The 72,089-nt window shown below is 43.7% G+C and overlaps 1 long non-coding RNA gene across 1 annotated transcript; it reads left to right on the top strand.

Annotated features, from left to right (window-relative positions):
* The first annotated feature begins 26,603 nt into the window (after positions 1-26,603).
* LOC123355701 lies at positions 26,604-55,766 on the top strand. Its single transcript, XR_006575177.1, has 3 exons — positions 26,604-26,712; positions 32,016-32,122; positions 54,445-55,766. It is a non-coding gene; the product is annotated as an uncharacterized LOC123355701 (long non-coding RNA).
* The last annotated feature ends 16,323 nt before the right edge of the window (positions 55,767-72,089 follow it).

Here is a 72,089-nt window from a genome sequence, read left to right on the forward strand (position 1 = left end):
GAAGATTGAGTCAAGCAGGGGATATACCCAAAAGATTGTTTTAAAACAAAACAGTGAAAACTGTTTTTGTTGTACTTCGCTAAATCAGACAGGTGAAACTCTTTTTGGAAGTGTGCCAAACGTGCTTCTTTCTCAGCCTGAAGCATTATACAGTAGTTGCTGTTAATAAACAGATGTTTACTGCACTGGAAAATGTACCATTGCTGTGAGTGGTAGTGTTCCCTATATCTCATTAAGAAAAACTGACTACAGCATTTGTAGTCTAATTACCTTGGGTGGTAAATGTCCAGCTTTAAATGGTGTCCAGTCTACTTTGAGAGGTGGTGTGATCTAATACAGGGGTCGGCAACCTTTCAGAAGTGGTGTGCCAAGTCTTCATTTATTCACTCTAATTTAAGGTTTCGTGTGCCAGTAATACATTTTAATGTTTTTTAGACGGTCTCTTTCTATAAGTCTATAATATATAACTAAATTATTGTTGTATGTAAAGTAAATAAGGTTTTTAAAATGCTTAAGAAGCTGCATTTAAAATTAAATTAAAATGCAGAGCTCCCCGGATCGGTGGCCAGGACCCAGGCAGTGTGAGTACCATTGAAAATCAGCTCGCGTGCCGCCTTCGGCACACATGCCATAGGTTGCCTACCCTGATCTAATAGATAAGGCGCTGTCCTGCAAGTTAGGAGACCTGGGGTCTGACTTTACCACTAACCCATTGGGCAAGTCACTTTGCCTGTTTCCCCTCCCATCTGTGGCCTATTCATCTACTGAGTTAGCAAGCTCTTTGGGGAAGTCGCTTATGTGTCTGTACAGTTCGTAGCACAAGTTGGCTCCAATCTCAGCTGGGACTCTAGACACAACAATAATAAAATTCTGCACTCATTCTGAAAAAAATAATTTGTGAGAGCAAGTTGTGTTTTTTAGCTTCAGTTTAAAAGAAAAATATCCCCTTTCTCCCTCCCACCCAAAATCAAATAAGTTTAATGGGAATAAAATAATTGAACTTCTGGAAAATGCATGTTTGTCTGTTCTATAACTAAACATGGGAGTATATTAGAGTAACAATGCTGCACCAGTTTTCAAAGACTATCTTAGATATTGATAATAGCTAGCCCTTACAGCACTAGTGGGGGCCAAATTATTTAGCCTGCTTTCGCAGTGCCAGGGAATGGAAATGAGAGAGATCTTCCCAGCCTGGAATCCTGCAGTGTAGGGGAATTCTCTGTGGGCATAAAGATGTCAAAGCCAGCTGCTATGACACTTTTCCTGCAGTTCCCAGCACAGGGCCTCTTTTAGTATCAGAGCCCATTGTGCTCCAGTATGCCCCAGTTGATAGGTGACTCTTTGATGCCATTATCAGATTGGGGAAAGGCTGGAGCCACTTGAGAATAAGGGAAACTTACTCGGCACCATGGTGGGAACCCCACTCAGACTCTGCTGCATCTAGTGGAGATAAGATATAACAAAAAGTCTGGGTCTTTTATCTTTGAGGGCTTTACAAACATTAACTAAAGAAGCATCACAGCTGTGGGGTATGTAACTATTCCTTTCAGATAAGAACATAAGAACAGCCATATACTGAGTCAGACCAGTGCTCCATCTAGCCCGGTATCCTTCTTTCTGACAGTGCCCAGTGCAAGATGCTTCAGAGGGAATGCATGAAACAGGGAAATTGTTGAGTGATCTATCCCCCGTCATCCAGTCTCAGCTTCTGGTAGTCAGCAGTTTAGAGATGTCCAGAGCATGGGGTTGTGTCCCAGGTCCATCAGTGGCTATTAGCTAAGATGGTCAATCTTCCATGATCCCCAATGGACCCATCATCCTTATTTGAACGCAGTTATACTTTTGGCCTTCACAACATTCCTGGCAATGAGTTCTGCAGGTTGACTGTGCATTGTGTGAAGAATTACTTCCTTATGTTTGTTTTAAACCTGCTGCCTCTTAATTTCACTGGGTGAGCTCTGGTTCACGTGTTATGAGGAGAAAATAACACTTTCCTATTAACTTTTTCCACACCATTCATGATTTTATAGACCTCTAGCCTATCCCCCTTAGGCATTTCATTTCAAAGCTACCAGTCGCAGCCTCTTTAATCTCTCCTCATATGAAAGCTCCATACCCCTACTCATTTTTGTTGCCTTTCTATGTACTTTTTTCCAATTCTAATATATATTTTTGAGATGGGGGTCATAAGAATTACATTCAGTATTCAAGGAATGGGAGTACAATGAATTTCTATAGTGGCATGATATTTTCTATCTTATCTATCCCTTTCCTTTTGGTTCCTAAAATTGTTAGCTTTTTTTGACTACTGCTGCACACTGAGCCCATATTTCAAAGAAATATCCATGATGATTCAAAGCTCTTTCTTGAGTGGTATCAACTAATTTACACCCCACCACTTTGTATTTATAGTTGGGATTATGTTATCTCATAATCATTACTGTGCATTTATCAACATTGAATTTCATGTGCCATTTTGTTACCCTGTCCTCCAATTTTGTGAAATCTCTTTGTAACTCTACACAATCAGTTTCACAGTCAGCTTTGGACTTAACTATATTGAGTAATTTTGTATCCTCTGCAAACTTTGCCACCTCACTGTTTGTTCCCTTGTCCAGATCACTTATGAATATGCTGAACAGATCCCTGGGGGACCCCGCTATTTACCTTTCTCCATTGTGAAAACTGACCATTTATTCCTATCCTTTGTTTCCTATCTTTTTAACCAGTTATTGATCCATAGGAGCACCTTCTCTCTCATGCCAGGACTGCTCACTTTGCTTAAGAGCCTTTGGTTTGGGACCTTGTCAAAGGCTTTCTGAAAGTCCAAGTTCACAGAATCAACTGAATCACCCTTGTCTACACACTTGTTGACATTATCAAATAATTCAAATTGATTGGTGAGTCGTGATTTCTCTTTACAAAAGCTGTGTTGACTCTTCCCCAACGTATAGCGTTCACCTATGTGTCTGATAATTCTGTTCTTTACTATAGTTTCAACCAATTTGCCCCCTTCTGAAGTTAGGCCTACCAGCCTACAATTGCCAGGATCACCTATGAAGCCTTTATAAAAAATCAGTATTACACTAGCTATCTTCCAGATATCCATATATCTTCATTATTTATCTACTTCAAATTTTAACAAACAACTATATTAAAAATTCCATCCTCCTAAACCTATTGTCCCTTAAATGAATCGAATCTCTAGACTCATCTAAGAGATACTGGAAAAAATTGTTGGAATTTTTAATGAATAAATGGCATGTGTATTTGTTAAAATGTGGCTAAATAAAAATAAATGTGATGACAATGTAGATCTAAATTTATATAAAACAGTGCTTCATCAAATTGGGCTATTAATGTGTGTTAGTTTTCTATAATACAAACATTTGGTATAAATTTTGAAACCAGACTTTATTTAACTGAAAGCTGATGCAACATTTTTTTTTTTTGGGTGCCAAAATGAGCTATTTACAAGAACACAAAATATGTTTTCCCTGACTTCGATGATTCCAATGCATTTTTACAGTTAAGTTTCTCATTCCTAAGAGATTAATATTCTTTCCATTCATGCACTTAACTTCCACTTAATAGAGCTATCTATGGGTCTGTTCTATTCCCAACATGAATGTTATCCAGTCTGGATGTCCTACATGATAGTTGAGAAATTTATGTGCAGGGTATAAATGGCTCAAGGTATTGACAGTAGCTTATGGAGCCTTTTACTTTGCCAGTTTGCATCCAGTTTTCACACGGGTATTATGATGAATAGCACTTTGCAATTCTTGACCATCATAAGCATTTGTAAAGTTTATCTTCTGTTCAGTGGCCTTCATGAAATGAGCCGTGTCACGGTCCTATTTATACAGTGACAATGGATCGTGATGCCACAATAATTAGTACTCCCCATGTTAGCCACGTTACCACATAGACAAAGAACTGTAGGTATAGCCACTGAACTACCCTACCTTCTCTAATGGTGGTCCTCTAGCTCACTATTGAGGCATATTAATGGAACAATATTGAGAAGCTTTCCCTGCCCGTGCACACACTATGACTGTTCTGTGGACAACATCAGCCTCATATTTTACTGAGCATTAAATTGGTTAGAAAAACATATGCTATGGAATTCTGGCCTCACTGAAGTCAATGGGAGATTTGCCATTTCTTTCAGCAGATCCAGGTTTTCACTCACAGTTGTTCCCCCAGTTAAAGTGTGAACTCTGCAGAAAGGATTAAGTTGTATCTTTAATATATTTTGTTTTGTCCACTCCTCATCTCTACCAGTTCGTTCATAGTTCATTGGTTTTGTTATATTAAACACAAACAGTAATAAGAAAACCTTTCAAAAGACAGTGGTGTAAATAGTGAGGACAACCACATAATGGAATAAATCAGTGGTGGTGGAAACAACATACTATATGGGAAAAGTCATTTCAAGTATCTTGAAAATGATCAGAAAAATTTCTCCTCCTTTTTATGATATTTATAGACTGGACTATGTCTCTGACTTATTGCACATAGTATGATTTCTTTGTTACATTTTCATTTCATCTGAAACCTATTGTCCATAAGGGAACATACTGCAAGTGGAACATGACTTTGTACTTGATCCTTTTACTACAGTGGATTAACAGGTTTGGTGCATTTCTAATATCCTCCCTGGGAAATGAGCCCAGGTCACAAATCTGTTTTTACAAATGAACTTTTGAATGGACTGGACAAGAATGAGTATGAAATTTAAAATGGCAGTTAAAATGATTTAGGCTAGGACAGTCCATTTAATTTAAAACCTGCAGTGTCCCTATCAAATTCATACCAGTATTTACTTTCCATTTGCTGATAGTTTGAGAAAGATGGGGTTTTAAATGTGGTTTGGGGGAGAGTGATTAATCTAAAAATGATTTGGAAATAAATGTGAGTGTGTTGGTCTTACTGAGTTCTCATTTGTTCATTCTGACTGTTCAGTTAAGCCACTGAGTTTTGGGATAGGAAAAACAAAATGGAAGAGGAGCACACAGCTGCAGTAAACTTTTTTCCTCTGGCCACCGTAAATCAAGTATTGAGATGGGGTATATACATAGCTCCAAATCTTGTAATGTTATCAACTTTGTTATTATTTATTTGAATTTTGGCAGTACCTAGTGTGACAGGTTGGATCATAGAAAACCCCTTAGGAACTGCCAACTGATGTGCTGAGACTACCTCTGAGCCTGTTTTCCCTGGCAGCTTGGGACTTCAGTGCCCAGCCTGATTCGAGCCAGACACGCTAGCCTGCTACAAACACAGACCCAGGTCTGAACTACGTCCCTCAAAAGCTGCAGGCTTAACTGAAAACCGCTTAAGAAATGCTCCTGTCTCCAGCACTCAGATGCCCAGCTCCCAATGGGGTCCAAACCCCAAATAAATCCATTTTACCCTGTATAAAGCTTATACAGGGTAAACTCCTAATTTTTTTTGCCCTCTATAACACTAATAGAGAGAGATGCACAGCTGTTTGTGCCCCCCCCCAGGTATTAATACACACTCTGGGTTAATTAATAAGTAAAAAGTGATTTTTATTAAATACAAAAAGTAGGATTTAAGTGGTTCCAAGTAATAGACAGAACCAAGTGATTTACCAAGGAACTCTTCCGAGGCCTGGTGCCACTCTACAGAGGGACAGAGCCATGGTAAGGGTAGGGCCATTGAGGCCCCATATGGGTTGTGTCTAGTACACAAGATTGCCTTAATTTGGCTTCAGGATAGCTGCAATGGGATCATATTGGGAGTGGGAGTAATTTACTTCCCCTTATTTCTCTGAATTGCTGCATCAGGACTAGTCAATATCTAATCCTCAATGGTTACCCAGTGTGTGGAACCCAGGAGTTCTGACTGCTTTAATCACTATCTGCTCTAAATGGAGTTAACATGCTTGGTTTAAATCAACAAAAGCAAGAGAAATACACTGCTCTACGCCACTTTGTTCTGAACTAACCATGTTATGTTCAAGTATTGCAGGACTTGCGAAAATGTGTTTGGTAGAGGGAGGTGGTGGAAAGAGAGGAAAGGATAAAGGTATTGTGAGAGTTTCAATATTGGAACACAATGGAGAGAATTAGAAATAGAGTTGCAGCCTTAACTCTGCTGGTTTAAGTCAAACCCATAGGGATATTATTTTCAGCACTGTGGATTAGAACTGCAGCCCGGTTTGCAATCTGTCACTACTACAGCAATGAAAATCTGTCCCTTAATGCTATTTTACTAGTGTCGGTTTTTGTGTTTAATTATATTATGCAGTAGTTTGTTGCAGCGTCTGCATAATTCCTTTAGAGGTGCACTTGAAACGCTTATGAATTTTTATAAACACAAGCTGTGGATTACTTTTAGTCTCTCACTACCTGGTTTCTTCTCTGTAAGCTATTCTGCTGTGATATCATTACATTTTTCTTTTTCTCTCCATGCAAAGCGTGGCCATTTTGTCTAATACACAATATTAAGACTGAGAACCCCAAATCTCTGAATATTACATTCATGACTTCTATGTAAACACTCAAAGGGCCTGTTCCCATTGATGTCAATTGCAAAAATCCCATTGACCTCAATGGGTCCAAGAGTTGGCCCTAATTGTTGGATGGATCATTATCATTGTCATAAAGTTACTGATATGTGGAGCTAGATGAATACTGCATTTTCCATGGATATATTCAAACTTTGATGTGAGTTTGCTTTGATTCTATTTGCTTCACTCCTTTTGTATTCTGTGAATGAATGTTCCAGTGAATTGCAGGGATATACAGCAAGCCAGTAAATTTTAAGAGCTTACTGCTGCATATTCATAATGGTGAATATTTCCACCAGAAACCCGATTCTAAGTTACACTCATTCAGTCACATGTAACTCCTGTGTCTAGTAAAAACAGCATGAATTTCTAATACCGAATACTCACAATGAACTTGTTAGTCAGCTACAGATGACAAGTTACTCGGTGAATAATTTTGAATAAGAAATGTAACTGAGAAAAGAACTATCAGTTCAGATGAGCACAAACCAATGAAGAGGTGAAATTCATCTAAAAATTATTGGTCCTGAATTATTCACCCACCAGCTCTGCAGTTATGGAGCCTTTAATCAGTTCTTCAATGCTCTTTCTCTGAGTGGGAAGAAATGAATATGATCACTGCAGTTCTGTTTCGCTGTTGTAACCTATTTTTCCTCTCTGTTTGTTTGCTTGGAAAATGAAAGGAGAGAAATAGAAGAATGTAAGACTCCTTTTTTTCTTTCTTTCTTTCTTTGAAATGGTTTTGGAGGCAGCACTGAGAGTTGAAACACTCTGTTCAGAATGAGATATGTGCTAATCCAGAACCAAAAGGCAGATTGACTCATGTACCCCAGATGCTTTATTTCCTTATGCTTGTATGCAGTGGTGTTGTTGCTGTGTTGGTCCCAGGATATTAGAGAGATGAGGTGGGTGAGTTAATATCTTATTAGACTAACTTCTGTTGGTGAGAGAGACGAGCTTTCAAGCTACATAGAACTCTTCTTCAGCTCTGGCAAAGGTACTCCAAGCATGATGGCTAAATAAAAGGTGGAACAGATTGTTTAGCGTAGGCAGTTAGCATCACCTTCCCATAAACACACTAGGGAAATGCAGCCTAGATGGAGCTACTATAAGGTAGGTGCAAAAGTGGTTGGAAAACTATTCCCAGAGAGTAGTTATCAGTGGTTCACAGTCATGCTGGAAGGGAATAACAAGTGGGGTCCCACAGGGATCAGTTCTGGGTCCAGTTCTGTTCAATTTCTTCATCAATGATTTAGTTAATGGCATAGACAGTACACTTTTATAAAGTTTGTGGATGATACCAAGCTGGGAGGGGTTGCAAGTGCCTTGTAGGATATGATTAAAATTCAAAATGATCTGGACAAACTGGAGAAATGGTCTGAAGTGTATAGGATGAAATTCAATAAGGACAAATGCAAAGTACTCCACTTAGGAAGAACAATCAGTTGCATACATACAAAATGGGAAATGACTGCCTAGGAAGGAGTACTGTGGAAAGAGGTTTGGGGGTCATAGTGGACGACCCAGGCTTTGGGCATGGGGCTCTCTGCTGAGAGCCTGAGCGGCTGCCCGGCTCCTGGTGGAGAGCGGGGAGCCACAAGAACCCAGAGAGGGAGGCAGCTGGGCTTGTGGTGGGGAGCTGTGTGGAACTGAGCCTGGGCTCTCAGCCCCCAACACTGCCCCTCTTATCAGTGGAAGCACTCTTGGGCCTGGTCTACACTAGGACTTTAATTCGAATTTAGCAGCGTTAATTCGAACTAACCGCTCAACCGTCAACACCAGGAAGCCATTTAATTCGAACTAGAGGGCTCTTTAGTTCGAATTTGGTACTCCACCCTGACAGGTGGAGTAACGCTAAATTCGACATGGCTAGCTCGAATTAGGCTAGGTGTGGATGCAAATTGAACTTAGTAGCTCTGGGAGCTATCCCACAGTGCACCACTCTGTTGACGCTCTGGACAGCAGTCGGAGCTTGGATTCTCTGACCAGCCACACAGGAAATGACCCGGGAAAATTTGAATTCATTTTCCTGTCTGGGCACTTTGAATCTGACGTCCTGGCTGGACATCGGGGCGAGCTCCGCAGCACCTGCAACGATGCAGAGCTCTCCAGCAGAGGAGTCCGGCCAATCCAAGAATAGAAAGAGGTCCCCAGCATGGACAGACCGGGAAGTCCTGGATCTGATCGCTGTGTGGGGCGAGGAGTCTGTGCTGTCGGAGCTGCGCTCCAGCAAGCGGAATGCAAAGACCTTCGAGAAGGTCTCCAAAGCAATGATAGAGAAAGGATACAGCCGGGATGCAATGCAGTGCCGCGTGAAAATCAAGGACCTGAGACAAGGCTACCAAAAAGTCAGAGCGGCAAACGGACGCTCCGGAGCCCTGCCGCAGACATGCCGCTTCTACGAGGCACTGCATGCCATTCTAGGTGGGTCTGCCACCACTGCCCCACCAGTGACCGTGGACTCAGTGGATGGCATAGTGAACCTGGACAGTTCCTCCTCGATGTTCGCCGATGTGGAAGATGAGGAACGGTCTGTGGAGGACGGCGCAGGCGACAGCGAACACAATACCGCTTTCCCTGACAGCCAGGATCTCTTCATCACCTTCACAGAGATCCCCTACCAACCCTCCCTGGCCGTTAACCCGGACTCTGAATCAGGGGAAGGATCAGGCGGTAAGTGCTATAAACATGTAAACATTTATTTTTTATAAAACAGGTATAAAAAAATAGAAATACTGTATATAAAATTTTCAATGAAAAACTATATGAAAAGTAGGTCCACACATATAGGGATTGAACAATAATCCTCCAGGGACAATTCAAGAAAGTTCTCATTTAGGTCCTCGAAAAGCCTCCGCAGGAGGTTCCTGGGGAGAGGTGCCTTGTTGGGTGCTCCATGGAAGCACACTCTTCCGCGCCAGGACATCCTAATGTAGATGGGAATCATCGCCTCCACAAGCATGGCCGCATATGGTCCTGGTCTCTGCAGGGCTTCCCTTAGCATCCGCTCTTTGTGACTCCGAGGGACCTGCATCAGGGTGATCTCGTTCATGAAATGCTGCATCTAATTAGGGCAATTAGTGTATTGTTACTGTTGCGAATGGTTCACTTTTACTTTGCATAACAATGACCCTCGCTTAACAGCCACGTGTTGTAGGCCACATAGGAAAAGCATACATTGATCTTTCCCGTGCACTGGCGGGAGTGGCTGGAAAAGGGTCAGAGTATATGATTTCCAGATTGCCTTTAGCAGGAGGGCACAGCTATCCATTAACTGATAAGCAGAATGTACTGTAAGGCTTACCAGGACTGTCTGCTAGACGGATTCAGCTGTCTCTCCCCACTTGTCCGCTCTCCTGTGCAATGCCGCAGCCAATGAGAGCGTATTCCGAAATCTCGAACTTGTCCTGAGATCTCGTGAGACTTGTTGCCCTGTATGGTCTTGTTCAGAGAAACTGACTAGACTGTGTTCACTGTTCGCAAACATGTATCTGTTCAAGGAAATCAGTTACTTTTCCCATCACACAGCTTCGGCTCTTTCCCGGACTGCCCCGGCATCCCCCTCGCAGAGGCTGGCGCAGATTAGGCGGCGAAAGAAAAAGACTAGGGACGAGATGTTCGCGGAACTGATGGCTTGCTCCAGAGCCAAGGCGGCAGAGCAGAGACAGTGGAGGGAGACCCTCTCTCAACAGCATCGCACACACATCGAACGGGAGGACAGGTGGTGGCAGGAAGACCAGCAGGCGACTCAAACGCTGCTTGGGCTAATGAGGGAGCAAACGGACACGCTCCGGCGCCTTGTTGATGTTATGCAGGACTGCAGGCAGGAGGACAGAGCCCCCCTGCAGTGTATCTGCAACCGCCCTCCCCTGCCAAGAAGTCCTGCCCCCCCCTCACCCAAAAGTACAAGACGGCGGGGTGGTAGGGGCCGTGAGAACTGTCACCGCACCACTGCATAGCGCTAATGTACCACACACCTCTCACGCTATAAATTTGTAGAAGTGCTTCCCTTACAGGCTCATCCAGTCCCAAATCCAAGTTTCATCCCCCCAGTGTGTATTAGATTATTAAAAGCTGTTTGCTGTTATTCACTGTTTCGGTCACGTCTTTCGTGTCAGAGGATTTTTTTGTGTATGGGGGGGGAGGGGATTTATAATTGCACGGTATAGCCTACATTACCAGGGTACAGACTTGGGGCCATGATCAACTGCAGGGCACACACACACTGCAGTCAGTAGGCACCAGGGTCACTCTGTGTGGTGTATGCTGCCCCAGGTCATTCTGTGATATGTATGCTTGTCCAGGGTCCTAGCGCCTGCCACCCCCTTAATGTTAAGGCACGCTGCCCTTACCATGCACTTCCACCGTAGCAACGAGCCTCTCCGCTGCCCTGAGCCCCAACAAGAGCCCTCATCCACGGACAGATACTCACCCTTCCCCCACACCCCTCACCCCTTCCTACGCCCAAACCCGCAGCCCACTGCCATCATCCAAACCCCTATCCAAAGAAGGCACCACTCGTCCCTTCCTGCAAACCCACCCCTTCCTGCAATCCCTCCCCTTCATGCACAACCACTTGCAACCGTCCCCCACCCCAGAGACCTATGTAGGAGCAGGAGGATGTCATTCCTCTATGGAACAAGCGGTCTGTACATCAGTGCACACCGTGCCCAGCACAGTATGCGTCCATGTTTCAACACCTGAACAGAAATGCAAAGTAAAACAAAGATTTATTAATAATGAGTGTTACAATTAATTTGCTTTAAAACGTGCTTTGGAAGTGGGGGAAACTTGGAGAACGGGGTATGTAACAGCAGATCGAAATCGACACATACAGACACAGGCCCAGGGTCAGTTTCTCTTGAAAGCAAGTGGAGAGTCATAGGTTACCCTGCTCTCCGAGGAAACTTGCTTAGGGATATCCGCTGGGATATTCTCTCGGCACGGGTGTCTGGCTGAGCGTAAACTGCAGCCAGGCGATTTGCCTCAACCTCCCATCCAGACAAAAAGGTCTCGCCCTTGCTCTCACAGAGATTGTGTAGCACACAGCAAGCAGCAATAACTACGGGGATATTCTTTTCACTGATGTCCGAGCGAGTCAGTAAGCTCCGCCATCTCCCCTTGAGACGTCCGAAAGCACACTCCACCACCATTCTGCACTTGCTCAGCCGGTAGTTGAAGAGTTCCTTCTCTCTGTCCAAGGCGCCTGTATAGGGCTTCATGAGCCAGGGCATTAGCGGGTAGGCTGGGTCCCCGAGGATCACTGTAGGCATCTGCACATCCCCAACCGTTATTTTGTGGTCCGGGAAGAAAGTACCTGCCTGGAGGCGTTTAAACAGACCAGAGTTCCTGAACACACGCGCGTCATGAACCTTGCCCGCCCACCCAACGAAGATGTTGGTAAAACGTCCCCTATGGTCTACCAGTGCAGCACAGTGCACCGCTTCCAAAGTCGACGCCAGCCCCGTTACTGTGGACTCAGAAATTCGAATTAGTGTATTTACTGTGGATACACAAATTCGACTTCATAAGGTCGAATCCACAAATTCGACTTAAGTAGATTCGAAATAGTCTTGTAGTGTAGACAAGGCCTTGGTGAGGATACGCACCACCAACAGAAGGCGGTCTATGTGGACATGATTATTGCTGTGGCTTTAAGTCAACCTAATGCAGGTCAACTTAAGTTTGTAGTGTAGACATTCCATTGGCGAGCACTGATAAGCTCAGGATAAACTGGGCTTCATTGTTACACTGTCTTTTACATCATTTTAACTACACTGACTTCCCTGGATGTATTCCTAATGAACAATGAGATCAGAAAGAAGCCCTAACTGTTTATGGTTTTTTCCTGAATTGAACTGGGACACTGGCCATTTTGAAGTTTCCTCATAAGTGATAAAAGGTCTGACTTTGCCATGCTCATTCATGTTGAGTAGCTCGCTATTCCACAGGAAGGAATCACTCATGGAGTAAAGTACTACTCCACGTAAGTTAAGGTGGCACAATTTTAGCCCTGAATTTTCAAATTTTATTTAGAATTTTTTATAATCCCTGCTTGGGAGTTAATATAATCATTTTACCCATGGGAAATCTCAAGCAGAGATAAAGTAAGGGATTTGCACACAGTGCCACAGCAGAAGATTGGTAGAGTCTAGGACAAAATCTAAGAGTCCTGACTCTGGTAGCTTGCTCTGATCACTTGACACACTGCTTCATGGGAAACATTTGCATTTCTTGTGGTGGTGTGTATTATATATTTGTGCTATCACAGAAACTCCCTTAAATATCCATTAAAAAGAAAAGTCAGTGAAATATTATGCTGAAGTTTGTAATGGTATTTGATTTGGCTCTTGGAAAAAATGTTCCTTTAAAGGGCTAATAAATAAATAAATAAAATTTACATCGCTTCGATATATTATTTAAAGGTAACCCAGTGTCAGTGCACAGGCAGCTGTATGCAACAAAGTAATATTTACTTATCTCTGCTTTGCATTGAAAGTGATTTTTTCATGTTTTTTTTCAGGAACCTACATTTTTGTGTATCTTGTAGAAACCAACAACTGAAGATTTTTAAATAGAGAGTCATTTATGTCATCTATATCTTAAGGAGCAGATCCTTTTTTAGTGTCATCCCTTTTTTTAATATTCTCTTTTCTTTTGATGTTAACCTTAGCTTGTAGATTTAAAGATATTTCAGGAATTGCCAGGGATTCTGAATCATCGTTTTATTGAGCCTGACATAATTTGAGTAGAACACACAAGCCCTGATATTTTCAGTGTTCTCTGGAATCCATAAATCATTAAGACAAAAAAAAATATGCAAGGAAAAGCCAACCAGTCAAGCTCACAAAGGTAAGCAAATTCATAAAAAATCACAACCAAAATGAAGCATTTTTGTTTTCCTTATGGATGATTGAAGGCCTGATCTTATGATCCTTATTCAATCCTATTGACTTCAGTATGTGCTTTGCCTGAGTAGAGACTCTAAAAAGAACCATTAAAGGGTGCAGTTTGAATTCAGTTCCAGAAATGATTAAAGATTTGGGGGCTCAAAAGAGATTTTATTTTTACTGAATCAACTCACCCATCTCTGACAACACTAATGCTCTAGGTATTAAAAGAGGTAATAAATTTAAGCACCTGAAAAAAATACCATTAATAGTTCAAGCAGTTGTTGCTAAAGTGAATGAAGGAAATAAAGCACTTTGCCTAGCAGAATGCACAGTTTCTGAATTGCAGCAGGTCAAATGAACACCACAGCTCTTGCTGTGTCTCTTTTGACTCTGTACATACTGGTACATGGCATCTCTGAAGGTCTGAAAGAACTCAGGCCTTTCATAGATGGGTCTAGTTGTAAAATCCAGGAATGGGGAGCACACATTATTGTGAAAAACAGAAAATTTAGAGGGGGTCAGCAAAAACAGAGATGTTGTAATGTAACTAAATGCCTCCTATCAGTCCTGCACTGGCAGAGAGCTAGAGTAAACGACCTATTAGATCTTTCACATCTCAAATGTCCCTGATTCTAAAACAAGGTGAATTTGCTGGAACAAAATAGCTACTGCTACTGGCTGCTGCTGAGTTTGTGACAAGAGCAGATGCTCCATTGCTTTCAAGACGTTTCCCACGGTTACTTTCCTCCCTCCCTGCCCATTTAAAACATTTTTATTTTAAGGAAGGTGCAAAACACAGTCAGAAAGAAGAATACTTTGGGAACCAACTTGTAGTCCTACCTCAGGCCTAGTTCCTCTTATATCAGCGGGAGTCTTGTATGAATAAGGATGTCAAGATTTGTCACATTAATATCTCTCAGGCTTAATAAAACTTCATCACTCGCTGCAAGACTTTTCTAGGTATTGTCACTAGCCCATAGATATTGCTGAGTAAAGATAGCCCAATAAATTATTCAGTGAACTTTTTCTGTTTAGGTAAACTTCCCCCATGTTGCAGAGAGCAGGAGCAGGGCCCTTTGCATCACTGAAAGCTCCCCTGCACCAATTAAGACGCTCAAAGGGGTGTGTGTAGGAGGACCACAGATGGACCAGGCACACAGTGCTCCTGCGCACCCACTCATACCACAGAAAATGTTCTTGGACCAGCCCTTCATATGCTGCTGGAGAAGCCACAAGGGACGTGGGCTAGAGGAAGGCCCAAGAAATGCATGTATTCTTGGAAAGAGTGACCCAAAAATCCTTTGCCAGTGGCACAGAGGAATTATGGCTACTGTTCCAACCCATAGGCTTTAATAACAGCTGATAAGGGAGATGGGGACACTGTGCAGAAGTCCTGCTTGCTGGCCCTGGGCCAAAGGTATGGATTTCACCTCCCTAGCATCTCCCCATACCACCAGCATTAAGTCTGAACAGTGGGGCGCTCTATAGCTGGGGTGGATTCACCATCTGCAAATTGTTGGGAGCAGCCTGCTTTTCACTGTGATGTGTAGCTACACCGAGCCTATATGCTGCCACCAGTGGCATGCAATGCAGACGTAGCCAGAGTGTACTGGGAGTAGACTTTGCCTTGTTTACTGAGTGAAGTGAACCCTTTGTGATCCAAATTTGATCAAAACTATGAGAGTAATTCAGCTCTCCAGTTCAATTGTTGCCTTTCATAGATAATAAAGAAGTGATGCTATTATTCACCTGGCAGCAGCCACAATAATACACCTGAAAACAATCTGAACAGATGTGCCCTAAGAGCCCCCTTGACTTTTTTTATCAGGAGTTGTCTCATGTCTGTGAGGCAGATCAAATGACTTGCAAGATGCATTAATTTTATGATAAACCCACTGATTGTCATTACCAAACTTGTACAGTGTGTTTGAAATCCATAATTAAGTCTGTAATATTCATTAACTATTAATGTGTTTTTCCTCCTGATAGCACAAATATGAAATCAAGTTATAAGTGTTATCTTGGTAGTGATCTTTAAGTGATCATTGTAAGGACAACCAAGTATGCGAGAGGTCTACTTCTTACTTAAGGTGCGTGCTTAAAAACATAATTGTGCTACTGTGTGCTAATACAAGATTACCTTTACATAACAGATTATTTAAAACGTGGAAGGTATTTTCCTACTCTGTCTGTATTTGTGTCCAGGGTTGTTTCATTTTATTTTCTCCATAGACATTTCTTTCTACATTTGCTACATTTAAAGTGTGGTTTGTCTTTGTATTGTGAAGGTGTGTGTTTATTTCTTAATGATTCCAGCTCAGTATTCAAGTAAAATGATGTTGGTGTTTTTTTAGTGGCCACCAATGCAAACTCTACCTAGGATCTGAAAGTCAAGCTAAATTCTTTCTGGACTATCATAATCACCACTAACAAAAATTTGGTATGTCAGATTCTGCCCAGATTTCCACACCTGTACAATCCTATTGTCTTCAAATTTAATGTGATGAAAGCTACAGAAATAAAAGTAGATTTTTGGTCCTCTAATTGGACCTTAGTTAACAATTCTGCTGATGATATGCAAGCTATAATAGAATCCACCTCCTCCTCCCAGAACTGTCAAGGCTTTCTGACAAGTTTAAAAAAATGTATTTTTTCACTTAGTAGGGAAATATGATTCTAAAGACAATGAATATACTGTCCCCTCTGAGTAAGAGTGTATTTACAATGTAACTTTTCAGAGTAAAACCACATTTTATGCCTGGGCAAAATAAAGGTCGTTAAGACTTGGTTGCTGTTAAGAGCTATTTCTGGTTATGAAAATACTGGCAAGGACCACAGCCTATCGCTGAATGGAAATTCAAAATTGGGTGTCCCACATCCCAGGAAAGTGCCGTACCAGTGGGCTAAACATTATACAGAGGGAGGGACCCCCCTCTCCTTTTCTGAAGCTGGGCTGAAATGGACTCTTCTAGCTTGCTGAGGAGTTCCAAATATTTTCCCCTGACCTTTTGGTTTGTTGGCTGTACTGAAAAAATCAATTATTTGCCAAGCTGTGATTGTGAAGATAAATGTATTAAAGATTGTGAGGTGCTCAGATATTACAATAACCAGATCCATATAAGTACCTGAGATAGACGGATCTTGTCACAATGAGTCCCACTCATGTGTGCTAGTTGTATGGAAAAAGTATTTCTTTATATCTGACTTTTTTTCACTATTGAATTTAATCAAATGTCCCCTTGTTATATAAGAATAGGCCCTATCTGCCTTCTCTTTAGCTTTCTTTATTTTGTATACTTGTATTAAAACCCCTATTATTCATCTCCTCCTGGAGGTAAGCAGTGTTTTAAAAAAATAATGATAATAATCCTTGTTCACATTTCCTCTCCAAAGATTTTAAGAATGGAGGGGATGATCTATCCCATTGATATTAAATGTATAGACTCCATACTGTGTGTTTAGTGCATTATGAAATGCACACTGTAATAATACTTATCAGATGTTTTTGTACAGATTCTAAACATTAATATAGATACACAACATGAAGACTTCTGCTAGACCTTAGCTGAAGCTGCTAGGTTGTCGTGATACAAAAGCATTTGAAATGTAGGATGTACTTTATAACAGGCTTCAATTATTATTATTACCTGCTGTTCTAAGGCTGTCAGACAATAACATTCAGCAGAGCCTGATCCTTTTTTTTTTTTTTTTTTTTTTTTTTTTTTGGTCTATGCTCTCATCCTCCTATACACTTTTGTTAGTGTTGTAGAAGAGGTTGTGAAGTGCAATAAAACTCTTTTGAACACACTGGCTCCCAGGGGGCATTTCCTTTCAAATGTATAGTTGTATGGCTGGTCCTTAAAAGAAACTATCTTGTATGATTTGTCTGACTATTGGTTTTGAGTCTAATTCAGTGACAAAATTGCAAGAGACAATAGCACAGCAAGCACATTCTGTAACCCTTAGTATGGAAGATTGAATAATGAGCCTAAAATTGTCCAAATGATAATTCTGAATGTCGTTTGTAAGTAAAATAACATCTGATTAATAGCAGCAAAAAGTAAAAAATACTGGCAATGGGCAATAAAATGCCAACTGCCTGCTTTCATCAGTGAGCACGCTGGAGGTGTAGCCTATTTCTGCAGGACTGGACTCTTTAAAAGTTACCTTTCACAGAAACTAAAGCCATATGAAAATTGCTGTGATGACAGCCCTGATGGGTAAAATCCTTTTTTCTGCCACTGAGTAAATGCAGTGTAGAAAGGAGCAATGCTTGCTTCCCTATACCATTTAAATGAAATGCTTCAACCTTGGCCTTGAGGGACCCTCTTTGGGTTTAAAAGAGTTCATTGTCCAGGTCTGTTCCATTTTTTGGAGTCCATTAAGACTGCCCACAGGAGAGCTAGTTGCCATCTCAATGGACTTGAGGCAACTGAACAAATGTGAGCTGGTTACTACTCTTGCTCACTGACCTAGGAGGAGATTTTCAAAAGTGCCTCAGTGACTTAAGGGAGAAATTGTCAAAGGCACAAAGGGCAGTTAGGAGCCCAACTCCCAACCTGACCCATAATGTGGAAGAAGACAGCAGGTGGGAGATTGTTTTCAGATGAGGCTGGGTTGGAGTCAGGGTATCATCAGGATAAATTTAATACTGAATGTCAATGGGAATTAGGCTCCCAAATCATTCAGACGCTTTTGAAAAATGTTACCCTGGGACTGGAATAACACCAGTAACATAAATGTGCAAGAATCTATATCACCTTATCAACGCAATCCACTCTTGCTTTACCTAATGGCGCAAGAGCTTTCAGAATTTGGGTAAAGGGTTTATTTTTGTTTCATTTAATAGAAATATGTTGAAGAAAATGCCAATGTTTAGTTTTTGTCCCTGCCATGTTAAGTTGGGCTTCAAAGAAACTTCCTTGCTGAAACTGTAATTTGTTGGGGTTTTTTAAGCTGCACGTGGCTGGCAGTGACGCTGTTATTGTGGGCACCCCTGTGTGATCAATTTGGCTCACAGCTGCAGTTAGTGTCAATAGTAATTATAAGGGCTAATGGGATTAGTTTCACTGGTGATGTGGCAAGCTTCGATTGTTGAGGCCCTGTAAACCTATGGGATACTACAGTATGGGTGCCAATTGGGATCACAGTAGGTAAAGGAGCAAATCTGAGGGAAGTTAAAATAAAGGAAGAGTGTAATCATTTGGTAAAATCTTCTTAGTCAACAGCCATTTACTATGCTTCATATATCCATCATAAGACTAAAAGGAGCCACAAAGATAAGATTCCTTTTCCCTCTTCCCCTGCCCCATCTCAGTCCTGTGAAGGAAATCTGATTTGTATCAACTGAAATACTCACCAACAGTGCCATCTGGGTGAAACCAAAACTCACAGACGAGAGTTAACTGCTTTCTATTGTGCTATTGGTGTTTTTCTCCTTGATTCAGGTAGGCAATTACAGTGTTGATAGTAAAGGCACACTCTCCTCTGCCCACTAATCCTGAATGTGTTCCCTGTTTAAATTTCTTGCTTTGAAGAAAATGGTGGTGGTGGTGGGTGACATGTCTGTTTCCCTCTCACTTTCTTGGACTGGTGAGAAAAGTGAGATGAATTCAAGTCAAAGCTGAGAACTCTTGTCAACTTTAATTTGCCATCTGAGAATGACATGATTTACATAGAATAAATGAGTGAAGTAGTTGGGGCGGGAGGTGGGGAAGGAGATGACAATTTAAATGAATTTATTCATACATTGTAAAGCATACTAAATTAAAAAGACAATGTGTTCGTTTGACTGTTATAGCAGGAGTGAAATGTATAAAGAACAGGAAAAAAAGTTTTAAATGTGTGGGGTTTCACACACCCATAATGTATCTAACTTAGAAATGCAGCCTATCATAAAAGAGTCTTGTTTGTATCACAAAAAATGAGCACAGAGCACTTGGTACAACATACTAGAAACCATATTGTGTATATATTGTACATGGCTTGTTGTTTCTGTCTTGGAAACCTTCTCTCTCACATCCACCTTCTGTCTTTTGTCTCCTTTCGGATTCTCTGTTTTCGGCAAGCTCTCTACTGTGTCAGTTACTTGGCTCTCTTCATTACCATTTCCAGGCCTTCTGTCAATCCCTTCATCTCTGCTGCAAGTATCTGTTCCTCTCAAGATGTTTAAATTAATCTGTAACTCAAAGGATAAAAGAAACGGATAAAAATGTTCTGAAATCACTGCTGAAGGCAAGAGAGGACGCCCTCCCCGCATGATAACAGGGCTCCAGAGGGACAGAGAATGTACTTAGCCTGCGCTATATATGCGATAGAAACAGCATGTGAATAACTTATTTCACAGTGCTCTTCTGTGGGAAGCTACTGGTACTAAGAAGTACTTGATTTGTCTAATTTTCATGTTTAATGTTAATGACTCTCTAATCTACAGACCCAATCCTCCATCCATTGAGTATGAGTGACTCCTATCAAAACCAATGAGAAGAATGTGGGGGGTGAGAGCCCCTTCAAATTGGGGGGTGAAGGAGGAATGAGGGGAGCTACTGAGATTTGGCAGGGAGCTGGCTCCAAACAGGGAAGGCGGATTCTGGGGTTCCTACCTGCTCCCCAACCCAATACTGGGCCCCCATGTGGCCACTCCAGGCCTCTGGGTCCCATTCTCACCTGTACCACTCTGGTTCTGCTGTCCCTGGAAGGATGACAAATTTATGCACAGAATCTGGATCAAAGTGACACAAGGCTAAAAATCCAGTGTTAATGTTGGGCATGCACAAAAGAGTCATATGATCTTACATTAATAACTGAAATTTTCACAATGGTTGAACTTCTTGGACAACCCGCTGCTGTATTCCCAATAGGGCTACCACTGCCCAGGTTTTCCAAGGATTGTCCTGTTTTTGAGGTAGCTGTCCTGGGAAATCTGTAAGGGTGCTCAGTACACACTACTAGCTGTCCACTTGTATGCAGGGGCGGCTCCAGGCCCCAGCTCGCCAAGTGCATGCTTGGGGCGGCAAGCCATGGGGGGCACTCTGCCGGCGCCGCGAGGGCGGCAGGCAGGCTGCCCTCGGTGGCTTGTCTGTGAAGGGTCCGCTGGTCCCACGCCTTCGGCAGACCTCCCGCAGGCGTGCCTGCGGACGGTGCCTGTGGGAGGTCCGCCAAAGCCACAGGACCAGCGGACCCTCCGCAGGTGCCGGCAGAGCGCCCCCCGCGGCTTGCCGCCCCGTGCTTGGGCAGCAAAATTCCTAGAACCTCTCCTGCTTGTATGGGATCATGATCATCCCAGATGCCCTGGTTTTATGTATCTCACAAGTGGCAATTCTGTTGTTGAGTGTTGTAGCTTGGGTAGATATTTTAGTTTAAGCCCTATTTTGCACAGACCCAGAGTCTTTCTCTGCACTGCAGTATACACATGTGCTATAAGCTTATGCTTTAGAGAGGTCTAAAACATTCATTGCCTAAATATAAAATGATTCAAAGTAATAGGAATATGTAGTTACTGAAAATTAAATTGCAGTTTGCTGCTGTTCTCTGTGTGATGACAGGCCTTGAACACTAGGTACTATAAAAGGAGCAGAAAAGCTTAAACCATGTGGCTTGCCGTTGTGAGGTTATTGAATCATGTTTTTTAGCCATGGCGAATTGTGTTTTTGAGACATTTTAGTTTGAGCCCTGTTTCACAGAGACTCCTGAGTGTCTCACTCCTCTGCAGTACCAGTGTTTGTAGTATCTGCAGTAATAAAGAATCCTGTGCCTTCAAAGAACTGAATCTGTGTTTGAAGTGTGTCACACTAACACATCCCACTGTGTCTAGGAATTGCAGCTAATTTTGAGCTCAGTTGGGCTGCCACAAAACAGAGCATTATCCTTTTCAAATGGGGGGGGGCAAATTCTTCACTCCCTTACACGGGTGCAGATGCATTGTTGTCAAGGGCTGTAAGTTGCAAGCTAAACAAGTGGGGATGTAGGGCTCCAGCAAGTGCTGCAACTCCAGGGTGAACCATGTCTCTCTTTGGTGGAAATGGAGGAATCAGCTCTCCGCTAGATGCCCTCTTTATCCAGCAGCAGTACTCATGCTGATTTCTCCTTTTGGAGGTTGTGGAGTGGTAAATCATCAGACTGGCCCCAGTCATGGAGAAGCACAATGTCCAAGGTTTCATGTTAGTAGAGTGCCTACCAGAGGGAGAATTCATTTATCTTTATGTCTTAGCTCCCATTTTTGGGAGCTAAGCCACTTTCCCAGGAGAGGGGATGCTTTTAAGTCCATTTAGGTTATAATTCCAGCTTTCCATAAAACAGCCTTCTGTTTAATGTAGAGAATCAGACAATGAAACTGATTAGAAACAGGGTGAGATGAACCTTGAAAACAGTCAGAATGGGATGAAATATAAGGAAAAGTTACCTTCCTCCTGCACTGTGCTGCTGGGAAAGGAATCCTTTTATTATTTTCTCTGTTTGTACTGTACTAATGCCCAAAGGCCCTGTCAGTAGTGGGCCCCATTCTTCTAAGAATGGTACAAACATACAGGAAGAAATGGTCCCACCCCTGAAGCACTTACAGTCAATTCTGACCTTTGAATGGTCAGCCAGGGACAAACTGGGCTCAGAATCTGTTTCCAGATAGGTTATATTCCCTGGCAGAACCGTAGGCTTCTGTCCTGCAATCACTTATGTACATGCTTAACTTTAAGAAAGTGGTAAGTCCTGTTAAAGCCAGTAATTGAGACTACTTGTGTGCTTAAAGTTAAGCACATATTTAAATTCATCCCTATTCAAGAAAGCCCTTAAGTATGTCTGTACAATGTACTTATGGGTTTTCCTGAACAGGGATAGAGTGGAGCACATTCTTAAATGCTTTCATGAATTAGGGCCCTTGTCTGTGCATGTTAGAATATGTATGTTCAGTAAAGTGAATAAAAGATACCAGGTTTAATTTAAGAAGGTCATGCAGAGTTCCATAAACAAACTACCTATATCGTGGAAAAGAAATGTTTTATTCATCATTTAAGTAACCAAAGGTAAGGAAAACTGTCTACTTAAAAGTAAAAATTTTAACTTGGTAGTGTCCTTTTACAATTTTCTTTGGATGTTTAGAAGGAAGTAAATGTAATTCTTGGGCCTGTCAGGTTGGTAGTGTCTCTTTAACATTGTTTTGACATATGCCCCATCTTGCAAAGACTTCGTTGATTAACATATGCTTAACTTTGTCCTTGATGGGACTACTCACTGTGTAAAGATAAGCACAGTCATAAACAGGATGGATTGCTTTAAAATCAAATCAGTTTGAATCATGGATTTTAATCATTTATATCAGCAAGCAGAAAATAATTTATACAATTGATTTAGATCTCGTTTTGCATTTGTACTTTTTAGTTTTCTAAAGAAAAGTTAATTGGTTGATATAAGCATTGAAACATGTTGATTTGCAAACAAATAGAGCTTTTATACACTTTGGAACTTCTTTTTGCTAACCTGAAGGATACCCTATAGTTATACACATTTCATTGTTAAGTTATATAAGTCTTTAAACATTTTATTTAGATTCCTATTTTTATTAGGTTAGAAAACGTTCTTTACTAGATTCTTCTTTTTTTACTCAGGATTTCTGTCCCACTGGATAGAGATTGGAATTCAATTAAAAATGTAAAAAAACCCAACATTTTAAAATAGTTTTTATTAGTTAAGTAAAACTACCTGAAATGTACTGGATATATTATTTTTTAAAAGTTTTTGATAAACTTATTTATTAAACAGAGGGAATATAATTTGTAGCTAGGGAATTGATGGATTGAAAATCTGGCCCATGGTGACCAGAAACAAAGGTATTGAAATCAGTAGGCATTAAAACCAATGGGAGTTAGGTGCCTGCCTGGGTTAGGTGCTTTTGAAAATCCCACTAGGCATCTATGGTTTAGGTGCCTAAATACGTTTGATATTCTCGCCCTATGTCCTTCAGGTTTTAGAATTAGTAGATCTCATCTTCTCTCACCTTGCTTTTATTCATAGGTTGGAAGAAAAAAAAGTAGGAAAGTTTGTTTTCCCACTTCCAGTTGCTTTCTCAAGTTTGAATGAACTAGCACAAATGAAGAAAATATCCTCTCTGTACCTGCTAGGTACATGGAAAGTAATTAAGGGCAAAAGTTTTTCTGCACAAAAGAAACTGAAAGTACATGTATCTGGGAAAAACAGAAATACCTGCATTTACTCCATTGTAAATACAGAGTACTGAAAAGAATATAGATACTTTGCAGTACATGAGACCATAATATGTTTATAAAGCCTGAGTTGGCCTCTAAAGTTAGATGTTTTCTCTGATTTTGTAAAGAACTGAAAAGGCAGCACACTTAGCTCATTGAAAATTGAGGTGTACTCATTTATGCAGCATGTTTTTTTATTTATTAAAATTATTTTAATTAGAGCTGTCAAGCAATTAAATAATTGTGATTAATCGCGCTGTTAAACCACAATAGAATACTATTGGATGTTTACTACATTTTCAAATATATTTCAATTACAACACAGAATACAAAGTGTACAGTGCTCACTTTATATTTTTTATTACAAATATTTGCACTGTAAAAAAAACAATTGTATTTTTCAGTTCCTCATACAAGTACTGTAGTGCAATCTCTTTATCATGAAAGTTGAATTTACAAATGTAGAATTATGTACAAAAAGACTGTTTTATTTTTGAATGCAATGTAAAATTTTATAGTCCTACTTCTTGGTCAGCCAATCACTCAGACAAACAAGGTTTTTACAGTTTGCAGGAGATAATACTGCACACTTCTTGCGCTAAAGAGTCATATATTCCTTTATGTTCAACCACCATTCCAGAGGACATGCTTCCATGCTGCTGATGGGTTCTGCTTGATAACGATCCAAAGCAGTGTGGACTGATGCATGTTTATTTTCATCATCTGAGTCAGATGCCACCAGCAGAAGGTTCATTTTCTTTTTTGGTGGTTTGGATTTTGTAGTTTCTGCATCAGAGTGTTGCTCTTTTAAGACTTCTAAAAGCATGCTCCACACCTTGTCCCTCTCAGATTCTGAACAGCACTTCAGATTCTTAAACCTTGGGTCTAGTGCTGTAGCTATTTTTAGAAATCTCACATCAGTACCTTCTTTGTGTTTTTGTCAAATCTAATGTGAAAGTGTTCTTAAAATGAACATGTGCTGGGTCATCATCCGAGACTGCTATAACATGAAATATATGCAGAATGTGGGTAAAACAGAGCAGGAGACATACAATTCTCCCCATAAGGAGTACTGTCACAAATTTAATTGACGCATTATTTTTTTTAATGAGCATCTTCAGCATGGAAGCACGTCCTTTGGAATGGTGGCCGAAGCATGCAAGGGGCATACAAATGTTTAGCATATCTGCCATGTAAATACCTTGCAACGCCAGCTACAAAAGTGCCATGTGAATGCCTGTTCTCACTTTCAGGTGACATTGTAAATTTGTAATTTGTTTGTCCTAGTGATTGGCAGAATAAGAAGTAGGACTGAGTGGACTTGTAGGCTCTCAAGTTTTACATTGTTTTATTTTTTAATGCAGTTTTTTTTTGTACATAATTCTACATTTGTAAGTTCAACTTTCATGATCAAGAGATTGCACTACAGTAATTGTATTAGGTGAATTGAAAAAATACTGATTATTTTGTTTATCATTTTTACAGTGCATATATTTGTAATAAAAATAATATAAAGTGAGCACTGTGCACTTTGTATTCTGTGTTGTAATTGAAATCAATATTGAAAATGTAGAAAAACATCCAAAAATACTGAATAAATTATAATTGGTATTCTATTGTTATAAGTCCGATTAATCGCAGTTAATTTTTTTAATCATGATTAATTTTTTGAGTTGCGTTTAGCTGCAATTATTTGACAGCCCTGATTTTAATCAATTATTGTAAATTTTAGGTCTTATAAGATGTCATAATTTCTAATTTAATTTTAAACAGTTTTTTTAAATATGTATTTTAAATAAAAATCTGATTTTATATTTTAAAAACATATTTTTATACATACTGGGCATAGTTTTTGTGAGATCAGGACCCAATGGTGTTTTACATATGGTTTTCCTTTGTTTTCATGTTATGAAAACCTGCCACATCTCATTCTTTTCTTTAAAAGTGTCGTGTTATGGGGAAAAACATCCACCCCAAATTTATAAACCTTCATAATTTCTTCATGCTATTACTTGACCAACTCAGTCAAAAACAAATACTTTCATTTGCAAAATACCCCTTTTTGTTTAAAATACTTTTTTGACCCATGATCACCAAAAGGAGCAAGATGGAATTTCTAAATGAATACATTAAAAAATTCCATTAAAGCAGTCAGTGAAACAGTTCTAGGAATGTGAAGGGTTTAGCAAGCAGCACAATCCAGATAGGATTTACAGTTGTTAAGCAAAATAAGCACTCACCTTTCCTGTCAACAGACTTGTGTTGCTGACATTTGGTAGGGTCATTTTGTCATCCCTCTTGCTGGGTTTGAAATGCTACAATACATGTTTTCTGAAAGTATACAAACATCACTAAAAAAAGTTTACACTAAATAAATGATTAGAAAAGTAAAAATAGCACACATTTTAACTGGCAGGTTTATTTGGGGTATTTATAGTAGATACATATCCAATTATTCTGTAGTTTACAGTATTTTAAAAACAAATTTTAAGAAAACACTCTTAGAAAAACAAAGTAAAAAAAAAGCCATTTTACTGGGCCAGATGATCGTTACAAGGCTGTTTTAGAGTTTGCTCTGAACCAGGAATATTTACTCTAGTAAATGTAAATATCTTGTAGGCAAAAACATTCTGTAGTAAACTACAATTTACCATTTCATTCTTATATTTACAAGTCATTGGCAGGGATTTGCTTGCTTTGGTTTCCCTCTAGAAACTGAAATATGTGTAAGCAACCTATTGTGTCTAAGCACCTACTGTATAATGCATTTGGTTTAAGCTTGGTTATATAATACTGGAGCTACAGTGGCAGGCAGAGTAGTTTTATTATCATTCTAATACTCAAGTGAATTATGGTGATACACATTTTATCATCAGGTGCTGACATTAAACTTTGTTCACAAATACACTATCTACAGTATATCTGCTCTCTAATCCCAAATCCAAATGATAAAAAAAAATGATTTTGTCTTTATTAATAAGGAATGAGAACCATGAATGAGAAACTGAAAAGACTAGAATGTGTAATTGCACATTTTTGATAGCGCTTCCCACCTTCTGTCCATTCAGAGTCCAGAATAAAGGTGGGCGAAATTTTTTGGCTGTAACTTTTTTGATGAAAAATGCAGATCTGATGTTACGGAAACACTGCGAATTCATGTTGATTTTGCTGAATTGTTTCAAAAACAAAATTTAAAAAAGTTTTGTTTTGATATTTTAGAAATAAACCTAGTAGTAGGCTGAGGATAGTCCAACCTGTGTGATGGGTTATATGGTGGGCCCTGTAAATCCCTGGACTCACTTCAGTGCCTGGTATGTGAGGATTTGGGAGACAGGGCAGATAGGGCCACTCCCCAGTGTTCAGTTAATGAAGTTGCAGCCTGTCTTTAAATCCATCCATGTTTGTCCTCATTCAGCTGTGTCTCTTGATCAGTGCTGATAGAAATAGAATAATCAGCATCATGTTACCAGTAAAAATACATTTCTGTATAAATTAATCTTTTTTTTTATTATTGGGTTGTCATCAGTGTGCACTGTGCTGTACAAGACACAGAGGAAGATTATGGTTCCTGCTACAAAGAACATAACATTTAGGGGCCCAATTCTATAGCTCTTCCTTGGACAAACTGTTGAACTGTGGAAGTGGAAACTTAAATTAGACAGACAATGCAGTTTAGGCACTCATCTATTGAGGTTCTTATCTTACATCCATCACTGTAGTCTGGGAGCACCTCTCAAAGTAGAACTAATGCAAAGCAAGGCCCCGGCCATGTACTAGATTTCTCTCTCTTCTCTTGGAGGTTGCCAGACATTTTTAATTTAGTAGATGTGTGTTCTTCCCTTCCCCTCACCGCACTTTTCTATCTTCCATTCTTGTTGCTGTTATGGGGAAGCTAGGCTGAAGGAATGCCTTGCATGTTATTCTAAGGGCCATGGGGATGATATCTTGTCTTGAAGGCAGAGATCCATAAGATCAGGCCAGTTGTCAAGCAAGCCATCTCTCCCGCTCTCTCAGCTTTGACTTTCAAGGATGACAATCTCACCATTCCTGTCAAATGTCACTTTTGAGGGAAGCCCTGGTCCCTTAGTGAAAGATGTTCTTTTCAGTGACTTGGTTCAGTGCCATGAGAGGCCTTAAAGTTAAGTCCCATGCTCTTGAAATGTAACATTTTTATGAAATGTATCCGTATTTCTGAAAAGCTGAGCTCTGGGATTGTGAGCTCTTGGCAGCTGATTTGGGATCAATGTGGTTAGGTCATTCATTATTAGATAGTAGGAGTCAGGATCTGTCTGGTGGTTGCAGAGTACATGGTGGTTTACCCTCTTCAAAGGAGGCATTAACCCTTTGGATAACCTGGTGATGATCAGAAATCCCAAAGTAGTGCGAAGATTAAAATTTTGTATATAAAATGCACTTTCTTTGAATTAATGTTGAAAAGGCTTTTTTCCTCTTGTTTTGTGAGAGTGTTATACTTGACATTTGTTCACTTTTCTGGTAAAATGTTACTTTAAAGGGAATTCTTTGGTCAGCTGGGTGAGCTTTTCTAAATGACTTCTTTATACAATCTTCTGATGCATAGTTGCTGGTACTAGGGGTCCTGCCGCACCTCCTGGCTTGAAGTGGTTTCCATTACATACAGAGTTTGCAGCACCCCCACTATAAAAATTGTTCCAGTCCTCCTGTTCTGATGTGAAACTTATTATTACTGTCTGATCAAATCCCTCTTAGTACAAAATAATTGCAATCACTCATGCAGACCAATACTCCACCTTCCAGAGTTACGACTAATAGCATAGATATTGACTGTGGCTGAATTGATTCTTAATTATACTGTACTGTAGCTGCTTTTAACCAATGATGCTGGCGCAATGCTAGTACCATAATGCACTAAGGATTCAAAAAATAACAGCTATAACAAAGAAAACACCCTCAACAGAATGTATTTAACAAGTGAAATACAAGGCACTTAGATTCAGTTAAATCTTTTCTGAAATATATTCCCTCCAACGTTAATGTATGTGTGTTTTGGCTTATTACTCCCTATAGCGTATATACCTCTTATGAATTATACGTGAAGGTTTCTTGTATGTGAGATCTTGAATTCAGGCACAAAAGGAATATTTCTATTTAAAATAGAAAAAGAAAAAAAATCCAGCAGCTAGTATTTCTATTCTAAAATTATGAGAGTTTGATTGTTACATTTTTAAACATTTCTTTCTTGAAGAACAAGTCTTGTTTGTTTAATTTCAAAACCAAAAAATCATGCAACAATATATGTTCTAAAGATTTTTCTTTGCTTATGCATAAATATTTAAGGTAATTGCATATCAAGCACAATGCTGGTCTTTGTTCTAGTTTGACTCAAGCTTTTTTAGTAAATGTGAACTTTTATTCTATTATTCTTACAGAAGCTCTGCCAGCAGACCTTTCATCATAGGCTTTCTGAGAATTACATTACAGAGATTTTTGGAATGACTTAATCAAAATGAATATTCATTTATTCCAGGCATAATATATTTTTAAGTGAAGCTATAATAGTCAGTGTCACACTTGCTTTATAGTAAAAGATTTCCATTCTTTCTTTACCCACCACAGAACCCTGCTCGTTAGATATGAGCCAGTCAAAATATCTGTGCTGCTACCACCACTATCTTCTCTTTCCCCTGATTTTTTGCATTCAAACCTTTAAACATAGTATGCTTTTAAACAGTGGAAAACTTCCAAATCTAAAAGTACATATAAATTTCCAGTTAGGTATTCAAAAATATAATTTAAAAATAAAAGCTCGAGTGTATTGTGGAACTGATCTTCACACACATGTTGGAAATAAAGTAGAGAGGTGTTCCATAATTCTCCTCTTCTAGATATTGACTGGAATAGTATTTTTCACTTCCCTACACTTCTGAATTCTTTGTCTTTCTTCAAAGCTGCATGGAGGATTAACTTCAGGATGAATTACGTAGTCATAGGCAACCTAGCACTTCATGTGTCTAAACAGAGCAAACTCGCAGCAGATTCTTTACTTCTTTTAACAATTTCTTTAGCGGACGAGTGGATTATGGAAGATATACACTCTTTAGGTTTGTCTAGACTACACATAAAGGTTAGGATTAGGTCATTATAAGTCTCAGGGTTTTTCCTAGTGTGGATACCACTTAACACCTTTTATCTCAGGTTAGCTGGTCAAGGTCAACCGTAAACACAAGGGAAAAGATTGTGTTCAGGCCTGGGTTAGCTAACGTATACTAGCTAACCCCAACTGAACCTCAGCTTTTCTTCCTAATCTTGACATACTCCTTTATGTATTTAATTTATATAACCATTTTCCTAGATTGACAACAAACATCCGCACTGTGCTATTGATTTTTAAAAGCCATTTAAAGATTTTTAGCAGTGTTAAGTATTGTTTGTTCAGAGCCTGATCCAAAGTCAATAGAAATCAATGGGAGTCTTTCCGTCAACATAGGATTAGTACTTTGTGCTGTTTGTCTGGGTAATACTCCTGTGGCATATTAAGTCATAGCAGCAACAGCCTGCCCTTGCTCAGTCCAGGTTGATATGGAACCTACAGAGCTGGGATATGGGGTACTGGGTACAATCATCATTCTATAGGAAGAAAAAAAAAGTGACAAAAAGCCCTTATACAGCTGTGTTGTCATTCCAGGATTTTAATCAAAGCCCAAGTCATATGGAACCTTGAAGTTTAGAATGAACTAAAATAGTAAACTGGACTATACAGTCCAAACCAATCCAAAAAATCAAAAACCAACAATGTAATGCTAGCCCTTCAATATTTAAAATACATACCTGGTTGCTTCTCTTGTGTAATCTAATTTCTACCTGGAATATGTAATTAGAGAATTTTTCATATATTTTCAGTTGTACTGATACAGAAGAGACAGAGTAACTAAGAGAGGGGAAGGGAGTCAGGATTTCTGGGTTCTGTATTTGGCTTTGCCACTGAATAATAATACTTAGCCCAGATATCACTTTGTATTTTCAAAAAACTTAAATAAAATAAGGCTCTGTAGAGATTTTCTGTGTCATTTTGGCCAAATCACTTCAATGCTCTGTGTAAGTTTCCCACCTATAAAATAGCACACGGTGTTGCTTTTGTGTGGCTTACATAGTGTCTGCAATGTGCTTCAAGCTTCTCGAATGAAAACTGATTCATAAGTGCAAAACCTTATTAGAGTTATAGTTATATTACGGCTTCCATATGAGGAGAGATTAAAAAGATTAGGGCTGTTCATTTTAGCAAAGAGACAGTGGGGGGATAGGATGAAGGTCTATAAAACCATGAATGGTGTAGAAAAGTGAGTAGAGAATGTTATTTACACTTTCCCAGCAGTTACCCACTGAAATTAATAAGCAGTAATAACAGTGCACAATTAACCTGTGGAACTCACTGCCATGGGCCAACAGTATAACTGGGTTTAAAAAAGAATTAGATAAGTTCATAGAGGATAGGTCCATCAGTAGCTATTAGCTAAGATGGTCAGGGATGCAACCCCATGCTCGGAGCAGCCCTAAAACTCTAACTGCTGGAAGCTGGGAGGAGAAAACATTGGATGGATCTCTCCAAATGTGTCTGTTCTGTACACTCCTCCTGAAGCTCTTGTACTGGCCACTGTTGGAGACAGGATACTGGGCTAGACGGACCATTGTTCTGATCCAGCATGGCATTTCTTGTGCCATTTTTGTGGGTCATTGGGCCCACAGAAAAGAGAGTGCCAAGTCCTAACAGAAACACCTTGTGTTCTGTCAGAGTTGCTGTAGGGTGAATTATTAACTTTACTCATCCACAACAGTAGAATCTGAATAGCAAGTGACATTTCAAGGGTGCCTACTATTATCAATTCAACTGCACAGTGATTGATGCAGCTGGTGGTACTCATTTAATTGCCGAACACGGCAGGCTTAAGTTTGCAGTATTGATCCAGTTTTGGTCAAGGCAGAAGACAGAGGTGGGGGATGTTAGTCCTAAAGTTATTGCTCATTCAAATGTGATGTGTGAAGTGAAAAAATATCTGTTAGCTCTAGTATTACGTACAGTGTTTTTGCAGAATAGTCCAAATAAAGAAGGTAAGGGGCATTTCAGTAAATATACATTTATAATTAGAGCAGAGGTTTTGTTTGTTACTGAAACAAATTCCAAGATAAAAAAAAATCTGATATCTTCCATAAAAAGTCAGTCTTTGTTACCTCATCTGTGGTGGGGAAGTAGGTAGGCTATGCATCCCGACTCGAAGAGCACAGTTAAAAGAAAAATTGCCTGCCTTTTGCAACTAGAGCTCTGAGTTTCCAACCAGCAGGTGCAGTATAGAATGAAGACTTCAAGCAGTTGGTTAGAATTCATAAACTTTTTGTTCTCTTTTTTGGCAGGCCCACAAAGATCAACAATTTCTGTCTGCCACCTGATATGACACCCCTTCTGATGCTTTGCTGCCATGTCCATCTCACTGCTGAACAGCACTGGAGACTAAAGACAGGTCAGTCCTTTCCTCTACCAAATATTGTTTCACTTTTTTTTTCTGTTCCTTGGGTCATGGCCGCATTTGCATGACCGCTCTGGAGACTTGATTGGAACGTTCACATCAGTTTGGGCCTGACTCTCGGTTCTGTGCCCGTGCAATGCACAGAGGCAGTTGTGAATGGACAAAAGCAAGAGAGCAAGGTGGAGAATCAGGTCCAGTTTCACTAGGTGGTGCTGCAGAGCAGATTTGTGTTGGGTTAGTGCAAACCATAACTCTTAGTTATGGTTCAAGGTGGTAGTTATATTTGATTTTGCTGTTTTAGGTGACTATTAACCTAAAATGGTTTGGATATTAGGCCTCTCTTGTTGGCTACATACCTGTTGGTATAAGTACTTTTTGGTGTGATTTGAGGATGGATGAAACAAGGCAGAAAATAGGAAAGAAGACTTGGAAGAGTCAGCAGCCACTTAAAATCAACTTCTGAGGATCTCTTCATTTGGTCACAGAAAGAAGATAGCACTTAGGGCTGAGATGAGTTACAGGTTTTAGGAACTAAAACGTTCTAGACAGACAGGGTCTCACTCCCCAGAGCCTTGCACCTTGTGCCATCATTTACAACTGTTAAAGATGAACGGGAAGAGCTACCAAATCAAAGTGGCAGCGTTTCACATCATTCTTGCAGAGGTGTAAATTATGACACCATGTACAATGCAGTGAAGAACAATTTGTCCAGACTGTAAATGGAACTGAGTAAACTCTTAAACTAGGAAACAGAACAATGTGTGTAATGTGCTGGCCTAATTTGGCTCCAGCAATGTGGCCTGGTGGATGAAGCACTGGATTGGGACTCAGGATACCTGGGTTCTATTGCTGGCCCTGTTAGGTAACCTTGGGCAAGTAATTTCTTCTCTGGGGCCTCAGTTTCCCCCTCTGTAAAATGGGGATAATGATACTAACCTCGGCTGTAAAGTACTTTGAGATGTACTGATGAAAAGTGTTTTATAAAAGCTAGCTAATGTTATTGTTGGTAGTAATAGTAATAACCAGATGATTTTGATATTCCCAGAAAATCTGGTACATTCTAAATTGAAATACCTTGGTCTGGAATGCTGTAGCTTTAATTCTTTTTCTTTTCAACTCTTTGCCAATTATGATTATTTAAAGTTCAGCGTTCCTTGTGAACATCTGGTTTTTATTAACAAAAGGTCATGTATGTTCTACGAGAAAATTCTAAACCAGCCTTACAATGTTATCAAAATATATTTCCTCGGGTGCAAAATCTGCTTTCTGGTCATGATGATGGAAAAAACTCAACACCACAATGTCAAACAAACAAAATTACTACCGTGGGAATAGTAGTATGAAGAATTTTGCAGGAGAAATACATTGCAAATTGGTAGCAATGGGTTGCATTTGCTAAATGACTATATAGAATAAGATTATGAAAAACACCCAGTATAGGCCAGCTTCACTCATGCTACTGTTCAGTGGTGGGTGTGAAGACTCCAGCAACATGCATGCAGGGATGTTACAGTAAGCAGGAATTTATAATTGTGGTAGGGAAGGGTTTCAGCTTCACAGAGCTGAAAGAAAGGCAAAATAAATGGCTGATGTTTATCCTGTTTATTTAGGACACTTACTTGGTATTTTTTAATTAATAAAAAATATTTGTAGACCATCTTCCAACTGTGATACATTCCAAGTCATAGTTTTAATAATGACCATTTAAAGCCATGTATTATAAACATTGGGGATGGGTAACAGGCAGGTATTCTATTAAATAGCTATAAATTGCCTTGAATTGAAAGCCTTTTTTTTTTCTTGAATTAAGAGAGAATCCACCAGCACTAGCTAGTCCCTTAGCATTTCATGCCATAGCTATGTTTGTTTTGTTGCCAAGGTAACTATGCCATATCATGTCAACTCTGCATCCTTCTATTGCATTATTGCAGCTGCAACAACTAAGAAGTGCAGCTAGTAAATTAAGGTTGTCAATCATATGAGCAAAAAGGGTATTTAAGAGGTTTCATGTCCATTTCCAATACCCCAGGGGATTAAGTCACAAGAAAAATTCCAAGCTCTAAGTGATGTTTTTTCTACTTGGTCCTCATTACTTGTATTCATACAGGAAGTTCTGAAGCTTTATAGGAAATATTTTGTGGCCAAAAGGAATTAAAAACTTTTCAGAATTTTCTCCAGCTATTCATAGATTCCAAGTAGGGTGACCAGACAGTAATTGTGAAAAATCGGGATAGGGGTGGGGGGTAATAGGAGCCTATATAAGAAAAAAAACCCAAAATCAGGACTGTACCTATCATATCAGGACACCTAGTCACCCTAGACTAGAAGGAACCATTATAATAATCTATTCTGACCTCCTGTATAACACAGGCCTGGTCTACATTACGAGTTTGTCGAATTTAGCAGTGTTAAATCGAATTAACCCTGCACTCGTCCACACAATGAAGCCATTTTTGTCGACATAAAGGACTCTTAATACCGGTATCTGTACTCCTCCCCGACGAGGGGAGTAGCACTGAAATCGACATTGCCATTTCGAATTAGGGTTAGTGTGGCCGCAATTCGACGGTATTGGCCTCCAGGAGCTATCCCACAGTGTACCATTTTGACCGCTCTGGACAGCAATCTGAACTCAGATGCACTGGCCAGGTAGACAGGAAAAGCCCCGCGAACTTCTGAATTTTATTTCCTGTTTGCCCAGCATGGAGTGCCGATCAGCACAGGTGACCATGCAGTCCCAGAATCAAAAAAGAGCTCCAGCATGGACCGTACGGGAGATACTTAATCTGATCTCTATATGGGGAGATTAATCTGTTCTATCAGAACTCCGTTCCAAAAGACAAAATGCCAAAACATTTGAAAAAATCTCCAAGGCCATGATGGACAAGGGCCACAACAGGGACTCAACACAGTGCTGAGTGAAACTTAAGGAGCTGAGACAAGCATACCAGAAAGCCAAAGAATCAAATGGACGCTCACGGAGGGAGGGGCGACTGACATATGTAGCTATCCCACAGTTCCCGCACTCTCCGAAAACCATTTGAATTCAGGACTGAGCTCCCAATGCCTGAATGGTCAAGAACATTATCGCGGGTGGTTCAGGGTATATGTCATCAGCCCCCCTCCGTGAAAGCAAAGGGAAAAAAATAATTTATCGCCTTTTTTCAATGTCTACTGGATGCTGCTGGCAGACGCGATGCTGCAGTGCTACACAGCAGAATCCCCTTGCCTTGCCTTGCGGACGGCAGATGGTGCAGTACGGCTGGTGTCCGTCATCATCGTCCTGTGGGTACTCCTGGCTGACCTCGGTGAGGTCAGTCAGGGGCGCCTGGGCAAAAATAGGAATGACTCCAGGTCATTCTCTTCTTTAAGTTTTGTGTAATAGAAATTCAGTCCTGCCTGGAATATCAAGCCAGCTGGAGGCTTCTGCCTCAGACTACTCTCCCAGTCAGCAGCACCGTGCAGTCGCGCCTACCCCAGCCTACCCTTTGCTACCAGGGCTCACAATCCAATACTTAGACCTCTACATTTTGCTATAAATAAAAAAATTAAGCTGCCATTTAGAACTGCCCCCCAACATACATATCCTGGGACATTTTGTATTTTACCAGTGTTAACCAAAGGCTCACGCACAAATGGAGATTCAGTCCTGCCTGTGCTTCTATCCTAGTGCTTATCACAGATTCCCATTTTCAGCTATAGGCTGAGCAAGTGCAGAATGGTGGTTCATTCTACTTCGCTGTAAGCCAGCCACCCTCCCCTCTCCACTTTGATCTCTGCTTGCAGAGGTAATAAAGTCAGTGTTGTTTCTTATTCATGCATTCTTTATTACTTCATCACACAAATGAGGGGATAACTGCCACGGTAGCCCAGGATGGGTGGAGGAGGAGGGAAGCTATGGGTGGGGTTGTTGCAGGAGCACCCCCTAGAATGGCATACAGCTCATCATTTCTGTGGGATGTCTGGGGCTCTGACCCGGAGTGGCTGTTTGCCTCTCTGGTTCTTTAGTAGGCTTGCCTGATATTCTAGGCAGGACTGACTCTCCATTAGACAAAACTTAAAGAAGAGAATGACCTGGGGAGTCATTCCCATTTTTGTCCAGGCGCCCCTGACCGACCTCACTGAGGCCAGCCAGGAGCGCCCATGACAGCAGCAGACGGTACAGTATGGTATCTGTCTTTGCTAACTTGCAAAGGCAAGGGGATGCTGCTGTGTAGCACTGCAGTACCGCGTCTGTCAGCAGCATCCAGTATACACACGGTGACAGTGGAAAAAAGGCTGAACGGGTTCCAGGGTTGCCGTGCTATGGCGTCTGCCCGGGTAATCCAGGGAAAAGGGTGCGAAATGATTGTCTGCCATTGCTTTCATGGAGGGAGGATTGACTGACGACATTTACTCATAACTACCCGCGACAAATTTTTTGCCCCATCAGGCATTGGGATCTCAACCCAGAATTCCAATGGGCGGGGGAGACTGCGGGAACTATGGGGTAGCTATGGGATAGCTACCCACAGTGCAATGCTCCGGAAGTCGACAATAGCCTCGGTACATGGATGCACACCGCCAAATTAATGTGCTTAGTTTGGCTGCGTGCACTCGACTTTATACAATCTGTTTCCAAAAATTGATTTCTGTAAAATCGGAATAATACCATAGTGTAGACCAGAGGTGGGCAAACTATGGCCCGTGGGCCACATCTGGCCCGTGGGTCCATCCTGCTTGGCCCCTGAGCTCCTGGCCTGGGAGGCTAGCCCCCAGCCCCTCCCCTGCTGTGTCCTCTCCCCACCCCCGCAGCCTCAGCTAGCTTGCTTGCTCTGCCGCCAGCGCAATGCTCTGGGTGGTGGGGCTGTGAGCTCCTGGGGAAGCGCAGCTGCAGAGCCCAGCCTGACCCAGTGCTCTGTGCTGTGTGGTGGTAGCGGCGCTGGCAGCTTTGCCCAGCTCCAGCCGGTCGGCACGGCTGTAGCACTGCCAGCCACCAGTGCTTCAGGCAGTGCGGTAAGGGGGCAGGGAGCTGGGGGGGTGGATAGAGGGCAGGGGAGTTTGGGGGGTGGTCAGAGGCAGGGGGGTGGATAGGGGTTGGGGTGGTTGGGGGGGAACAAGGGGTTGAATGGGGGCAGGGGTCCCGGAGGTGGGGAGTCAGGAAGGAGGGGGTTGGATGGGATGGCGGGGGGCAGGAGTTCCTGGGGCAGTCAGAGGACAGGGAGAAGGAGTGGTTGGATGGGGAATGAGTCCCGGGGGAGCCATCAGGAGTGAGAGGAGAGGTTGGATGGGGCGGCGGGAGTCCAGGGGCAGTCAGGGGACAGGGGTTCCTGGGGCAGTCAGAGGCTAGGGAGAAGGAGTGTGTGGATGGGGCAAGGGTCCTCGGGGGGCTGACAGGGAATGGGGGGGTTGGATGGGGCAGGAGTCCCGGGGGAGGGCAGATAGGAGGTGGGGGCTGGGCCACAACCCCCTCCCCTAACCGGCCCTCCATACAATTTACAAAACCCAATGCGGCCCTCAGGCCAAAAAAAGTTTGCCCACCCCTGGTGTAGACATACCGACAGGCTATAGATCTTCCCCAAAATAGTTCTTAGGGCATATCTTTTAGAAAAACATCCAATTTTGACGTAAATATTGCTCGTGATAGATAATCCACCACGACTCCTGGTAAATTGTTCCAATGGTTAATTAACCTCTCTGTTAAAAATGTATGCCTTATTTCTAGTTTGAATTTGTCTAGCTTCAACTTCGAGCCATTGGGTCATGTTTTTACCTTTCTCTGCTAGACTGAAGAGACCGTTATCAAATATTTGCATTCCAATTAGGTACTTGAACACTGTAATCAAGTCACCCCTTAACCTTTTCTTTGTTAAGCTAAATATCTCAACTCCTTGAGTCTATTGCTATAAGGCAGAGGTTCTCAAACTTGGTTCACGGCTTGTTCAGGGTAAGCCCCTGGCAGGCCACAAGACGCTTTGTTTACCTGAGTGTCCGCAGGTACAGCCGCTCGCAGCTCCCAGTGGCTGTGGTTCACCGTTCCTGGCCAATGGGAGCTACGGGAAACTCTCTACTTCTACTTGAGATTCCTTTGTTCATACATCCAAGGATCACGTTTTAGCCCTTTTAGCCACAGCATTGCACTGGGAGCTTATGTTCAGCTGTTTATCCATCATGGCTCCCAAATCTTTTTCAGTAACTGCTTCCCAAATAGGCCTCTATCCTGTAAGTATGGCCCATATTCTTCGTTCCTAGATGTGTGCACTTATATTTAGCCATATTTAAACACACATTGTTTGCTTATGTCCAATTTACAAAATAATCTGAAATGGTTGATATCCGTGACCTGTCCTGGTCATTATTTACCACTCCCCAACTTTTGTGTCACCTGCAAACTTTACCTGTGTGACTTATGTTTTCTTCCAGGTCATTGAGAAAAATGTTAAATAGATTAGAATCAAGAACCGAACTTTGTGGAACCACTCTGAAACCCTCATTATGTTAATTCTCCATGCATTAGTTAGCCAGCTTTTAATCCATTTCATGTGTGCCACGTAAATTTTATATCATTCTAGTTTTTAATCAGTGTTGTATAGTAAGTCAACTGCCTTACAGAAGTCTTTATTAATCAAGTGCCGTATCAGCTGCTCAATTATCTTGCCTTGGATAGATGGCAGACTGACCTGATTATAATTACCTTGATCATCCCGTTTACCCTTTTTAAATATTGGCACACCACTAGTTTTCTTCCAGTCTCCTAGAACTTCCCTGGTGTTCCAAGGCTGATTGAAAATCAGCATTAATAGTGTCCATACTAGTAGTGTTTCCGCCTCCACTAGCCAAACATTTTGCATGTTCTTTGGCCTGTAACTTTTATATTTCTGTAGAGTTTTCAAATAGAATAAATATAGAAAAATAAATACAGCAATTCAAAATGTCTGAATACTAAGCAAATGTCCACAGAAAGCATTTTATGCTGGGATAAATCGGGGAAAGGGTGGAGAGCCATTTTCAATCTTGGGTGCCCAAACTGTAGCATAAGTATCCAAATACCCTTTTTAGGCAACTAAGCCCCAATTTCTAGACCAGATATAGGACAGAGTGTCTTAACTTGGTTGTGCTCCTTCAAAAGCTGGGCTTTTAATCTTTTGTGTATAAATTTACTATATTTGGTGAGATTTCTATCTCAAAAGCCACAAACGTTAATTCAATTTGTCAGCCAATGTACAAGGAAAAAGAGCACATTACCCTTTCCGGGAGCTATTTAACAGGTAACTGGTTGATAAATGTTATCTGACGTACAGTGGTTAAATATATAGTTATTTTGCATATACTAATAAATGTCAAGAATAGCAAATGCATTATTTCTGAAAAATGCAGCTGTAAATCAATCATTTGGCAGCATTTTATCTGTACTTAATTTGCGCAAAGACATATTTATTTGATTTTTGCTATACTTTATCTTTTTATTAAGTGAAGAATTTGAAATGAGCAATGACTTTACTGAGTTTTTTTGAGTGTCTGAAAACTAATTTGAGTGATTGGAAAACATCTACTGTGCTGAAAACCAGATTTAAAAAAAATCTGGAAATAGGAAACGTTTGGCTCTCTTTATTCCTGTTCCTAATGTTATGCTGCACAAGACAAAATAACTAACAATGATTACAAATCGTAGGGGATGACCTAGGAATGCAAGCTACCCATCAAAGAACCCACAGCTGTTGTGCTCCCAAACCAGTTTGAATCAGTTATTTTGTTTCCATTTTCTTCAGAGGAAACGTACAACCTTTTAACAGCCTTTCTCCTTATGTTAACAAAGCCTACTGGCTCCCAAAGTTAGATGAATAGGTTTCTGGTGGGAGTTCAGTATTCTCCCAACGAATAAAACAGACTTCAAAATTTAATGGAGACCTCAGCCTTTCACTTCAAAACATTCTTGTTTCCGCTTGCTTACTTCCTACCCTTGGTTATGATGCATTAAGCCCCAAATGATGAAGCAAGGGGGTTCTGATTTGTTAACTCTAACTAAAAAACCCAAACACATAATATTAGAAAAACTGTCAGTAAATTGTGTGAGTTGGAAGACTGCAAGTGGTCCTGGCTAGTTCTAGTCATTGTTGGCAATTTACCTCCCTAAGGAAAAGAATTAGCTGTTAGTTTCAGACTGTGAAACTAATGGAGTTTTAATAAAAGTGGCTTAGCAGGGATGCATGCACCAAAAATAATTCTGAATTCTGTTTGCTTACTTTACTTAGAAAGCAAGCAGAACATATTTTTGGTCATTAACTTTTAAAACATTTTATCATGCCAACCTCCTGTGCATATGTGTCACCTCCATTTTATGCAAGCAATGTGTGCACCATAAAATACAGAGGACAGTCAGCAAGTTCATTAAGCTGAATATGCACATTCATTTAGGCCTGGTCTACACTAGGACTTTAATTCGAATTTAGCAGCGTTAATTCGAACTAACCGCTCAACCGTCCACACCAGGAAGCCATTTAATTCGAACTAGAGGGCTCTTTAGTTCGAATTTGGTACTCCACCCCGACAGGTGGAGTAACGCTAAATTCGACATGGCTAGCTCGAATTAGGCTAGGTGTGGATGCAAATCGAACTTAGTAGCTCCGGGAGCTATCCCACAGTGCACCACTCTGTTGACGCTCTGGACAGCAGTCGGAGCTTGGATTCTCTGACCAGCCACACAGGAAATGACCCGGGAAAATTTGAATTCATTTTCCTGTCTGGGCACTTTGAATCTGACGTCCTGGCTGGACATCGGGGCGAGCTCCGCAGCACCTGCAACGATGCAGAGCTCTCCAGCAGAGGAGTTCATGTTATCTGTGAATAGAAAGAGGGACCCAGCATAGACTGACTGGGAACTCTTCGATCTGATCGGTGTGTGGGGCGAGGAGTCTGTGCTTTCGGAGCTGCGCTCCAAAACAGGGAATGCGAAGACCTACGAGAAGGTCTCCAAAGCCATGAGAGACAGAGGATACAGGCGGGATGCAACGCAGCGCCGCGTGAAAATCAAGGACCCCAGACAAGGCTACCAAAAAATCAAAGCGGCAAACGGACGCTATGGAGCCTGCCACCACTGCCCCACCAGTGACCGTGGACTCTGACGATGGGACAGTGTCGACGGCCAGTTCCTCGGTGATGTTCGCGGACGGGGAAGATGAGGAAGGGTTTGTGGAGGACGAGGCAGGCGAGAGCGCTTACAATGCTGGTTTCCCCGACAGCCAGGATCTATTCATCACCGTCACGGAGATCCCCCAACAACCCTCCCCGGCCATTAACCCGGACCCTGAATCAGGGGAAGGAGCAGTCGGTAAGTGCTTTAACCATGTTAACTTTTATTCTTAATATAACAGGAATCTTAACTGTGTGAAAAGGAGGTCTCTCTAGATATGGGGATAGAACAGAAATCATCCTTGGAGATCTCCACGAAGCTCTCCTTGCGTTAATCGAAAAGCATCAGCAGGAGGTTCCTGGGGAGAGCTGCCTTATTGGGTGCTCCGTGGTAGCACAGTTTTCCGCGCAAGGCTTTCATGAGGTACTCAGGGAGCACTGCCTCCCCGAGCACGGCTGCATCGGGCCCTGGTTCGTGCTAGCTTTCACGCAGCATGCGCTCTCTATCTCCTTCAGTGACCCTCCTCAGGGTGATCTCGCTCGGAGACTCCTGCATCTAATTAGGGTAATTACTGTAATTTTACGCCTGGTCCAAAGTATTTTTAAAAAATCTACGGACAGACGGCATAGCACAGACTCAGCACGCAGCTGCGTGACGAGCGTAACGGAAAGCCAAAGAATATAATGAACGCTCATGGAGGGAGGGGGGAATGAGGACGCAAGGTATCCCACAGTTCCTGCTGTCTCCGAAAAGTATTTGCATTCTTGGATGAGCTCCAAATGCTTCTAGGGTCAAACACAGTGTCTGTGGTGGGTCAGGGCATATTTCGGCAATTTGCGCACACACCCCACCCACCACCAGAAGTGAAAACAATCCTCTGTTGACTCTTTTACATGTCACCCTATCTTTACTGAATGCAGCAGATAGACGCGATGGTGCAGCACTCAACACCAGCATCCTTGCTCCCCCCACGCTATGGATGGCTGATGGTACAAAAAGATGGAAATCCGTCCTCATCATCAGCCTATTGGCACATGGGGCAGTGCAAAAGGGCTGGTAACCATGCCGACTAGCATCAGTAAGGTCGATCAAGGGCGCCTGTCCCTAATTTTTGATGGCAGATGGTGCAATATGGCTGGTAACCGTCCTCATCATTGCAACAGGGGGCTGAGCTCCATCAGCCCCCACCCTTCATTGTAAATAAAAGATTCAATTGCCCCTGGACTAGCAGAGGGATGATAGGCTCCTTCATCCACACTCCTTAATGTCCTGCCTGGACTATCATTGCAGCTGGAGGCTTCCTTCCACTCATTTCTCACAAACAAGTCACTGTGTCTTATTCCTGCATTCTTTATTACTTCATCACACAAGTGGGGGGACAATGGTATGGTAGCACAGGAAGGCTGGGGTAAGAACGGAATGAACAGGCGGTGTTGTTGCAGGAGCACCCCCTGTGAATAGCATACAGCTCATAATTTATGCAGGATCGGACACAGAGCAGCTGTGCTCTCTGGTTCTATGATACAGTGGTTCTCTAGTACACTTGCCCATAATCTAGGCAGGACTGATTCTATTTTTAGATACCAAAAAGGAGGGATTGACTCAGGGAGTCATTCCCAATTTTTGCTTTTGCGCCCCTGGCTGCTCGGCCAGGGGCACTTATGACAGCACCAAATGGGGCAGTGCAAAAGGACAGGTAACCATGCCCATCTTATTACCATCTTATTACCAATTTATGGTATGGTAGATGGTACAATATGGCTGGTAACCATCTCTGCTGTCATGCAAAAGCAAAAGCATGCTGCTGTGTAGCGCTGCTGGCCCGCCTCTGTCAGCGGCATCTAGTACACATACGGTGACATACACAAAAGGCAAAACAGTGTCCATGGTTGCCACGCTATGGCGTATGCCAGGGCAATTCTGGGAAAACGGGCTTGAAATGATTGTCTGCCGTTGCTTTCCCGGAGGAAGGAATGACTGGCGACATTTACCCAGAATCCACCGCGAAAATTATTTCTGCCCCAGCAGGCACAGGGGTCTCAACCCAGAATTCACAGAGACAGCCTAGACTCAGTTAATTGTTCGCAAAAATGTATCTTTGCAAGGAATTCACTCCCTGTTTCCCATCTCACAGCTTCCACTGTCTCCAGACCTGCCACAGCATCCCCCTCGCAGAGGCTGGCAAAGATTAGGCGGAGAAAGAAAAAGACAAGGGACAAGATGTTCGATGAACGTATGGGCTGCTACCAAGCCGAGGCGGACCAGCAGAGCCAGTGGAGGGAGACCGTCTCTCTGTGCCAGCGCTCACACAGCGAACGGGAGGAGAGGTGGCGTGAGGAAGACAAGCGGGCGATTGAAACAATGCTTGGACTAGTGAGGGAGCAAACGGACATGCTCAGGCGCCTTGTGGATGTTCTGCAGGACCGCAGGAGGACAGAGACACCCTGCAGTGTATCTGCAACCGCACTCCCCCGCCACAAAGTCCCATACCCCCCTCACCGAAAATAATCAGGAGGAGGGGCGGCCGGGGACGTGAATACTGTCACTGCACCACAGCAGAGTGCTCAAGTACCCAAAAGCTCTCATACCCTACATTTGCCGAAGTCCTTCACTTCCAGACTCACAGTAGTCCCAATCCCAGTCCCATCCCCTAAGTGTCTACTTAATTAATAAAAATGCTTTGCTGTTAATTACTGTTTCTGTTATGTTTTTTCAAAGAAGACTGTGTTTGAATGGGGGGCGTGGGGAAGGGGGTGGTTAATTGCATAGGACAGTCACCTTTCCCAGGGTACAGACACGGGGGCAGGATCAGCAGCGGGTCACACACACGGTGCAGTCAGTAGGCACCCTGGTCGGTTTTTGGAGGTGGTTTCCAGGATCTGTGTGGGCGGGGGAGATGTGACTTTGCAGCGGGGGAGGGCGGTTACAGATCTTATACAGCGGTCCTTGTCCTGGACCGCTGAGTCACGCAGCTGAGGAATCTGTATCCGTCCTCCTCCACCACAAGGTCACATATCCGCCCGCACACAGAATTCCATAAAGAGGGATGGCAGGCTCCATTGAAAGAAGCATTCCGGCACTGCGGTCCGCTGTAGGAGCAGGAGCCTGTCATTCGTTGAGTTTAGAGGCGGTCTTTACATCACCGCACACCCTACCCAGCACAGCCTGCATCCCAGTTTCAACCCTTTCACGAAAAGTCATGAATAAAGAAACCTTTGTTAAGTAATAATGGGACATGTATTTTATTTTTACACGTGTGCTGGAAGTGGGGGTAACGGGGTGAACGGGGTATGTAACCGAAGAGGAGAGTCAACAGTAACTGCGTAAAGAAACAGGGGCAGGTTCAGCTTCTCTGTAAAGAAACTGAACAGTCACAGGTCACGCTGCTCGCTGCTCGCTGGTATTTGAAGAGTTCCTTGTCGCTGTCCCAGGCGCCTGTATAGGGCTTCATGAGCAAGTGCATTAGCGGGCAGGCTGGGTCCCCGAGGATCACTATAGGCAAATGCACATCCACAACAGTTATTTCGTGGTCCGGGAAGAAACTACCTTCCTGCAGGCGTCTGAGCAGCCCACAGTTCCTGAAAACACACGCATCATGAACCTTGCCCGGCCACCCGACGTTGATGTTTGTAAAACGTCCCCTATGGTCCCCCGGTGCTTGCAGCACCATTGAAAAGTAGCCCAATTTCTCATCAGCTGACTGTGGAAGAGGTGGACGATAAAGTGCGAGGAGGAGAAAACGGCGATGATCGCAGCGGGCTCCGTGCTTGCAGTGCTGTGGCGTCCGCGCTGTCACTGACCAGAAAAGTGCACGAACAGATTGTCCGCAGGCGCTTTCAAGGAGGGAGGGAGGGAGGTTGTGATTGACGGTTCAATGACGACACTTACCCAAAACCACCCTCGACACATTTCTCCCCCCCAGCAGGCATTGGGGTCTCTACCCAGCATTCCAATGGGCAGCGGGGACTGCGGGAACTGTGGGATAGCTTCCCACAGTGCACCGCTTCCAAAGTCGACGCTGGCCCCGTGAATGTGGACTCAGAAATTCGAATTAGTGTATTTAGTATGGATACACAAATTCGACTTCATAAGGTCGAATCCACAAATTCGAACTAAGTTGATTCGAAATAGTCTTGTAGTGTAGACAAGGCCTTAGGGAGTTAATCCTAGTAGAGCATAGCTTGAGTAACCAGTGTATGCACTGATGTGAGTCTAAGGGACAAGGAGTGAGAAGTTTGCCCCTCCACAGGCTGCAAACAGCAGTGTTGTCACTCTGTATTTGCTACTGCAGCATCAGGGCTGCCCAAGAACATTTTTGGATTATGCCAGTTAGGCTCTTCCATGGCCCTAGTCACATTTGTAGATGGAGAGTGAATCAGGATTTAAGCCAAAGGCCTCTTCTACACTTAGAAATTTGGCATTGAAACCACATTTTGATCGCCTGCCTCATAACATACCACATGTCTACACTGAATTGATGCCAATGGCACACAGGTGTTTACCCCACCATTTCGATTAGACTTGCTCAAATCAAGAGCAATCACCATGGCGTCTGGGGATGAAATGCTTGGTGTACAGATCAGACACTGGCTTAGAAACTGCACATCCCAGTGCAATCCCAGAATGCCTCCTGCCTTTTGCTCATTCAACTTCTCAACCATAACATTGCATTAATGTCAGCTTTTGGCAATGAATAATAACCTTCGTGATCTCTGGAGTCTGTGTAAACCCAGAAGCGGGGATTATACGTTCTATTCAATGACACAGAAATTTTATTCTCAGGCTATTTTCTTTTATCGGAAGAGCTGATAAGAAATACAATACGCTGTGATACAGGCAATATCATAATAAGCAATCAGGCCCCCATGGAACCTTTGTTAGACCTAAAGGTGAATCAAAATCTTATTCCCCCTGGATGGAGCAAGCAATTATAATACACTGTGAAATAAATGACAGCTCTGCAAGCTCACATACTGGTTGTGGGAAGGGAGTTTAGCTTACATGAAGATCAGAGGGCATTTTATAGACGTACTTGTGTGAGTGTGGTGAGGTGGAGAAAGGGCACCATTACAAGCAAAGCTTAGAAATCTGGGAACAACAGTCTTCCTATTGATGCCCCCATGAAAGACACATTAATAAGACAGAACAAAAATCAATGCAAATGGAACCAGACACACACAGCCCTTACAGAGCCTGGATGTGCTTTGAGGATTTTCTCCCTGCAGGTGGGTAATAAGGTAGGCAGACTTGTAGCCCGGCACTGGGAGAAATATAGAACCCATTAAGCTCAAGAACTACTCCAGCAATTTTGCATGAAGCTAGGATCTCTGTGGTTGACACCAAACATATAAATGAGTCACTGCTTTGTTCAAGTCCCTGTTCTTGACCCTTAGACATGAGAGGTAGTGCCTTACTCTGTGACTTGAGTAGAACTAGTTGGAGAAGGGTGATATTTCCTATGAGCACGAACTGCACTCTTGGCTAGTATAGTAATTTGTTGCCATGGGATTGGGTTTTGCAATCTTTGCTCATGGCAGCAAACACTCACACAAGTAATTCCATGGAAGCCAAGGGGGCTACTTGTATTGAGGAAAGTGTTCAGCAGCAGGAAGGCGCAACAATCTGGGAGATGCTATTTTTCTTTTAATTTGAAATTGATGTGTTGAAAGGAGTAAGAGAAATACAGACGTGTAGTAGGATATAGTGATGGTACAGAACATCTCTGTTGCTGTATTGTTGCAGTTCTGTGATTACAACAGAACATTTTTGATGGCATTAATAACACATCCTTCCCTGCAATGAGATAATATGCTCTACAGGCAGAAGGAAATGTTTGTAGGTGTTTTGTAGTCTTTTTGCAAATTTGGATTGTAGTACCAGATTGATAGAGGCCATGTCCCTAATTGAATCATTGAACTGGTACAGTATGGATAGTTGTGATGCAAGTTTCCTTCTTCCGCCTTCCAGTGTAGTTTAGCCCTAACCAAGAGAAATTGCCCGGAGAAGGTGGATTACTCTTCATGCCTCTCTAGTCCTTGGCTCCTACACTTAGGGAAATGGAGCCATCTGTGGTGGAGGTTATGCAGATACCTCTCTATTAGGAACTGGAATGATACTGACAACTCATCTCCTGTAGGCCACTGAAGATTTGATTTTTAGTAACTCCTGACTAGAGTTGCTGCTGTGTCAGTTCATAATTCATTATAATGTCCCCTCTGGACAGGAACAAGTCATTCTAAATTACTGTGTTTAGCATTTTGACACTACAGTGATGGGCATTTTACAACTATCCAATATTGAATTAGTCCACTGACCTAGAGGTGAGAGTCTTTTACTATACAGCTCTCCATTCAGTCCTTCAGTGAATCAGATTTATTTGTCTATGCAGTGGAGATAGCTTACAGAGTTCTGATACTCTCACAGTTTTACCCATTTTTAGAACCAAACTGAAATGGAAACTCTTTAACAGAGGAGAAATGGTCGGTCAACTTGCTGTTCTAGTACACATTTGGGCTCCATGGAGTTGTGAATGCTTGCCCCACAGCTCTTCTGCATAGCTCCAAACTCCTCTCCTCGATGGCAGAATCTTTGCAGTCACCTGCACAATTTTTTCCAGAGCTCATTTTCCCATTCTATGGATTTTTCTGTAGGAAAGGAGTACTTGCCCCCAAGGGATGATGTACCTAAGCCTTCACAGCAGGACCGCACTCTGCTTGCATAAAACTTTTTAAATCACTTCATTACACAATGTTAGATGTGCTATAGCTAAGTGAGCTATTGTGAATTATTGTTTTGAGTCAGGTTTAGACTAGATAATAGTTACATTCTATGTGAACACATGCTTTCTAAAGCCAACAAATCTGACTTACTATTAAAATACCCACTAATGGTCACATCTGTTACCTTGAGGTGTTTGCTATGTGCTTCCTGCACCTGTGCTAGTGGCATGGAGACAGTGGACCAAATGCTTCTCTATTATATTCTATTATATCACAGAAATGACATACTAAGGGCTTGTCTTCAGTGCAACAGTTAGCTCAAATTAGTGCACTCAAATTACTCCACAGCACGCCAGCTTCAATCCACCCCCTGATGGACCAAACTAGCTTGAGTTTAAAGCACTACTTAATGTGAGCTAGAGACTTGAGTGTGTGGACAGGAGTCAGGGTAGGGCAAAACTTGAGTTATATGTTGAGCTAACTCTGCAGTGAAGACATGCTCTTAGTATGTCACTTAGACTTGGAGAGTAAAAGTCTTTTGGGCTGGACTCCTCCCTGGTTTATGCTGACTTCTTCTGCGACAGAACTTCTGCTAACCCAATTCAAGTTGTACCCACCCCAGAGTGTGGTTTCAACAGTGCAGAGAGGCTTCAGTTTCCCTTCTGTCAGGGACCTGGATGTGTAGTCCCTAAACCTCGTGTTGCTGGCTTGGAAAGGAGCATGGCAAGGGCAGGTAGAAAATGTGTTATTTTTTGGTATCTTTAAAGCTGCTTTTGCTGTTGGAATCTTCAAAAGAAGGCAGCAGAGCAGTGCCCCCTTCCCCCCCACTCCCAGGGTGAATCAAGATGCTAGTGCATATTGTGCAGTTAGAGTGACATAAATGGCAGTTCTGTGCATGGACTGAGAGTAGTGTGCAAGAGATCTATAGTGTGGAGGAGATGAGATTCTTTCCCTTGGCTTGCAGGTGGGATTATTTTGATTTCTCACTATTTCTCTATTTATTGGAGAAACATGAAGTGCCGGACTGGGAGAAAACATGCATTCTGCACTCCTACAGAAAATAGCAGTCCTACAACATAATAAGTTGCTATTGCAATAGCTAGAATGCACTGGAGGACATTATGACAAAACCAAAATGAGTCCTATTGCATGTTTGAGTCCTATTGCATGCATTACGGGATGTTTCATGCTAAGATAGGTTTTCTGGAGGGTGGGCAGGGCCGGCTCCAGACCCCAGTGCGCCAAGCGCGCGCTTGGGGCGGCATTTTGCCGGCAGGGCGGCAGGCGGCTCCGGCAGACCTCCCGCAGGCACGACTGCGGAGGGTTCGCTGGTCCCGCGGCTTGGGTGGACCTTCCGCAGGCATGACTGCGGAAGGTCCGCTGGAGCCGCCTGCCGCCCTCCCAGCGCACCCTCCGCAGGCGCGTCTGCAAGAGGTCCCCCGCAGCTGCGGGACCGGCAGCGCGCCCCCTGCGGCATGCCGTCCTGCTTGGGGCGGCCAAATTCTTAGAGCCGCCCCTGAGGGTAGGGGACTATTTTAGTATCATGACACTCTTCTCTTACCCAGTTTTATCTTGTTTTGCTCATTGAACATTACTGAGAGGTATAGTTTTGGTAAGGACTGTTAGGCATTTGTATTAGTTTTCAAGCCCTTCTCACCTGCCTATGCTCTAGAAAAAAGCTCACAGGACAGCTTTCCTTCTGCTCCTTGCACACTGCAGGAATGTGTCAGCTGCAAGAGAGCTGCTAGCTTTCTCATTCCCACTCTCTCCGTGGGTGGGCGGAGTGCATTGCATCATGGCACACAATATATGCTTTACAACATTGTCATGAGACAGTGATGCTAATGTCTGCCAAACCAGCCACGCTTGAGAGGCCTCAGGGTTTGCTCCATACTGCGCTCTCTGTCCTAGTTAAATCCATTGATAAAGAGCTTTGGCATTAGAAACTTTAACTGTGATATTTCCTTTCCATGTACTTCACTTGCAAGTTCACTGTTGGGGCAAGGTTGTTGAACTCTTCTTTGTATTTAAAAAGAAAGCAGTACAGTGCTTCTGTTTGCCTGGAATTTCTAAGACAAAATTGCAGCCATCTTGGCTCCTAGTGGGAGCATAAATTTCTCATTGATTTGGAGATCTCTGCGTGTAGCCTCCACTGCATCAACTGTGATAGTGCTATACTGGCAGTGTCCTGATCTCCAGCATGGCACTATTTGCTGCTAACTAATGAGAGTTCTGCTCACTATGACAAATAGTGTTATTTGCCAGGGTAACACTTTTGCTTTAGGGGATTTAGCAGGATGAATTTACGGGGAGGGATCTGAAGCACTTGTGTGGGAAAGATTAGCCAGGCTGTAATCCAACTTGATTGCTGGCCAAAAAAGGTGGTTAATGACTACAGGGCAAGTAGCCTGAGACTATAGGAAGTGAAATTATCTAAAATTACAGAGAACAGAGTGTTTTTAAATGGATTTAACAAGTATTTGGCTTGGTCTTTAGCAAACGTTTTGTGGGTTTTTTTTTTCTTTAAAGTGAATCTTTTGAATGGTGAAAAGTGTCAAGTGGATTGCTCTGGAGACTGAAATCCTCTATCTATATAGCAGGTACGCCATAGGCTGTGATGGTGATAAGTTGCCCACAGTACTCCATCAGCATGCCTGAGTCCTGATCTGGTGGGGCCACCTGCATGGCTGATTTAGGAGCCTAAACTCCATTGGCTTTCAGACAGGAGAGCCTCTTAAATCACTTTTGAAAATGGGAATTAGGCTCAAGTCATTTTGGTGCTTTTGACAATTCTACTCATGGTTTATATTTAAAGTTGCTCTAGTTTAACTAAATATGTGATTTTTAAATTGGTGTACTTACGCCAGTGAAACCCCCCCGTCATGAACACTCTTAATTTGATTAATCCTGGCTGGTATCAGATTAGCTCAATTCAAAAAGAAATCAAGTTCAGCTACACCAATGTAAGGCAGGAAGTAACTGAACTGAGTGTTTTAAAGTTTCACTGGTTTAACTTTAAATCAGTTTTTGAGTTTTGGGTATGTCTACACTGCCGCTGGAGGTGTAATTTCCCACCTGGTTGGAGGTACACATGCTAGCGCTGATTGAACTAGCATGCTAATAATAGCAGTGGAGCAGTCCAGGAGGTAGCATGAGCTAGCTGCCTGGGTATGTGCCTAGGGTCTTGGACAGGATTCTACTTGGTTGGCTAGGCCATCCTGCTGTCTGCTTCACTGCAGCCACACCACTATTTTTAGGGCACTAACTGGATCAGAGCTAGTGCATGCACATCTAGCTGAGCTGCGAATTGCATCTCCAGCTGCAGTGTAGACACACTCATTGACAAGGCCCATGTCTTCTTCATGAGCATTCAGTGTTTGTGTTCTAGCAAAGACTACCAAGAGGGACAGGGCCATAACCAGGGCAGGGCGAGCAGGGCAGCCACCCAGGGTGCAAAGTCACAGGGGCGGAAAAATAGGGTAGTGTGGAGGGAACATATGGGTCACATGCCCTCTCCCTCCCCCCCATGTCTGCCTTCCATTTAGCACAGAGGTTTTCAAACTGGGGTGTGTGCCCAGGAGCTGGTGGATTGGAAAGTGATGCAAGCAGCCGGGCCTCTGGCTCTGTGCTGTGGGAGCCTGCTGGCTGCCCAGGAGCTCCCCCTGCCAAGCTCCCCAAACTGGACACTCCCCAGGCAGACCAGCTGCCATGCGATGCTCCCCAAGGCACTTGCTCACTGCTGCCCTGGTGCTACAGGAATTGGGAAAATCTCCTTTCACAGTTTGAAAACCTCTGTGCTAAAGGCAGAAATCTGGGGGGCACATGACCCTGAGTACCCCCTCTCTCCCGCATTGCCTGTAGGGGGCACAAATTATGCTTGCTTGCCCTGGGCACTGGAACGCCTAGCTACAGCTCTGAAGAAGGGTATAAATTGTGATGGGTGACATGTGAACAGGTGACATGCATAAGATAGATTGTTCCAAAACTTTCCTCCTCCTTAAAATTTGTCTTTAATCTTAACAGAAGTTCCAAATCTCTAAGATAGGACTGTGTTTAACAAACATAAAAGGGCTTTTCTCAGCTTGACCTCCTGTCTCTTTCTCAGCAAACTTCACTCCTCTCTCAGTCCTTAATATCCCTGACCTGGAGTCACAGCAACCCACTGGGTTTGCCTGCCAGCAGCATAGGCCTGCACCGTCCAATAGCACCTGACACCTGCTTATTATGGGGGTTTTGGTGCTGACATTTGTGGTCTGTTTTTCAGAGGCACTGAGCCATCCATAATTCCTATTCCTTTCTGTAGGAATTGTGGGAGTTTAGCACCTCTGAAAATTAGGCTGCTGTCATCTGCAATGAGACCACTTGGTCCATTTTGTATAGCTCATCAAACAGTTCATGTGATCAAATGGTATGAAACTTTACTGATCTGGATCCAATCCAAGTTGATGACCTAGAGATGAGTAACTCTGCATCTCATTACCAGTCTTCTAAACCTTCCAGGGTCCCAAATCATTAGCAAATCTGATACTTTTAGGGTTGAATTATATTTTTGTTGGTGCTAGAGAAGTAAAACAGGTGGAGTTCTGCTTTATAATCTTCTCCATCAAATAATAGTCTAACATATGTTGTTTTACAGTAAGTAACAGTAAGCATAGCTTTAACTTTTCAGTGTTTGGTTAGATAGTCATGGATAATTTAAATCAGCACAGCTTGTATGGTTGTAATTTGTACCTCATTATTTGAAGGAAACAGAATACCTCTGAAAAATATTAAAGTAAGTGATAATCCCTCCTGTTATGAAGAAGCGGGTAATTGAAGCTCCATGTTTCTGTTAGCTGTTGGAACTGTTCCAGTATTTCCACTTCGCGCTGATGCTGGGTCACAGAGTTCTTGTAAGAAAAGACAAAAATTGCTATCTCTAAAGAAAATTAGACAGTCTTGCAATTGAATTTTTTGATGGGCCCAGCTGGCTGGAAGCGTGCCTGCTCCATGAGATGCCATGCTATCAGGTTGAGTGTGAACAATTAAATATGAAAACACAGGATAGTGTATGCATAGCTTTTCTCCTCAGATGTTCTGAATTTTCCTTAAAAGCTTAGCCCAGTGTTTGGGCTTGTGCCGTAATACAGTGAGTACCCTATGAGCTCACATATAGATGACCGCTGATTTACACAGGTGTGAGATCAAAATCAGGCCTCCAATATCTTGCAAATAATAGTCTTTAAGATGTCTGAATGATACATTTGGTAAATCAGGTTTGATAGAATTCTTTAAGAGACTGTTCTATTTATAGAAGTAAATCTTATGAATTTCAATTGCAGCTATGTTGCACACAGTAGGTCAGAGTATAGGCCCACCAAGTTATGGTAAGCTTTTCAAACCATATACATAAAATATCTCTAAATTAGTCTAAAAGGAAATTCTTTTTTGTTTGCATCTTGGATATAATTGACACTTGCACCCATAATTTTGACTTGGATTTTTTCGTGGTGCCAGGAACAGGGGGGATTTAGTTAACCATGATTTAAATTTGAACTAGGATCTGGAGTAAAGAGTTATCTTTCCACAGGCTATGCTCGTTCTATGAACATTTTTAGAAGAAACAAAATAATGGTTTTCTTTTCCTGAAAACAGATGGTGCTATGACTATATTACTGTTAGCACATCCTACAGGCATTGGGACAAGGATTTCAGTGCCCCAGTGTACTATTGTCTGAATGATCCTTAACCTTGAGGGGAAGACAAGATGGATTGTGTGTAAATAAAACAAATGAACAAAGGGGGCCCCATGCAATGTCCAACTTGTATTCTACAGCATTACTTGTTCCTCAGCTGAATGACAAATGCAGTGAAGGAGAGACACAGGGTAATGACTGCTCCAGGATCTTCAGCCATTCATTTCTTTATCATAGTGGAATAACTAGGGCTGCTGTTGCTGAACATGTCACTACACTATCACCATCAACTGATGAAACTCATGTAATGGATGAGGATGGATATAAGTGTTTAGCTCCTGTCAACAGATATGGACCAAAGACCAGAGAAACTACTGAAACTGTAAAGAGATTCTATTTTTAATAACTGACAGCTGTTCGCTCAACTGCCTAGGGATAGCATGCTTAGAGGATGACACAATTAGATGTTGCAAATACCACCATTCCTTTTTTGTTTACTATAGTCTCTTAGGGTATGACTCCACTGCAATGTAAACCCAGGGTTAGTGTGACTCAAGTAAGCTGTGACCTATACTAGGAAACCTTAGGTTTGAGCATCTACATTGTATTTTAACCCTATGTTAAGACTTTTCTAACCTATGCTCAAACCTAGGGCTCTGGCATCCACACTGCAGTGTGAAGACCAGAGTCAAAGTAACCATATTCCAGAGTCCGTAGCACCGTTTCCACCATCCCTGCTGAAATGTGGCCACTCTAGCCCTAGGACTGTGGTCCAATGTAGCAAAACTTTACTTCTCACCCTGCACATTACAGGAAGTTTGAACAGCCCATCAACACAGCCTGCCGAGCAGTCATTTTGGTCTGTGCACTCCCACCAATCAGAGACAGCAACAAGGAGGAGGTGCCTTTTGACAAACTTGCTTGCACTTTCACTCTTATGGGAAGAAACTGGCAGAGCATCCGTGAGGCACTGTGAACATTGTGGTGGTGCTTTCTGTCCCACCAAAGGTACCTGACGGATTTCCTGATGGTGCTTCAGGAGGAGGAAGAGGAGGCAGGAGTACCCTGGTATTGCAGACTCTCACAGGTTGATGCTGCTGAGCAGAATTGGCATAGCCACTGATGCTCCCTACTATGCCCTCATGCGGACCTGGGATGACCAGCAGTGAGTCCAGAACTTTCTTATGAAGAAGGCCACATTTCTGGAGCTTTGTGAGCAGCTTGCCCCCACCCTCCACTGTAAAGAGACACATCTGAGGTCACTCTTCCCAGTCCAAAAGCAAGTTGCTATAACTGTCTAGAAGCTGCTACCCCAGATGGCTACAGGTCTGTTGCCAAACAGTTTGGTGTAGGAAAGTTGACGGTAGGTAAAGTGGTGGCGGAGGTTTCTGAGGCCATCAGGTGTATGGTTTACCTCAAGGTGGTGGGCATTAAAAATATTCTAGAGGTAATCATTGGCTTTGAGAGAATGGGGTTTCCTGACTGTGATGGGTCTGTTGATAGGACTCATGTGTGCAAGGAGCACATGAGTACATAAATCACAAAGAGTACCACTCTATGCAGGCACTAGTGGACCACAGGGTCAGATTTATGAATGTCAAGTGGGCCCTACAGGAAGAGTTCATGGTGCCAGAGTTTTTTGCCCCCAGGAATCTACATTCATGGACAGGCTGGGACACTATTCCTACCAAATGACATGGACATAAATAGTGTTACTGTTCCCACTGTTCTGGGGGACCCCATGTACCCCCATTTGACTTGGTTTGTTACTGTACTCTGATTTGAGGCCCTGCAAAAAAAAATTGTTGCACTCTCGGCAGGTGTAGAATGGTTGTTGTGTGTGCTTTTGGCAGATTGAAATCACATTGGAGGTGTCTACAAACCCATTTGGATGCCAGTGTCATCTATACTGCCCGCATTACTGTGGCTTGCTGTGCTCTTCACAACCTTTGTGAAGCCAGAGGGAGCCATTTCCCCCCTGAACAGACCTATGACAGCCAGGGGTCACTGGATCGGTACCTCAGCCAGAAAGTACAGCTACCACTGTGGGAACTGATTGCACTGGGCAGAAGAAGTTGGGGTGCTTTGTGTTCTCACATTGTGGTCTTGCATGGCCAAATGGCAGAGGGGGAATAGTACCTGTATGAATGTGTTTGTGGGGGGAAAACTGGCTCATTTATTTTTGTGGGGGACAGAGCTTGGAGGGCAGGGGTGGGCTTGATTGCCATGCAATGCAAATCTGAATGACATGATGAATAATAAATTTGGTGGTGGGGGGGCACAATGGCTGCACCAATGGAATTTGCTGAAATGTGAATTGCTGTACCTAGCTAAACAGAGGAATACCTTTTCTTGTTTACTGATGTGTAATTGCTCTTGAACATGTTTTTAGCTGTATTACCTCAAATCATGAGTATGATATGATGCAGTGAGAGCAATAAACTTTCTTGAAAACATAACATGCTTTATTTATAAACATGTCTCCAAAACAGCAAATCACTCGTAGTCTTGGGCAGACCAACTTCAATTACAACACCACACACCCAAAAAGAAACAGCAGGAAATAGTTAATTGCCGACAAAATCTCCCAACTGCGTACGTGTCCCCTGGCCCCACATTCTCCTTTTCCTTCTTTACACATTTTCCCCTCACTTCATAGGTGCTGGAACTAGAGGTGCTGGGGGTGCTGCTGCACCCCCTGGCTTGAAGTGGTTTCTGTTATATACAAGGTTTATAGCTTGGTTCAATGGCTCTCAGCACCCCCCACTATACAAATTGTTCCAGCACCACTGCCTCACTTTGCGGTGGAGCAGAAGGTTGGAGGTTTCCACTGGAGAGGGGTGGAAGAAAGAAAGCTGCATAGTGCTTAGTAGCCCGGCCCAGCAGCTAATGAGTCCTGCATGCCTGGGCCGCCCTGACATGGAGTTGTTGTCCAAGCTCCTGCTGGGCTGAAGGTATGCTGCAGGGTGATTGTGCCATGGTGTGGGAGAGGCAGCAGGAGATGGGACTCTTGCTGTCATTATAGACAGCAGTTGTCTCTGAGCTCTGTCCTACTCCCTTAGCCGCCATTCCTGTTCCAGGAACTGCTTTGCAAGTGCCAGTTCCCTTGCTGAAATGTTGTCCTCCACCTGGGCAGCGAGCCTCAGCCTGTCAGCTCGCCGTTGTTCTAGTCTTTCTTCTCTCTTTTTCTGTTACTGGACCTGCTTGTCTGCACTCTCAAGAACATGGACATAACTTCACCAGTTCCTTTTGGAATGGTCCATGATGGTATGTTGGGCCCAGGATCAAGTTCCTAAGGAACAGCAGGCAGAATAGGACAAGTGTCCTGAAATACGAGTCTCAAGGACATAAATCTAGCTGCCCTAAATTGAGCTGAAGGGGATGCTCCAGTCCTCTCACCATCTCTGGATACAGCCTTGTTCATCACAGTTACAGAAGTCCAGAGACAATGGTAAGTCTAAAATTATAACCTCTATTCTGTTTTATAAAAAAAATCATAACTAATTGCCATATGGGTGAAGGTGTATAGTGCCCTTGTGGCAAAAGGCTTTTTCTGTCATTTCAGGCCTTTTGTATTTTGGGATACATAACAGTTCTTGTGGTGCCCTCTTTGCAGAGGGAGATGTTATTGCAAGCTGCTGAAGGGAAACCTGCAGTGTCTGCAGTTGAATTATTCAAACAAACAGTGACTGAAGAGCACGTTTGTGAGTGGAGTGAACTAGTCCTCTCTACAGGTGGGCCTGGAAAATATGCCCTTCCCCACAGGGTGACTAGCTATCTGGAGTTCCTGCTTTAGGAGCAGTTTGCAGCCATCAGCAGCTAGGATTGGAATCTATGTTGGAATTAACATGTTGCAGCGTTAGCTTACACTGTTATTGCTGCATACAAACATGCTGAAATCTTCAGCTTTCCTCCACCTGGCATAGTTCTGGGGAAAAAACAGATACCACACTTTTACTTTGGAGAAATGATTTTGCGACCTGCAGACTGCATGTATTATCTCTAACTGAAATGCATTTGATTTGGAAATAAAATACCATTTCCCAAACTCATACACTCAATTCACTGTTTACAAGCAGCTGCATAGACCCAGGAGGAGTGATTGCAGAGTTGCAAATTTCTAATTACTGAAAGGAAAATGACAATGACCCTAGCAAACCTCTGACTTAACAGTTAAAATAACCTGTACAGCTGTTTATGAATGTTTGAAATTCCTAGTCACCATTTTGAACTCAACATGGGGTTGGGTGGTGGGGGAGATGCCTAGGTGTTGTGATACAATCCACCTTTATTGGCCAAACACTTACCATTTTTGCATTGCTTCTTACAGCAGAAATGTCACCTCCTTCCTCCACCAATTTTGTAATAAAGTTTTAATTTGAGTTTTACACTGACCGGGCTCTGAGGCAGCTTCTGTCTCCATTGGATTCTCAGCACGCTAAGCAGAGGGCTGTTCCTTGATGCGGGGGAAAGGAGGAAAATCAAACAGCTCTTGCATGTAGGCACCAAGAATTTGCTGTTGATCCTGATCCACAGCCTGCTCTGGGACTGGTTACATTAACAGTCACTGCGTGCTCCTCACTGGGCACCTACTGCTGGGTCCCATCAGTCCTAATGCTGGATTCAGGGCCAGCAGGGCACCATCCCAGCTCACCAGGCTGTCATGAAGCATGGTTGGCTCCATGCTGCGTGCAGTGCCCAGGACCCGGTCAAAGTCATCATAAAATGGGCATGTCTTTGTGAGCCTTCTGGTACTCGCTCTTCAGCCTCTTAATACACTCCCTGCACTGATCACCTGTCTGGAAAATCTGCAGAGCTGCCATCTTTTTAGTTGTCTGCTGGTACGCATGGTCATTTCTGGTGCTTTTACTGAAGCCCACAGTTTTACTGGCCTCGCACCAGTGATTCACCAAGTTCTTGCTGTGCTCCTGTGACCAGGAAGCAGCTGACACTGCCAAAGGCTTGCTCGGTTTGCTCTCCATTGCAAACCCAGGAGGCTCTCTGATAGCGTGCTTACAGACTGGAGATCAGAAGAGAATGGGTTAACGCTGACCTGAGCTACTGCCATTTGCAAACGGGCAGGGACTTCCATTTTCCATAGAGTGGACTGCAGATTGTTGGGATAGAGAGGACTAAGGAAGGTTATCTTGTGGAATTGTGGGATATTTCCAGGTGACTCCCAGGACCTGAGTCAGGTGGGGCTGCATCTACTTTGAAAGAAATAGGGCTTGGACCCTGGGTCCTGGCTTAATTTGAGCTTGGACCCTCTAGCCCTGCAGGATTCTGGAGCCCTGAGTCTGAACCTTGGATTAGTGCAATTATAGCATAGATGCAAAGGGGGGGTTAGGCTTGAGCCCAGGCTCAAGCATGGGCTTACATTGCAGTGTAGACATACCCTTAGACTGCTTTTAATCTTGATCATTTTTTCCCCTGATAACTTTATAGCTCTGATGCTAGTTTTAGAGAGAATGCATCTTCTTCACTGTGATTATCACAACTTAATGTAGACTAACTGCTGCAAATGCAACTTTGGTCCAAATAGTTTTCAAAGATTAATGCGCTTCTCTGCAATGTGAGTTGTTGTGAAAATAATTTATATATATAAATGTTAAACTCATGGTGCTGCCTATGCTTGATGTTGTCCAATGCTTCCCATGCTTCAGTTGCTTATGACTTTTGCCATACTTTAAATATTCAGACTGAAATTTTCCATGCCAGATATCTGCCTCAGCCTGTGCACTGAATGAGATTGGGGAGGGAGAGCTGTTGAAAAAATAGCATGTGATAGTGTAATTAAAGACTGTATCATAATGCATATGTACTAGCAAAGGTTTCACAAGTGACCTTAATTCTGGGATATTGCAGCTTTTTGAGTGTTTGACTTTATAACTTTAATTTATGAATGTAGGGTTTTTTTGTTTGTGTAGGTAATATATAGAGGCATACCAAGGAAATCCAAACCTTTAAATGCAATTATTGAAGGGCCAGTAGGAGCAAAAATTCCTTCCGAAAAGGGATGTTCTGTTATTAACATGAACAAACAACTTCTATGCATTTTTATCCAAAACCCCACTATCTTCTAGTAAGTCTCATCAAAGGACTCAAATATCTTTCACAGAAGAATTCACTTTAATTAAAAAAATGCATATCTTTAAATAACAAAGGCAGAGGCAGTCAAATATTAGAGTCAAAATTACTTTTTTCTTGCTGGTTGAAATGGTGTAGGGTGCCTCTGGTTTTTAAACTATATTCTCCCATGACATCCATGGAGCAGCTATAAGCCAAGTTGGTGTATCTTGGTTCCAGAGAGCCAGCGTGGCTTTTTAGCATGCTTTTGTACTTCAAACAAAGAAAAATGTCCCATTTCTGCCACATATATACAGTTGGCTCCAACTCATTCCCAAAAGGGGAGATGGTCTGGTAAAAGAAGGCCACTTACAGTTCTTTGCACCACTGATACGGTTTCTAGTATCCTGAAATGTATGACAATGAAGACCTGTGTAATGTCTTGCAGGGCCAGCTCTAGGCACCAGCTTGGGGTGGAACTTTTCAAGGGGTGGCACCCCAGCCCCCTTTTTTTTTCCGCTTGGGGCAGCAAAAAACCTGGAGCCGGCCCTGATGTCTTGTAGAAAAGATCTTTCTCTTCTTAGGTTTTATTGCTGCTCACTAGCCTCTGTCAGTTCAGAAACGCTAGAAAATGTGTTCTTAACCAAGCCTCAGTGTGGTAGTAAGAGGGACTGCTGTGTGTAAAACTTATGTGATCATTAAAGATCCCATGACACACATTGCGAATATCGGGATGTTGGCCCCACTGTCCTGGCCACATTCCAGTTTGGATAATTGTTAGGTCAAATGTGTCCCTATAGTAATGCCATGGGCCCATTCTGTCTATTTTAGCCCCCCAGGGTTACCATATTTGAACATTCAAAAAAGAGGAGACTCCATGGGGGGGGGGGGGGATTTGCACCAGTATCTACCAACTCGCGTTGTATTAATGTGTTGTTATACTGTTATATATGCTGTGCGCTACATGTTGTCTATATTGAGTATATATAAGAAAAAGTGATATGGCCTCAAAAGTGAAGTTTAGTTATTTAAAGTTTACTGTACTACTTTATATGAGTCCTTTTCTTTCTCCTCATATGCCCACACATACTTCTCTGTAGATCACATTTTTTCTCAGCAGTAGTTGATTGCTCCTTAAGAAGGCATGAAAGTCTTTAGAAGAAGTTTGTCCAAAGTTGTACTGTACAAGTAGAATTCCTTTCAGCGACTCAACGTTCAAGTTGTTCCTTTCCTTTTCCCACTGGCTTCGCATCAGTGAAAAAATTCGCTCTACATTTGCATTGTGAGAAGGAATAGCAAAGAAGTACTGTGCAATCTTTAACAGTTCTCCCCTAACCGGCCCTACGTACAATTTCGGAAACCCAATGCAGCCCTCAGGCCAACAAGTTTGCCCACCCCTGTACTAGACTCAAACCCAAAGTGCCAAAAGCTCATCAGCAGACATCAGCCTCAGCTACAAAGTTTGGACCCAGCTCAGAACTCACTTCGGCCCAGACCTCAGGGTTCAGGGATATTCGGGTCACCCACGAGGTCTGATTCTGAAGTCACAACCAAAGTTTGCCCTGAGAGGTTAGGTCTGTTTTTGTTCCATCTCTAGTTGATGGAGACAAACTAAGTCTCTGGGGTGAAGTTGAGCCCAATTTGTGCAGCTGAAAGATTCACGGCTCCAACTCAGAACCAGATGAAGTTCTGAGATTTCTATGGCACTTTCCCTTTGGGCTCGTTCATGGGGGAGCAGAGGAGGGAAATCAAGTAGATCACAACCTAAAAAAGCAGCCTGACAAAACATTGCAACACAAAAGCTGTTGGCTCATCCTGACCCATCTGTGTCTGATTTTCTTTGACTGGTTGCTGGTTTGATTTTGCAAATGCTCACATCAAGGCTCTTTCCCCTGCATCCTCCCTGACTCTCCTTACACCCATACACCTCCCAAACCAGGCCCCATGGACCAGAACCAGCCCAGGGGCAACAGGCATTGGTCCCCATCCACATCCCACCCAGCTAAGGGTCAAATTCAGCCCCCGCTGCTTGGCTTGCATGGGAAAGTGAGCTGCTGGGGCAGAGGAAATCGGCTGCTGCTCTGGGCAAGTCTCTGTAGTAATAGGATGCAAGGGAATAATAATAAAAAGAACCACCAGAAAATATCAGGTGTCAGCAGCCTGGGTCCCAGCCAGCATGTTTGCTAGGAGAGATCAGAAACACTTAACATCACTGCCTGCCTTGGTTTCATCCCCCCCGTGTTCACACCTAGGCTGCATGAGCAGTTCCAGGGCCCCAAAATGGAAAAACTGTACCTGCAAGAGACACAAGGTTGTCACCGTGCAGCCTGCTAGCCCTGTAGAGTTGCACTCTGGCTTGCCGGGCAGTAACGTCCCGGCTAGACCAAGCCCCAAGCAAATCAACAGCTCCCTCACCCAACTGCATGGTCCATGCACAGACAACTCTCCCTTCTCCCATTGACAGGGGAGGGTGTTGAGGGCTGGCTCTGGACAATGCCTAGCCAGGCTGAAGTTCCAGCTTCCATGGGAAATGGTTCTTCGTTTCAGTGCAAGGAGTTGCAGAGGCAAAAGTTCAAATCAGCAAAGTTAAGCAGAACCTTTTGCTCGTTGCTAGCTGGCTTCATCTGCAAAGCACTGTGCAGACAGGCCTTGATTTAGTGGAGCCTCCCAGGGATGGAAAGTCCACCTGGGGATTAGGGCGATAGTAGGACAAGGTGCTTGCAACCTTAGCAGCTGCACAGTGGATGGGGCTGATCAATGAGGAGGTACTTCTGCTCCCAGTCACTGCAGCAGCCAGGGCAGCCTGGGGTCGGGGCCTCTCCCAGCTCCAGCAAGGGGTCGGGGCAGCCCAGGCTGGGGACTTCCATCCCAGGGCAGACCAGGCTCGGGGCTTCCATCAGTCTTCCTCTGCTCCAGGAATTCCACACCCCACTCCCCAATGGCCGAGGCAGCCCAGGATCTGACCAGGATGGGGACTGACTTCCACCCCAGCTGAGGCAGCCCGGGATTGGGACTTCTGCCCTGCAGCCCTGTCCTCCTGCTGCCCCAAGCTCCTACTGCGGCTCCCCGGGCTTCCTCCTCCAGTGTCTCCCGGGGGCTTCTGCTCCTGCCGGCTGTAGGCTCAGGAATTCCACCCCCCCTTACCCTCCCCTTCCCAATGGCCGAGGCAGCCCAGAGGCTCCAGACTTCTGCTCCCTGCTGCCATCCAGGCTCAGAGGTTCTGCATCTTCCTCCCCGCCTGGCAAAATCCCAGACATTTTGAGCTCTTTAAAAATTCCTCCCGGATGGCAATTTAAGATCTAAAAATCCGGACATGTCCAGGAAAATATGGACATATGGTAACCCTAAGCCCTCCTGGAATTTCTATTGAAATGCAATATTTTTCCTCTCCATGTTTCTCTTATGGCACTGCTTTACAGTACTGGACAGTTGCCACATTTTGTTTGAGTTGTGGCTGCAATTAACTGTTGGTGTTAGCAAAACCGCTTGTGATCCATGTGGATGAAAGGCACTAAATAAGTTCAAGATCATTCCTCTTCTCTCTGTAGCCAGACAGGTGCAGAGAAGAGACAAAAATACGAATTTAAGAATGTTGAATGAAAAGTAGAGAACCATGAATGTAGACTATAGAAAATAGCTTTAGGGTCTCTGAAGTTCTGAAAAAAAATATTACTTCATAGAAAGATTTAGTAATGTGTGGCAGAGAGACAGAAGAGAGCTGTTTTCCCCCTCTGAATATCTAGCACAAAATGCCCCAAAGCATGCTCTGAAAACACGCTGCACTTTGGCACCAAACACTGCAACCTCCATTGTGCTTCTCAAGCCCTGTAAGGTCTGACCATTGATACTTCACTTGCAACTGTGTGAGATAGAAACTTCTTCTACTATCATTTTACTGGACCTCCCAGGCCTGGTTTGATTGACAGCTCTTTCAGTTAGATGCAGTGTTCTGGGTATCCCAATTTAACATGACAGCAGACATAAAATCAACAACAGTTAATGAATCTTGGTGGTTGTTAATGAACCATAAGGATTGACAGCAGTGGCTGTAGTCATTAATTCTCTCTATTGTGACTTCACCCTTTCCATTATGTTTTAGAACCTTTTATCTACACTGGTTGCCTAAGGCAGAGTGGCCTGCAGAGATGAGACTAGTAAAGCTTAGAGCCCAAAAAAATGACAAATTGCACTGACAGCATTTTAGCTTTTAGCTTTGTATTTGCTCAGCTGTAGCCTGGAAGCCCTGCCATGTGAGACATTTAAAATGAGACTGGACAAAGCTCTTGAGAATATACTGTAGGGAACAGTCCTGCGCTGGCCCATGAGACATGAGTTAAACAACATAGTAAGGCCTTCCATCTTCCCAGAGAAAGAGACTGCGTGAGTCTAAAATTTTCCCTGCAAATAACCCTTCCTTTAAAAACTCCAGCCCAAGTGTATACATAATAAAAAAAAAAAACTTTTCATTTTCACAGCTACAGCACTGGCCCTCTCCTAATCAAATTGGTCCCATGGTGCTGTTGTACAGTATAAGACAAAATCCTACATGCCTTCCTTGGTCAAGATTCCCGGTGAAGTCGATGAGCATGTTCTCTGAATAAGGAACAACAAATGGGCCCCATAAGTGATAGTAACTTATTTATTCTTACACTAAGATAAGTGGCAACTGGAGCAGCAGTTACCTGCCCTATTGTTATGTACTGGCTTTGTGTTTTTATGAGTTGACTTTTGCCCCTTAGTGATTGGTATTTCATAGCAGCTAAGCATATTTGCCTTTAGCCTGTGATTTTTGGAGCTGATAGATCAGGATTCTAATCCCAGCATTTTGTGTATCTGTGTGATTTATATGATAACTGTTCATAGTCTGCAGTGTATACACCTGGGGATTTTTCAGAACATGGTTGGCAGCGCTAGTGATTAATTGCTGGAAGGCCAGGCAACTGAGTTACTTAAGCTAAGGTGGTAATTTATTGTTCTTGTGGTTGGGATGAGTGAAGCTCAAAAGGCTCAGTTTGGATTGGCAGGCACAATTTGAGAAGCTTATCCAAACCATCCAGACCAGTGATTCTCAAACTTTTGAGGCTCAGGACCCATTTGTAAATGTTTATGGCCTGTCGCGACCCAGTAAATAGTCTGGGGATGGAGGCCCTGGGGTGGTTTTGGTTGGATCCTGTGCCCCAGGGGCAGGGCCGCCCAGAGGATTCAGGGGGCCTCGGGTCTTCGGCGGCGGGGGGCCCCCTGCTTCGGTGGTAATTCGGTGGCGGGGGGTCCATCCGCTCTGAGACCTGCCGCCGAAGTGCCCCGAAGACCCAGCACTTTGGCGGCAGGTCCCGCTTCGGCGGTAATTCGGCGGCGGGGGGTCCTTCTGCCTCGGGACTCCCTGCAGCCGAAGACCCAGAGTGGATGAAGCTCCAGGAGCCTCGAAAAACTCTCCTGGGGCCCCCTGCGGGGCCCGGGGCCTAGGGAAAATTGCCCCACTTGCCCCCCCTTTGGGCGGCCCTGCCCAGGGGGGTTGGCTCCTACTCTGGCACTCACCCTACAGTGGTGGATCCTGTGCTGTGGGGCTGGCTGGATTTGGCTCTCTGCTCTGAGGTTTGGCCCTGCCACCCTGATTGGACTAGATTTGTATGAGTGGAGTTGTGACCTGGCTAATGGAATTGCAATGACAAATTTGGTCTACCTGGACTCCTGTTGTCATGACGGCTGGGCCAAACCTGAGTGGCATTGGGACCCCAGAGGTTGCAGTGCCTGGAGCAGGGAGGTCAGCCTACCCAGCCCTATGGGAAAGGAGACACAGGAGCTGCTTTATGACCCTTCAAAACATTCTGAGAAACCCAATCTAGACCCTTGAAAAGCTAGGCTGGAAATTTTAAGAGAACCAGCATTCTTATGAAGTTTGATTCACCTGCTTCCAGTCTCAGTTGAAATATCACACAAACAGCATCTTTTGTGGTATTTTGGCATTTCTGAGGCTGGCCCTGATGCAATGAAAGATGAGCCTGAGTCATAAAATTCCATTCTGAACATCCCCAAATTGAGGAAGTGTTTGGACCCATCTCTACCAGAAATTAGAAGAAAAAACCTCGTAAGTGAACATATCAGAACCTCAGAGGTTGCAGTTCACTCCTAAAGCTGCAGCAAGCTTTGCAAAAGTGAGGGTGGATAGTGGTAATGGAGGGAAACTAGTTTGCCCTTTCCTGCTTTTAGGCCTGTACTTCTGCATGCTTTAAAAATCTTTTTTATTTTACTGTGAATTTCTGATATTTCTAATTGCACATAACAAGCAGAATATTTTATTTATCCTAATTTAGCACGTGCCTCTGATGTCTATTAGATACTAATTTTCAGTAATGCTTGTACTTAATTGTTGGGGATTTTCTAAACCCTACATACCACACCTTGCATCTCCCCAAAACTCTATCTCGCTGGCCCAAATTAAGTTAGCTTAGCATAAGTAATGGGCCTAGAATTCAACAGTTAGCTTAGCATAAGTAGACTGCCATATACCTAGTGGAAAATTTGCAATAGTATGGCATAATCAAAGAGGCCATAGAAAAGAGGAACCAACACCAACTGGTAATTATGTATCATGGCCTCATATAACATATAACAGTGTGATAGCAATGGAAAATTTAGGTCTTGTACAATGGAACCGCATGTAGGGGGGCATAAGGGGTAATTGGGAAACAGCTTATTGTACAAGACATCTAGACGCAGTTATATTAAGCAATTTAGTAAACAATAAGGTACGTAAGATAGGTTAACGCAAGAAAGGAAAATGGTGAAACCAGAAGCCCTAGGGAATAACAGGAAAAACCCTAGAAGGCGATAGGGTCCAAAGTGCGGCCCCAGAAGGACTCTGATAGGTCTGCTATAAAGAATATACCTAATAAGGATAATAAGATTTGTAATGTGTGATTACGCTTTGCGGTTTTTGCCTTTATAAGTGTGAAGCTGTGAAAATTACCGAAGGCGGCTGAAACTCCCTGCTGGGGGGATCTGCCGACCTTCCTTGTATGCATACTCGAAATAAAGGAGCCATCAGGCTGTGTCTGACCCCAAAATTCTACAGTGTGGTCAATTTTTCCACAACAATTTGGGGGCTCGTCCGGGATCCACAGATGGCATCCCTGGATCAGAGGACCGCGGGCAGTTCCCTTCCAACCCCAGGGCCCATCTGAGAGGTAAGAGACCTTTTGAAATCTCTGCTGCTAGGGGCTTGGAGGAGAACTGGTCCGTAGGCTCTGGCTGGGGTAAGTCATAAGCTGGATCCAACCTTGGGACAAGGTCAGGCACACCTGAGGCCCTTGCTTAGGCCTTGATAGACTCGAGCTGGGGTTTGGGAGGGAACGGGAATCAAGTCGGGAGGTGTAGTCGGGAGACGTTGTCGGGAGACGTTGTCGGGAGACGTAGTCGGGAGACGTTGTCGGGAGACGTAGTCGGGACTCGGTGTCTCGGTGTGCCGGCAGCCCCTCGGACCGCGCTCTTTGGGTCCGGAGAAAACTGATCGCCTATTAGAGCTGGGCGTTCGGCGTCCCGGAGCCACTAGGTTGGGAGGGACCAGGGGTAGTTTTCGCCCTGGCAGCTGTGCCAGGAAATGTGCCTGTGTGAGTGAGGCCGTGCGGCCTGTGTATGTGTATAAGGCCGAGCGGCCGGAGTGAGTTGGCTGTGGAAAGACGCCCCAGACCCTCTGCGAAGCAAATAGCTCGTGACCGGAGGTGTTCTGAAAGCAAGCTCCACAACCTGCTTGTAGAGAGAGTGAAAAGCTTCCCTGACTGGCAGGCTTTGGTAAGTGGCTAACCTGTCTGGGTGCTTGTGTGTTCCCTATCCTGCTGTCCCTTACCCCTCCATATCCCCATGGCCCTGTGACCGCTCTTTGAGCACTGCCTTGTAAAAGGCCGCAGAGTCCCTTTTCGTTCCCCCCGGAGCCATAAGCTCCCTTCCTTCCTCGGAGAGGAGGGAAGCCCCAGGAAACCGTACCGTCAGCTCAAAAGCCGCTGCAGCACCGTTGGCTTGAAGGCTGGTGCCCAGGGCTGGAGAGGGACGTACGAGGACCACGGGTTGTCCAGTCAGCCCGCCCCCCTTGTCCGCCTTCCTGCAGGTTCGCCAGAAGGAAAATGCCCGGGACCCTGCACCCTTGTGTTCCTGCCATGAAACAAGGGCAGCCCGAGTCGGGCCATTAGTGTAGAACTGTGGTGACCCCCGAGTTAGCATCCTGGTGTGAGTGGCTTGAGTAAAGTGTGCTGTGGCAAGAATGGGGGCCAAAGGATCAAAAATCCTGCCGGCCCCACCCAAAGGCACACCTGCTGCTTATATGTACGTACATTATGGATCGTCGACGTGTAAATATTTAGATAAGTGGAACTGGTATACTAGAGATAATCCCAAATTGCAATTTCCCTTGGAGGGTAGTTTTGATCTTGACAGGATGGTGCACCTTCGAGGGGCCCTCCTTGCCAACACAGTACCCCAGGGTCAGTTTGACGCATATTTTCTGTGGTACGATGAAATGGAGAAAAGACGTCAGGAGTCTAAGGTTAGGGGATTAAAAGATTCTCAGGAAAAGCTCCAGCAAAGACTTAATGAAGCCCAGAAAAAGCTGGAACTTATGAATGGCTCCAAGCAGCAAAAGATAAGTAGGAGCCAGCTCCCCTCCCTCTTCCCCGTCCGGGGGGGAAAAACAGAAGAAGCCGGCAGGGACGGCTCCAAGTGCTCCGTCAGCCCCTTCTCAGGATCTGATTGACTTGTTTATAGAATGTAGGCAATGGCCTGTGGAAGCCCCCAACCAAGAGGGAGGGGGAACAGGAGGATGGGGTCGAGGTCAGGCCACCTTCCTACTCATCAGCGAGTGCCGCCTCTTCTGGAGAGCAGGAGGAAGCTGGGTCCTCTCAAGTCACTCAATCCCCTTCTGAGTCAGCCAGCGCTAGTTCCAGCTCCTCGGTGGGGTTGGAGTTTGCCCAGGGTTCCCCAGAAGCTCAGCAGCGCCTCGCCACGTTAACTAAGCAAGTCGAGGAAGCGCTCGTCCGAACGGCAGGCAACTGCAGTGGTTCGGACGACCCTGTTAGACGCCTTTCAGATGCCTTTGAACAATTGAGGTCCCTTGTTAAATCCCCAACCTCGCCCCCAGCCTATAATACTCGATATCAGGCTCTGTTAAACAGGGGACGGGAACAGTTGGGAGATCTGGGAAAAGAATTGTTCGACCCCCAAACAGGAAGGTTATTGTTGCCCTTGAGGGAATTGCCAGGGGGAGCCGATGGGAGGCTGGTAACGGTACACGCCCCCTGGTCCCCAGGGGACTTGTACAACCTGATTGACAAGTTTCCTAAGATCCGTGAAGACCCAATAAAATTTCAGGAGCAGTTGCGAATGGTCGTCCAGTGTTATAACCCATCTTGGGCTGACATGGATCAGCTCTTACGAGCCATGTTGCCCAGGGAAACCCTGAACCGCCTTTACGATAGGGCACAGTGGCCAGATGAACCGCGGACAGCCGACTTAACTGTACCGCAGCTTGTGGCAGCAAGGGAAAATTTGATTCGGGCAGTCCTGGAAGTCTGCCCCAAACGGACTGATTGGACCAAAATAAATTCCTGTAAACAGTTAAAGGGAGAGAACCCGGCTGATTACATGGAGCGCCTGAAGCAGTCTTTTGAGCGCTACTCTGGGATAGAGAGAGCAGAGCAAACTGCTCGTCAGGCCGTGGTAGCTGCCTTTGTGCAGGGGCTCCTACCAAAAATCAGTGAGCCCTTAAAGCTGGGAATAGTAGACTGGGAAGGCAGAGATACTGAAGGGATTCTGGTTGCTGCACAGCACTTTTATAGGCAGCTAGAAAAGAAAAAGGATGACAATGAGACTCAGTTAATGGCTCTACAGTTAAAATCCCTTCAGGGCCCCAGGGGGCAAAAGGTTAAGGCTGGGCCCTACAACCCTAACCCTGAAGTGCCCGTGGTAAGTGGGGCTCCACGTCCTGGCCCAAATACATGCTTTAGGTGTGGCCAAATGGGCCACTGGCGAGCCCAATGCCCTAACCCTCCCCAATGTGCGTACTGTAAGCAACAGGGTCACCACGTTGGAGAGTGTCCTACTCGCCCCCCGCGGGCTGTCCGGTACTTGCCCCGTCCGGATCAGGCATGCCCCCCTCAGGCATGCCCCCTCACCCTTTCTGAACCCCAATCATTTCCCAATCCACCTCCCCAACTGATTAGCTATTAGGATAGCCAGGAGGCTCGTAACATCATCTGCCCATTTCTCCCCATTGATCAGGAAGGCCCGACCGTCTCCTGTGTAATCAACGGTATTCCTACTATATGCCTAATTGATACTGGAGCTTCACGCTCAACCTTAAGAGCGCAGGAATTTTCATCTGCGCCTCTTACTTCTGAAGTTGTCTCGGCGGTAGGGGTGGGGAATGCTCCCATTCCTCACCCCGTTACCTCCCCCTTGTCAGTCTCTATCGGACCATTGTCTGACCAACATGCGTTCCTTCTCAGCCCTTGTTCTCCTGCTAACCTGTTGGGAAAGGATTTGCTGTGTAAGTTAAACTGCACAATATATTGTACCCCGGACGGGGTGTTTTTGGAGGTGCCCGATCCCGCTCAGAATGCAGTTTTGGCGCTGTTGCAGGACGAGCAAGCCCCAAGGGGAGAGACCCAACCCGACCCTTCCTTGTTGCAACAGGAATTGTTGGCAAGGGTCCCTCCTTCATTGTGGGCAGAACATGCCAACCAGGTGGGGCGCATCGGCTCTGCCCAACCGGTTGAAATTCGTGTGAACCCAGCAAAGCCGCTTCCCAGGATTCGGCAGTATCCGTTGTCAAAGCAGGCTGAGGAAGGCATACGCCCTGTGATTACTGCCCTGTTAGATCAGGGGGTTATTGTACCGACTATCAGTGAATGTAATTCCCCTATTTTGCCAGTAAAGAAACCAGGAAAGAATTCTTGGCGCTTTGTCCAGGATCTTAGAGCTATAAATGCGGTTGTTATCCCTAGCTTCCCAGTAGTCCCAAACCCTGCTACCATTCTCTCTTGCATCCCTGTGACGGCGCAATATTTCTCTGTTATTGACCTGTGCTCCGCCTTTTTCTCTATCCCTATCCACCCAGACAGCCAGTATTTGTTCGCTTTCACCTACCAGGGCTTCCAGTATACCTGGACAAGATTGCCACAGGGCTACACTGAATCTCCTACGATCTTTTCCCAGATATTAAAAAGGGATTTAGACGACATTGTGTTCCCTCAGGGTTCGGTGTTGATCCAGTATGTAGACGATTTACTGCTTGCTTCTGATACCTTGGAAGCCTCTCAGGAGGACTCGCTCATTCTACTTCAGGCACTGGCCCGAAAGGGCCATAAGGTTTCCAAGACCAAACTACAGCTATGTTTGCCCGCGGTCCATTATCTGGGACATGATATCTCAGCGGGCCAGCGCAGTTTATCCCCTTCTCGTGTGCAGGCAATCTTAAAAATTCCCAAGCCTGTCACAAAGAGGCAATTGCGGGGATTTTTGGGCATGTCAGGCTATTGCCGCCAATGGATTCTGGGGTATGCCTCCCTGGCCCGACCCCTGCAGGACCTAACATTGAATAAGGTCCCTGACCCTGTTCCTTGGACAGAAGAGGCAATGGAGGCTTTCCGAAAATTAAAATGTGCCCTAGCAGAGGCTCCTGCCTTAGGGCTGGCTGACTACAAAAAGCCATTTACTCTATTCTGTCACGAGAAAGGGGGGTTTGCCCAGGGAGTGTTCACACAGCTGCACGGAGATAAGCATAGGCCCGTTGCCTACTTTAGTTCCTCATTAGACCCTGTGGCTGCTGGCTTACCGCCATGTTTAAAATCGGTTGCGGCAGCGGCTAGCCTTGTGGAAGCCTCCGCCACCTTAGTGTTGGGACACCCTTTAACCGTCGCCGTCCCACATGCGGTTACAGCTTTATTAACTAAGGGAAAAACCCAGCATCTTTCTAATTCACGTCTCACTAAGTATGAAATGCTGCTTCTAAATGCAGCGAATGTAACCTTGGCCAGATGCCCTGTCCTTAACCCAGCTTCCTTATTGCCTTCTGCAGCTGATGGTGAACCCCACGACTGTGTTTCTGTCACTAGTAGTCTTGTTGTTCCTAGGCCGGATTTGCAAGATACCCCCCTTTCCAATCCTGATTTAATACTCTTCGTGGATGGTTCTTGCCTCCGGGACTCAAGGGGCCTGCTTGTAGCAGGCTATGCTGTCTGTGACTCACATGGGACGGTAGAGGCTTTTTCCCTCCCAGCTGTAGGCTCCGCTCAGGTGGCAGAGTTGGTGGCCCTTACACGGGCCTGCCTTCTAGCCACCGGGCGGTCTGTCACTATTTATACAGACTCTAGATATGCCTTTGGGGTCGTACATGACTATGGGCA

The sequence above is a fragment of the Mauremys mutica genome, chromosome 24, assembly GCF_020497125.1.
Source record: "Mauremys mutica isolate MM-2020 ecotype Southern chromosome 24, ASM2049712v1, whole genome shotgun sequence".
Taxonomy (NCBI): Eukaryota; Metazoa; Chordata; order Testudines; family Geoemydidae; genus Mauremys; species Mauremys mutica.